The sequence below is a fragment of the Herpailurus yagouaroundi genome, unplaced genomic scaffold (assembly GCF_014898765.1).
Source record: "Herpailurus yagouaroundi ecotype Mexico unplaced genomic scaffold, PumYag 141, whole genome shotgun sequence".
Taxonomy (NCBI): Eukaryota; Metazoa; Chordata; class Mammalia; order Carnivora; family Felidae; genus Herpailurus; species Herpailurus yagouaroundi.
Genome location: NW_024412396.1, coordinates 30,316,608 through 30,388,696, shown reverse-complemented (window position 1 = coordinate 30,388,696; position 72,089 = coordinate 30,316,608). Strand labels below are relative to the sequence as shown.

The 72,089-nt window shown below is 39.7% G+C and overlaps 1 long non-coding RNA gene across 1 annotated transcript; it reads right to left on the bottom strand.

Annotated features, from left to right (window-relative positions):
• Positions 1-32,904: 32,904 nt before the first annotated feature.
• LOC121031780 (uncharacterized) lies at positions 32,905-61,336 on the bottom strand. The gene is made up of 3 exons (XR_005790883.1): positions 61,074-61,336; positions 57,152-57,223; positions 32,905-33,115 (listed from the first exon to the last, which is right to left on the bottom strand). It is a non-coding gene; the product is annotated as an uncharacterized LOC121031780 (long non-coding RNA).
• Positions 61,337-72,089: the final 10,753 nt, after the last annotated feature.

Here is a 72,089-nt window from a genome sequence, read left to right as displayed (position 1 = left end):
TGTCAAATCCAAAAAATCATTGCTAAGACCAACGTGAGGGAGCCTACCTCTACATTTTCTAGAAGTTTTATAGCTCCACATCTTATGTTCAAGTCTTTGATTCATTATGAATTGATTTTTGTGTATGGTGTAAGATAGGTGTCCACTTTCACTCTTTTGCATGTGGATATCCAATTTTCCCAACACCATTTATTGAAAAGACTATCACTTTCTGTATTGTATACTCTTAGCTCCTTTGTAAAAATTTAAGTAACCATATATACATGGGTTTATTTCAGGGCTCTCTACTCTGTTCCACTGATCTATGCATCTGTTTTTATGCCAATACCATAGTGTTTTGATCACTATAGCTTTGTAATATTGTTTGAAATCAGGAAATGTAATGCCTCCAGCTTTGTTCTTCTTTCTCAGAATTTCTTTGACTATTTTGTGATTCCATATGACTTTGGGATTGTTATTTCTATTTCTGTGAAAAATGCCATTAGAATTTTGATAGGGATTGCATTCAATCTATAGATAGATCACTTTGGGTGGTATAGCCATTTTAACAATATTCATTCTCAATGAAATTGGAATATATCATACGGTTTTTAATTCTTTATTTTCTTGTTTGATTTTCAATTATAAATATATCACCCACATAGCATAGACAAGTCATCTTCTTCCCCCACAAAAATATCCCCCTACCTATTGTACAATTTGCAATGACACACTAGTTTCCAATAGAAAAAATTAGAATCAACAGTGGGATCAAATATAAGGTTCTAAACTGGTTGGGAAGATTTCTATAGACTAATATATTTTTTATTTTTTATTTTATTTTCTATTTTTAAAAAAAATTTTTCAACATTTATTCATTTTTGAAAGGCAGAGAGAGACAGAATGCGAATGGGGGAGGGGCAGAGAGAGAGGGAAACACAGAAACAGAAGCAGGCTCCAGGCTCTGAGCTGTCAGCACAGAGCCCAACGTGGGGCTTGAACTTACAGACCGCAAGATCATGACCTGAGCTGAAGTCGGCCACCCAACCGACTGAGCCACTCAGGCATCACTAAACTAATATATTTTTTATTAAGGCATAACTTCTATACAGTAAAAACTCACCCTTTCTAGTGTATAGTTCATAAAGTTATGTTACCACCAGAATAAAAATATCAAGGAATTGCCTCACCCCCCAAAGTCCCTTAAGTACTGTTTAGTCAACTGCACCTTCTGCTCCAGACCCTACCAATTCTTACCTATTTTCTTACTATATAGCTCTGAATGCCTTATAAATGGAATGACAGAATGTATAACCTCTGAGCTTGGCTCCATTCACTTAGCATAATGCCTTTATGATTCACCAATGTCATTGCACGTATCAGTAGTTCATCTATTTTTGTTACTGAGTAATGATCCATTGTATTAGATGTACCACAGGATATTTGTCTATCACTCATGTGAAAGATGTCTGTGTTGTGTATAGTTTGGGGAAATAATGAATAAAGATTCTACAAACATTTGTGTACAAATAAGGATGTTTAAGTGTTAGAAAGGGTCCACACAATCCTCAGTCATCTGTCCATGCAGATAGCCACCAAGGTATTCTTTACCTCAACTGGTCTTTTGCCATTTGTCCATTCAGGCTATATCCTCCTGGGTCTAATAATTCTCTTTGTAAATCTACTGCCACTCTTGGGAAGCTGGTCAACATTCTTTCTTTTTTTCTGAATTATTTACCTGCAGTTTCTAAACAAATTTCTTAGAATATGTGACATTAGGACTCGCAGTATAGTTCTATTAAATTATGATAAAATCACAGATATAATTATCTATTAAGCTAAATTTTACAGTAATTTGACTATACATCTGTAGAGATTTACCAATTATATTTTTACTAACAAGCATTGTCTTCCATAGAAGTTTAACAATATTTTCAATGCAGACATTAAATTATTGGAATTTTGAAGTCAATGCCATTTCCCCCCAAGTAACAATAATCATTGACTTCTATATTAAAGTATTCTGAGTTTCTTAGATTAAGGACTACTTTATTATTCTTTTTCTTCCAAATTTTTATTTAAACTCAGCATATAGTGAAATACTGGTTTCAGGAGTAGAATTTAGTGATTCATCTCTTACATATAACACCCAGCGCTCATCATAACAAGTGCCCTCCTTAATACCCATCACCCATCTAGCCCATCACCCACCTACCTCCTTCCATCAATCCTCAGTTTGTTCTCTATCACTAAAGGTCTCTTGTGGTTTGTTTCCATTTCTTCTCTTTTTATCTTCCTTTCCATGTGTTCATCTGTTTTGTTTCCTAAACTCCACATATGAGTGAAATCATATGGTATTTGTCTTTCTCTGACTGACTTATTTCACTTAGCATAGTATGCTCTAGCTCCATCCACATTGTTGGAAATGGCAAGATTTCATTTTTGATGGCTGAGTAATAGTCCATTGTGTGTGCATGCATGTGTGTGTGTGTGTGTGTGTGTGTGTATCACATCTTCTTTATACATTTATCAGTTGATGAAAACTGGGGTCTTTACATAGTTTGGCTAACTGGTCAACATTCTGATGTTTCTGGATCACAGTAAAAACTCTACCTATGCATTAAGGTTGCTGGCCATTTGTTCTCTGCATTTAAACATTTTTTTTCATGTTTATTTATTTTTGAGAGAGAGACAAGAGTGCAAGTGGGGGAGGGGCAGAGAAGGGGGGGGCGGAGAGAGGGAGAGAGAATCTGAAGCAGGCTCCAGGCTCTGAGCTGTCAGCACAGAGCCCAATGCTGGCTCAAACCCATAAATCATGAGATCATGACTTGAGCTGAATTTGGATGCTGAACCGACTGAGCCACCCAGGCGCCCCTCTTCTCTGTGTTTTAAATGTCTATCTCTCGTTTCCTCCAGGAAATGAGGTTCAAGTTCTCTCCTTTTGGATTTCATGAACCTGTTTATGGACTTTTACCACCCCCTCAGGGCTTAATAGCAAGATACAGGCTCTACACTATAGTATCTTCATTTTCATTGCTTTCTCTCTATTTCTCTTCTCTTTAGCAAGCACATACCCCTATGTAGGTGTGCAAGTGTGTCTGTATGAGTGTGTATGCGTGCATAAACTTCACCCTATGTTTTCTCCCAAATCATCTATGACTAATTTTGTTTTTCCCTAAAAGCTTAAGCAACTGAAAGATAGAAGCCAGAAAAAACAACTTTGTTTTCCATATCCATTCTCCAAGTCAATAAACACAGAAGAGTCTGGTTTTTTTTTTTTTAATTTAAATAATGGGAAATTCTTTTTGTTTAATATTTATTTATTTATTTATTTGAGAGAGAGAGAGAGAGAGAGAGAGAGAGAGAGAGAGAGAGAGAATGAGCAGGAAAGGGGCAGAGAGAGAGGGAGAGAGAGAATCCCAAGCAGGCTCCACACTGTCAGCACAGAGCCCAATGCAGGGCTTGAACCTATGAACCGTGAGATCATGACCTGAGCCAAAATCAAGTGTCTGGATGCTTAGCTGAATGAGCCACCTATGTGCCCCAAGAGTCTAACTGTTTTATGTGGGGGGAATAGCAAAGGAAAAAATAAAATGTTGGAAAAACTAATATTTAAAATATACTATGTTACCATAGTACCTTGCATTTTTTTTCCTGCCTTGACTGATTTCTTCCCTTCTCTACAACTCACTAGTTACGTGACCTTAGGCGAGTTACTTAACCTCTCTCCACCTGAGTTTCCACATCTAAAAAATGGGTATAGTAGCAGTGAATTGTTACAAGGAATAAATGCAAAAAATATGTAAAATGCTTAGGACACTGTCTGGCACCTGGTACTATTAAGTATTAGTATAATTACCATCATTCATAAAACAATTATGCAGCGGAAATGGAAGAAGGAAGCTGTATATTTCTACCTGTGGTAAAACTCCCAATTTGAGTTCTGGAAAGAAACACTGGACGTCTCCTAGCCCAGCTGCAGCATTAACAATGCATTAAGTAAAAGTCAGGACTGACTTGCTGAAGAGAAGCTTATTGCTAATGGAGGACTAGAGTCCAGCTCTCTTGATTCCTGGAGAATATCATGTATATACACAAGTGTTCTCTGAGGAGAGAAAGCACACTTAAATGCTACCAACTTTCTTTTTTTTTTTTTTTTTAATTTTTTTTTAATGTTTTATTTATTTTTGAGACAGAGAGAGACAGAGCATGAACGGGTCAGAGAGAGGGAGACACAGAATCCGAAGCAGGCTCCAGGCTCTGAGCGGTCAGCACAGAGCCCGACATGGGGCTCGAACTCACGGACCGCGAGATCATGACCTGGGCCGAAGTCGGACGCTTAACCGACTGAACCACCCAGGCGCCCCTCAATGCTACCAACTTTCCACATCACGAAGGGCAGACACTAATTCAGATTGCTCCTAACTAAAGCATTAGCCATCTTGGTAACAAGCAGGCTAGTCAGTCAGGGGCGCTAGTAAGTGGCCAGTTTCCTACCATCTTGGGGTGTCAGTGGGTTGCTAAGCAGTCTGCCTCAGATGCAGAGAGAGTGATAATATTTTTCTGTGTGTCCTTGACCATGGCACTCACCCCCTCTGGTTCTTAACTTTCTCTACTGTACACCACAGGAGTTGAACCAAGTAGTGTCTCTCCAGTTATATCCTGCATAGTACCTGCTTCAGAACCAACGTTTGCATCTCTGGGATGAGGCCTGGGATCAAATTCCCTGAATGATTCTTAAGCACTTGGTGGTTTGGGAGTGACTGGCCCAGAGGATTTCTAAATCTCTAACATGCTTCAGTTCTAAATTAAATTCCCAGACCTCACACTCTACTTGGAGCTTAGTCCGAGTAGTGTTGCCCTCATATCACTTTATGATACAACATAAAATACACACTTCTTTCTCTCACATTATATTCAAAATATCTTTTTCCTCTGAATATCTCTGACCTCCCCAGTCATCATTGAATCCAAATTTTTCTATGTGAATGCAGAAATATCCCCTGTTAGGATAAGTCACTGCATTGATTCTCTAATTTTTGAGATTCACCAGAACATTTCTATAACATCATCTTTGGGGGTCACAAATATAGAGACTGTGTCACAGGTCACATGTGTTTCAATGAGGTATTTCTGATATTTCCAGTAATGTATCCCTGTGGACAGGCCTCTTGGATGTGCTTGGCACATCCCCCATGAGGCTCCAATGGTGGTGAAACCCCTAAGCTTCAGGCATTCCAGAATGTAAAAAGCCACCTTTACATTTAGTCAGTTTTAGCCTGCAAATATGACCAATATTTTCTGACACAAGCTTTCTTCTCATGAGGGCAAAGGATGAGCTGATTTTTGTTTTTGTTTAAATGTTGAGCTGGAATCTGAAGACAGGGCACTGTGTACCTGAACACACCTGAATGTCCAGAAACTTGCCCTGAGACTTCGTTTCAATGCCAAGTGGCAGGGACCTTGGTTCCAGTCTCTAGAAAAACCAAGGTATAACTGATTATGTAATAATATTGGAAAGCAGATATTTGACTTGAGATCATTGACTTAGACCTTAATATCATTCCTTTGGAAAAATAAAAATAAAGCAGTTGCTGCAAATGAGGAATTGTTGCTTATAAGAAATGACTAGTGTGCTCTTCAGTGCAGATATATGTTTTTATAGAGGCTTTCTTTGAATGGGCATGAATTGGTTTGCTTTTAGAGTGTACTGAAGATATTATTTTAGGAATCATCTTTAATCACATTCCCTTTGTCAAATGGTGCATAACAACCTACTAACTTGCTATTGTATCAATTATGTCTTGATCCTTACATTTTTCCTGTGATCCAAAACTAGAAATAATTTCTAATTTGTTGACCATTATTTGGGACTACAATCTCTTTAATGTTAGAATTATTGCTGTAAAGATTCATTTGACTGACTACACTTTGTTACCCAGTTGCTGACTTTATAGAACATTGTCCTTGTTTAAGAATAATCTTTGATATGAATTGCTTACAGAATCTACAAACTGTCTAAAGGAATAGACACCACACTTACCTACATTCATTTAAGTGTATAGATATCTCCAGAACTATGACATCTTGGGCTATTATAAAATTATCCATGATTTTTAAACTTAAAGAATCATTTTCTACAATTAGAAAAGAATTTTCCTTTGGTCTTTCCTTCTCTGTGTGTATTTACAATAGTATTATTTGGTCAGGGGAAAGGGACATACTGAATGGAGAGTCCAAAGATATCTCAAAGCAAGTCCTGGTAAGCTGGTCCCACTTAGGTTCCTGGAAGACATCAGGTGTTTTCTTCATATGTGTTGATACAAATTAAGAACAATTCCTAAGAATTAGGAATTGTAATTATTCCTTTTTTGTTTTTAATAAGACTTTAAAAAAAAGCCTAGCCAAAAATATGAAGAGTGGCAAACATAAGTACTATCATGGGACATGTGTTTTTGTTTTTGTTTTTGTTTTTGTTTTGCCAAGGAGCCTAGGTGAGATTTTCTTTATATTTGGTTAATCACCTTAAGTTGGCTATTCATTGCACAAAGCCATTAATTACTTCAAAATACCCAATTTGCCTTTTTTCCACTCTAAAATTTATGATCATATAATTAATGAGCCTCTTAATTCTATGTTATGCATTGACTTATTCAGCAATGAAACATGACACAGTGTTAGGATTAGATTGTTGGGTTCTTTCCAATAACTGAAACACTAGATTCCTAGAAAATTTGCTGTAGCATGTCCAAGCCAATTCACGATTAGATGGCTCAACATGCAAATTACCCATCTGTGTAATGTGCAACTATAGTTAAATCTTATCTCCTTCAACATCAGCAACTTCCCACTTCTTTTCTATTCATTCAGCCAGTTGTAAGGGAGGTATCACGGAACAGGGCTCTTAAAAAAAAACAACTCTGGAACAAATTTACCATGGAAAGTAGTTTTAGAAGCTTGTTATTCATTTTCCCTTTTAAAAGAATGAACTCAGACATTTCCACCTTACCTTATGTGCCTATGTGTGGGTTGAAGCAATTAACATTTTCAGCTCTAGACTTCAAAATGATTAGCCACGCAAGCATCCTCATCACACGAATGCCCTAAAAGTACCACTTGAGGAGGATCATAGTAAACTATCATGTTGCCTATTAAATGCTTTGAAATACGTGGAGAAGGGGTTAGAGATAGATAAGCAAATCATATCTTCTAAATTCTTTTTATTCATTAATTGCTTGCCCAAGAAGTCTGCAATTTTACGTCTATAACTTCTTTGCAATTGCCAACTCTCTTTCAAAGAGTTTTGGAATGTTTATGTAAAGATATTCTCTTACCACTCAACCTATATTGCAGAAGAAAACTACATACTGAAGTTTTTAAGAATTTATAAAAGGAAAATGGAACCTGTTTTATATGTACATCTTATATACTTACATGCACGTCTAACTTTAAGATACATTTCTGAAGGATTCATGGATATTTGAAGCTCTTCAAGAGAATTCAGAATAAGAATGTAGCCAAAAATGAAAAGATTTATATATGTGTCTGCTTAAAAATAAAAACTCTTGTATGTCAGGCAATATGTGAACCAAATTAAACAGCAGATAAGAAACTATATTTGGATGCCTGGAAAAAAAATATTTGAATGCTATGTGTCAAACCCTACAGATATAATATATCTGTAGTATATTACCCTACAGATATAGTATAGTATATATACTATACTATACAGTATATATACTATACAGTATACAGTATATATACTATACTATATAGTATAGTATAATACCCTACAGATATAAAGGGCTCTTAGCAATCAATTGGAGAAAGATGAATACTCCCAATGAAACAATAAGGAAATGAAAAGACAATTCTCAAATTCTAGTAGACGTAAAAAGTATGTTATAGGAACACAGACAAAACTGTGGAAGCCCAAACTCTCATAGAAAGATGGCTTATTTTGTGTTGTTGAGTTATATTGAGGGCTAAGAAAAGGTGACTTGGAGCATCAGGGAAATAGAAACCTACAGAGAGAAGTAGGTCCTTTTCTTTGGGGTTCTTGTAAGTCTTTTATCCAGCATGATCCTATATTTTGTTTTGTTTTTAAAATATAGATTTCAGCCCCATGCATTGAAAATATCATCTTTCATTAACTTTTTTTGGTATCTTCATCAAAACCCAATTGACTTGCTAGCTATCTACATGGATAGATAACTGAGGATTGTATGGACCCTCTCTAATGTTTAAGATCCTTACCTGGCTATAACTTGGGGATAATCAAGTGAAACCCTGTACTAGTCGAAACTGGGTCTCTGTCACCTTGGTAGAATTTAGGTCCAAGATAAAAAACAATAAAATTTTATTATCTGCATACTTGAGTTTGTGAAATGATATTTGTACCCAATAATGTAGAAATAATTCCAACTTTTGAGAGAGAGCAACTAGCTTTGGGATGTGGTATGGTTTTGTTTTTGCATTTGTATACTTCTATCATTTAAAAAAATTTTTTAATGTTTACTTATTTTTGAGAGAGAGAGAGAGAGACAGCATGAGTGGGGGAGGAGCAGGGAGAGGGAGACACAGAAGCCGAAATAGGCTCTGGGCTGTCAGCTCGATGCGGGGCTTGAGCTCATGAACCGAGAGATCATGACCTGAGCCGAAGTTGGATGCTTAACTGACTGAACCACCCAGGCACCCCTATACTTCTCTCATTTTGAAAAAAGGAAAATATACCTGTAAGTCTCTGTCATATATACATAGAATAATCAGAGATCTATTATATACTACCAGTGACACTGAGCATTAAATAATAGCAGTTGTATCTGTGGAAGTTAAAAATAGTTGGGAAACCTCCATGTGAGCTCAAACAATACAGTGATTCTTCTATTTCTAGTCAGGGATATTCTGACTACAGCACAAAAGAACTTACTCAGAATTGAGCAGTCAATTTGTGAATTGAGAGGTATACTCCACCAGTACCTTGATTTTGGACTTTTAGCTTCTAGAACTGTGAGATGATAAATTGGCCAACTGTTTTAGCTGGCCCGTTTGTGCTACTTTGTTACAGCAGCCTCAGAAAAAGAATACAGAAATATAATTGAGAAGAAAATTAAAAAAAAAAATGACTAGATCATCAGTGCATAAGCTCTTCAATGCAATAATGCTTAAAGCAAGCAAAAAGACATTCCTGGCCCAGCCATAACCAAAGTTATTAGAACCTCTGGCCTCTTGTGAAATAAGAACTCCTTCAGTACTCAGCGTTGATAGGGAAAGAGCTCAACTTGGAAAATGTTGCTCTTTTCTTTAATCCTTAAGGGAAGATGGTTTGATTCTTTATTCCTATTCACCTCGACAGAACCCATAAAACCACTACTAAAACTATATACTCACAGTATCAATGCAGATATTTACATATAATAAAAGCTCAAAGCTCTATAGAGGTGTTTTATATCCCTTTAAAATTGCCCTTTCCAGTTTAGAATAGTGAAAAGGATTTCTTTTAAATTCAAAAGTATGTGCACATTACACTTTATATTAAACCAGTTAAACTGAACAATTAGTAAACCTACTATCTAGTGACTTGAAGGCTATCAACTGAAACTACCTAAGATTAAATAGCTGGTTACATTTAAAAAATAATCCTGACACTTAACTGTAGCAACCCTTTAAAATTACATTCATATCCCTCCCGTAAGACTCAGATATTTATTTTCTAGAAGCTGACTGGGGAATTGCATTGTATGCCATATCTGAAGCGTCTGATGAAGAAAAAACTTCCTATTTATATATATATTTTTTCTGATTGTCTAAGAAAATTTGTGCTTCTCACTAATAATGTAAAACTTCAAGGGCCCTCAAACATTACACCTATCAAGGTAAAATGAATATATAGAAGCTCCAGGTGAAAGTCCAGATTGTACAAAAAAAATTAAAAATAAAAGGAAAGAGAAGCCAGTTTGCAAAAGTACAGTACTTCATCGTAGGTACTAATTTTTTTAATCTTTCATTATAAACTTTATATGAAGGAAGAGTGTTTTATTTCAAACTGAATAAGTGGAATGAGAACAAAGGGCTTTCTTAAGAGTACCTCATATTTATTTGACACAACCCTTCCAAACGCATTATATCATTTGGTTTTGCCACAAACCTTATGAGGTAGGTATGAGTCCGCCAAATCTATAGAAAAAGAAACAGACTCAGAGAGATTGTACAGTTCGTAAGATCACCTAGCTAAGAAGTAGCAAAGTTAGACTTCCACTCAGGTTTCTAATCCCACATCCTGTGCTTTTACTTTCCTTCCAGGACATACGGAAGCCTGTCTTTCACACCACATCTTTCAGGGTACTTTGTCAACTGGGTTTATGTTGCAATAAAATATAACTTTCCTGCATGATTCCTTGATCTTGAACTCTTGTAGCTGATCAAGGCCTATTTGTTGCCAGAGTATAAATGGAGGCAAATAATATACTTTGATCTCGTTACACATGATCTGTTTCCAAGCTTCAGTTCCTGTACTGTATACTTGCTAAATATCATCTAATATTAAAGTGGCAGGAAAGCCATTTGCTCCACTTATTCTCTTGCTCAGCTAGAATGGCCAAGAAGAAGCAACTGAATTACAATTTAATTCATAGTTATAAATGTTATCACCAGGAAATTGTTGGATGCGATGCTATCATTTCTGTAATTACAAAAGAAATATCCATTCCATTGGAAGTTACCACAATATGGGAGTAATTGCTATGCTATTACAGAATAGTTGCATGATATGATTCTTCTTTTCATACCAACTATAAATTATGTACTAAACATAATGTAATTTATAATGAAAAACTTAACATGGCTTAAAGTAGCTACCAAATCTGAGTGGAGTTCTGTGGTCATTGCAAAGTAATTACATAATTATTTAAGCCTCACAAACTTAGAAATTACAAAGTACTTATGAAAAGCATTACCACGAGAAGTTAAATAGAACTTAAAATAGTTACTAACCCAATTTGGGTAATGTCTTTTATGGTGCTAAATGGCAATCCCATTATTATCTTTTTCTGAGATAACATCTAATGTATTTTAACAAATGCTTCTCATTTGTCTTTAGTCTCAAAATCCTAGACTCTCTGTTGGAAGAAAACATTTAAACCAATGCTCTACACAGACCATGAACCTCTTTTACAGCATTCAAGACAAGTAGTTAGGGGCTGCTTCTTTAACCAAGGCAACCCAGAACTCTGTAAATTAATAGACAAAGTCAATGAATCATTCAGGATTCTTTTGTTGCATGTGACAGGAGACCTAACTCACGCTGGATTAAGGAAAAGAGGAAATTTACAAGTTCAGATCATTGAAAAGCCCAAGGTTATTGGTTTCAAGTTTGATTCAATCTAGATGTTGAAATAATGCTTTAAGTATTCAGTCTTCTTTTATATATCTGCTTGAGTATCCTTGCTGGCTCTGTTCTTAGATAGGTTCTCTCCTTGTCATGGCAAGATGTCTGTCAGAAAGTTCATGGACAACCTACTGGCTCAGAAACCCCAATAGAGAGAATTTCATTCCCAGCAATTCTACAAAAGACCTAGAATGTTCTGGTTGGGATGTCCCATATCCCATATCCTTCCCTGAATCAATCACTGTATACAGGTGTTCAAGGGCCACATGAACATCCCTAGAATCAGGAAGGTAGGGTCACTTCCAAAGGAATACTATGATGCCATTAATGAAAGAAGAAAGAATGAATGCTAAGCAGAGAAACGCAACAGATGTCCATGACAGGCAAGATTTATTATTCTTTCCCTAATAAAGATATTTCTCTTGTTTCCCTTTTAGAGTAGAGGACCTCTGGGAGATGAGTTCTGGTGAAAATAAAATGAATCCGGTCAACAAATTGGCCCAAGCTGGAAGCTGACATCCGTACTGTTGGCATTTACCACAAGCACACCAGAAGGGTAATTACAAGTTTACAGAAGCTCTTCTTTTATTTTTCATCCAAAATGCAGTTTCTCTGGACACAATGTTCTTTAGCCTCAATCCACAGAGCATTGATTCACCAGCACCAATCTTTCAAAAGTACTTAAAGTTTTCTTCTGTCTTCTTTTTAAATAGTAGCCATGCATGACTCAGGATCTCTGCTGACACCGTTCATTGTCCACAGAATGCTCTGGTGAACCACAAAGCCCTGCTAGACATATGGATGACCTTAGAATCATAGGCTGGATGCATCTTGAACTCATGTGGATGAAGGGATGACTGTGCGGTGCTGGAGAAGCTCGCTACTCTACTTCTCAGGTGGGCAGAGCATGTTTTATTCCTTCCAGCTGCCAAGGTCTAAGCCTCATTCCCACTGGGCAGTTGGTGGGAGGCACACACATCTGTCATCACAGAAGCTAAAAATGCCCCCAAACTTACTTTCCCAGCTGGCATGTGGGCATGTGACCTAGGCTCCACCAATCTCATTTTTGACCGGGGGACTGAAGATACAAAGAAGCAAGGACTGAGATGGATCTCCTCTGGAGACCATTGCAGTGAGATCAAGTTCTCAGAGCAACAGAGCCGCAGTGCCAGCAGCTGTGCTCAGCGGCTGGGGTCATTTGCGTTCATAGTTTACGTGCGTATCTAGCTCTCGGCGGCGCAGCAGCTTCAGGGTCATCCTCCCTGGACCTGTTATGCAGTGCAACTCTGCTATTGCTCCTGACTGCGCGCTTCTGAGCCTGGATTTGCAGCACTCCCATAGTTTCTATGAGCTCCCCATTGTCCTTTTATTATTTTTTTTTTTCTGAAATAAGGCAGAATCAGTTATCTGTGGCTTGTATCCACAAGCCCATGCTGATATAAAAGTTCTCATTTTTTGCAGTCTAGATTTTCTAATACGGTGGTTAGGGGGATGGGCTGCAGTCCCGCCTCTCCCATAATACTCTATGATTATGTGTAAGATACATAACTAATCTCGTTTGCAGATGTCTTTTTAAAAAGTTTATTTAAGGGGCACCTGGGTGGCTCAGTCGGTTAAGCGTCCGACTTCGGCTCAGGTCATGATCTCGTGGTTCGTGAGTTCAAGCCCCACATCAGGCTCTGTGCTGACAGCTCGGAGCTTGGAGCCTGCTTCACATTCTGTGTCTCCCTCTCTCTCTGCCCCTTCCCTGCTCATGCTCTGTCTCTGTCTGTCTCAAAAATAAACATTAAAAAAAATTTTTTTTAAGTTTATTTAAGAAAGAGAGCGTGCGCGCGCGTGCACACGTAAGTGGGGCAGAGGCAGGGAGGGAGAGGGAGAGAGAGAATCCCAAGCAGGCTCTGTGCTGCCAGTGCATGGCTCCATCCCATGAACTGTGAGATCACGACCTGAGCAGAAATCAAGAGACGCTTAACTGATTGAGCCACCCAGGCGCCCCTCATTTGTAGTCATCTGAACTGTGAAATGGAGAGAATGATATCTACTTTCCAAGATGCCTGCAAAGGAAAGCACTTTACAGCTTTACGCTTTACTTTTACAAAGTAAAGCAAAGTTAAGCATATCTCTGGTGTATAATAAAGTGTCAATATGAGCTTTTATTTTTTTAAATGTTTTTATTATTTTTGAGAGAGAGCGCGAGCGTGCACATGCATGAGTGGGAGAGGGGCAGAGAGAGACAGAAGGAGACACAGAATCCCAAGCAGGCTCCAGGCTCTGAGCTGTCAGCACAGAGCCCCAGACCGGGCTTGAACTCACGAATCGCGAGATCATGACCTGAAAGGAAGTTGGATGCTTAACCCACTGAGCCACCCAGGCACCCCTCAATATGAGCTTTTAAACGTATGAAACTTACTGCGGAGGTCTGATTTCTGAGTTATAAGAAGTCATTTACTCTCATACAGAGATAAAATGGGGGATTTATACTCAACAACTCAAATTATGTCATAAAGAACATTTAGGCATTTAAAAGTTTTATAATTTTCTAATCTCTTGAAATAAGTTTATCAGGAATAGTGGCCTTGATGAAGGGTGGGGGAAAGCCCTACTTTGGGGAAGTGACTTAGAGGTGTTTCTGAGGTTTCTCTCTGAGGGTGGTGAGTGCCCTCCATTGAGCTAGCTTACAGTTTCAACCTCTATAAAATTATAAAACATAGGTTGTGATTCTCATCATTTACACTTCATTGTGCCTAACAGGTATGATCAGATGTTGTTCTAAAGGTAGGAAACAGAAGAGAATAGCTTGGAAATACTGAGAGAGAGGGGGCATTTCACAGCTGAATTTGAGAAAACAATAATACCACAGAGGAGCCTGGGCCACTCCAAGATGACAAGAGCGAATTTTCCCTCATACCTTCACCCTCCTAAAAATTGGTGATTGACTCCTGGTTTGCTATGGAATTTTACTGCGAAACCAAAAATGTATGTGCTTATTTTCCTTTTGGACCAGAATTATAACAGAAAATGCTCTCCTGACTCTCACAGACATTTACCCCTGCCCCAGTACTCATACAATTGTACCAGAAATCAGAGATGACAGCCATGGTAGAAGGATAGAGAAAGAAGATAGAGGGAAAAAGCCCAGGTTACCAAGTTAATAACCAGAAGAACATCTAAATAGGGGCAGTTCCCTTGCAATACCACATACTATTTCTTAAACAGAGTCATTCTGTGGTTTGTAATCAAGTGTCTGAATTCTGAATTTATAGGCCCCAAGATGGTAAGTGTGGTTATATGGTATTTAGCAATTTTGTGTGGTGTTGTGCTAAATATGGAAAAGTCAGAAAAGTATTTCAGTGCTTTTCCTTTGAGTCTACTCTGAAAGTTGGGTTGGGTGATGGAAGAAAGAAAGAGAAAGAGAGAGAGAGAGAGAGAGAGAGAGAGAGAAAGAAAGAAAGAGAGAAAGAAAGAAAGAAAGAAAGAAAGAAAGAAAAAAGGAAAAAAAAAAAAAGAAAAAAGAAAAGAAACCACCAGCCTGGCAAGGAGCGATCAGGTTTATCTAGCTCGGAACTTTAATTTTGTTTGAGAAACATCTCTAGAACATATCTAAATTAACTTCTTTTTTGTTCGTGAAATCGCAGTCATTTCTCAAAATCCTGAAATGCCTACTACATGGAGATTTCTGCTCAATATAACAAAAAGGATGTACTGATGTTTATAGTCTGCTCAAGGATCAGGTCTCTTCATCATTCTTAGAGGTTTTTTTTTTTTTTTAATGTTTTATTATTTATTTTTGAGAGAGACAGAGACAGAGTGCAAGTGGGGGAGGGGCATAGACAGAGGGAGACACAGAATTCAAAGCAAGCTCCAGGCTCTGAGCTGCCAGCACAGAGCCTGACGCGGGACTTGAACTCACCAACTGTGAGATCATGACCTGAGCCGAAGTTGGACACTTAACCGACTGAACCACCCAGCCACCCCTCACTCTTAGAGGTTTTAAGCACAGGATGAAAGCTTACTAGGCAGGGCCGTGGGCTCTAGAAGCACTTCCCAAAGTGTTTGACAGCTACAACACACACTGGAAAGAGCTTGGAGCCTGAAGTCTGGGGATTAAAGGTTTGCTCTGCCACTTGCTGATACAGAATTTAAGGGGGGGTGCAGGGTGGGGAAAGGCAGTGACATGAAACAGCCCTTCCAAACTTAAGGTTTGTCAATAGTGAGATTATACGTTTGAAATAAAATTTAAATGTTCATATCATACTCTCTAGACCAAATCCCACTCTTTCAGCATCTGTGGTGGTTTAGAAACTCCAAAGCCAATGATATTTTAAATTTAAATTTTTCACTTAATTTTTAAAATTATGCAAAGTGTTCAGTGTACTTCCTCCAGAGCCGCACCTCAATTTTTGCTCCCAAATTATATTAATGTACCCCAATTTCCCACCATTTTCACCGCAGTTGATTCCAAAAGTCTTGTCTATTTTTTTTTTTTTAAAATTTTTTTTTCAACGTTTATTTATTTTTGGGACAGAGACAGAGCATGAACGGGGGAGGGGCAGAGAGAGAGGGAGACACAGCATCGGAAACAGGCTCCAGGCTCTGAGCCATCAGCCCAGAGCCCGACGCGGGGCTCGAACTCACGGACCGCGAGATCGTGACCTGGCTGAAGTCGGACGCTTAACCGACTGAGCCACCCAGGCGCCCCAAGTCTTGTCTATTTTTAAAACTCAAATTTGGGTTGCCTCAGTCGGTTAGGCGTCCAACTCTTGATTTTGGCACAGGTCATGATCTCTTGGTCTGTGAGATAAAGCCTGGCCTGAGGCTCTGCTCTGACAGCATGGAGCCTGCTTAGGATTCTCTCTCTCTCTCTCTCTCTCTCTCTCTCTCTCTCTCCCTCCCTCCTTCTTCCCCCATGCAAGTGCATGCTCTCTCTCTGTCTCTAAAAATAAACAAATAAAAAAATTTAAAAATCAAACTCAAATTTATCTTGAAAGTAAAAAGATTTGTTACTAATGAATATATTAAATGACTGTACCTTAGGTTCTAAAAGCATTTCCCCAAAAATGTTTTCAGTCAACGTGATAGAAGAAGAAGAATACAAACTTAAGTCTCAGATTGGAGTTTGATCAACCACTGGCTCACATTATCTGTTGTCCGTGTTGGGCAAGGTACTTAGTTTTCTAATCTTTAAAATGAGGATAGCAATGCTTAGCTCTACAAATGCTGTTAGACTAGAGGTGATAAAGCATTTATAGCAGGTTCTAGCACATGGTAGGCATTCAAAAAATTACAACGAAATAGAAATGGCAATATGATTATCCTAGGAGTACAGTCACTTAAGGTAGCCACTTTGAAGAAAAAAAAATAATTATTTAGGTATGTAAGTTGTGGTAAATGTTTTAGGGCATCTGTTTTATTTCCCTGTGGTAATATCGATTGTGAACTATTGAGACATTCTGAGATGGTTCTTTCCTAAGAGAGCCTTCAATTTCTAGTTCATATATTCATTCAGTGATCCAACAACACAATTAAATACACTCATCACTGCAATTTATTTGGATTGTCCTCAGGTAATGAGCTTCACTCAGTGTTGCCAAGTTGGCATACTCCCTCTTCTCCCAGCCAGAGCTCCTGAGAACAACTGAAACACTAGACAGGTGTTCTGATCATAGAGAGACACAAATCACTGCAAGGCAAAACAATTATAAAGCTGTGCTTACAATGTGGTATTGATGATGACCCTCTCCTTCTCCCAAAGTTCCTGACCTTGGCACTATGCATCCCTAGTCCTGAGGACGGTAGAGAAGTTGGAAGTTTTGCTCCTAGAGGTTTCTTGTATCTGTGGCTGCCGTCTGCCCTGTGTTCTGCCTCCTTGGTTCCAGGGGATGTTGAGGAACTGGCTGCCTGCCTTAAGCTCTGTACCTGTCAATCTTTCCTAGATCACAGATAGTCCTCTTATTCCTCAAAGAAGTGTCTTTATGTGGTTTTCTCTCTCGCATTCACTATTATCTTCACGATCACCATTTTCCTTTGCTGGTCAGACAGTCAGCCCTGATCTCCCTTGGGCTCATTCCTTCAGTCTTTGCCCATTGCCCCTCTCCCTAGCACATATCAGTCATGTTACCCATTGGTTGATGAGCTGCCATATTTTACGACATAGCTTTCTAAGTGATGTGAGTGTGATATGTACAAAAGTTTTTAAAAAGCAAAATATGATAAAATAGTGAGTTCGGTCTAGAGAGAACTAGGCAGATTTCACAAAGGAGCTAAGATTTGACAGATGAGTAAAAACACCACAAAGAGGGGAAGGAATGTAATTTCAGAAGGAAATGGAAGGAAGGAATTGCAGAAGGAATGAAAAAATCGAAGGCACAAAAGCATGAAAATCCATAGGGTCAGGAAAGTATGTTCACTGTCAGCAGTGTGTAGAATGTATGGTGGAGAATAACCAGAGATAAGACTGGGAGGGGAAGGTGGGACCAAACCGCACAGGCCAATCTATGAAGCTCACATTTACAGTGTTGGCAATAGGAAGCCACCAAAAATGTTAGACATGAAGTGACATGATAGAGCCGCACTTTAAAGCTGAATGTTTTAGTACTGTGGGGGCCAATGAGAAGGAAGTGAGTCTAGAGATAGGGAAATTAATCAAGAGAGATCCACGCTGGCAGGAATGAGAACTTGAACTGTGGATGGCAAGGGGAAAAGAGCAGGCAATTGAATCAAGAGACTTCAAAGGAAAAAGTAATAGGATGAGAAGACTAACTGAAACTGAAAATAGAAGTCAAAGATAATTCTGAAATGACATTTTTAATTCCTGTGCTCTCTCCCGATAGATAGATGATAGATAGATAGATAGATAGATAGAAGATATATCTATCTGTATCTCTTATATATCTATATGTAGAGATCTTCATCTTACTTTCACCAATACCTTTTTAAAAAAATCTAAACACCTGCATATAATATGGTGCCTTGATGACAAAGCACAAGTACTTGCACAATAGAATAGAAGAGCTTCAAGGAGCTCATCATTTTCTCAGAAGAGCTTGGGCATCTGGAATAAGTTACAGGGAGGTTATGGAATTTTCTTCCCTGGAGGTCTTTTACAACAACTAGATACCCATCTGTCCATGATGGCTTAGGTGTGGTCCTCTCTGAAGCCTGGGAGGTGGCCTATTGAGTTCTTATGATCTCTTCCAGACCTACAATTCTATGGTTCTACATCATTTTATGGCTTAACCCCAAGGTATATTATTCATTTGATAAAATAAATAATAAGATGAAACTTGGAATTTTTTATGGACACTGTCATAGAATATATTCTAGAAATTCTTAAAATTAACTAGTGAGTTCACTAAGTAAATTATGAATAATGTTATGGGGTGGGATTTCCCAAAGTGTGTTTGATGGGGAACTAGTACTGCAAAACTCTTGCTTCAAAAAATGGCAAGTGATGGAAATTCACGGTACATATTGAGATGTTCTATAGGAAAGAAGCTTTAAAAAGTTTCTTTGAAATTTTCAAAGTTTCACCTAAAGTATCTCCAAACTTTTACAAGAAAAAGAGAGAGAGAGAGAGAGCTGTATCTTTATCTACCTATGACTATCAATATCTACCTATCATCTTTTTAACTTCCTATGAAAATGCGGTTTCATAAAACCTATTTTGGTAAATATTATTCTGACCTATTCTTCCTGTCATAAGAAAATCTGGGTTGGGCGTATCACCAGTAACATTTTACCTTGTCCAAGGATGATCTTTGGTTAATCTGGTAACTGAGTTATTTTAAAATTACAGTTTGTTTCCCTATAAAGTGGAGATAATAACACCTATCTCATAAGGTTGTTAAGAGAATTAAATACAATGAGATGTGTAAAGCACCTGGCACAGGGCCTAGTATCTTGTAAATACTCCATAAATGTTAGCTTCCTGCCCTCTGCTTCTCCGTTAAGTTGTGATATCTAATACATCTTACAAAGAAATAGTTTAGGGGCTGACGGTCAAGTGATCAGCCCTTCTCAATGACCACAGCTATAAAGAAATATGTATGTATGTGCACAAGGGTCACTATACAAAAGTAAGAATATTTCTAAAAGTGATGGGATCATGGATGGTTTGTTTCATTTTTTAACTTAATGGGTTTTGTTTTTTAGAGCAGTTTTAGGTTCCCAGAACAACGAAGCAAAAAGTGTAGAGTTCCCACTCAACCCCTTCGCCACACACATACAGCCACCATTACTATCGGCGTTCTGTACCAGGATGGTACCTTTGTTACAACCAATGAACCAACAACGACACATCATTATCAATCAAAGTCCATAGTTTACATTAGAGTTCACTGGTTGTATCATACATTCTATAGGTTTTAATAAATATATGTGACTTATATCTACCCTTACTGTGTCATACAGGGTAGTTTCACTGCCTTGAAAATTCCCTGTGCTCCACCTACTCATCATTCCCTTCTCCCAAACCCCTGGCAACCGCTGATCTTTCCACATAATGTGGTATGTAGCCTTTTCAGATTGGCTTCCTTCATTTAGTAATATTGGAAGCCCTCTTTTAAAGGCCTTCCAACTGATTAAGTCAAACCCACCCAAAATAATCTCCCTTTTGATTAACACAGAGTCAACCGACTAGGAATTTATACATATCTGCTTTTAAGTTTCCCCTATGCCTTTTTATTTTTATTTTTTTTTTTTATAAAAAAATTTTTTTTCAACGTTTATTTATTTTTGGGACAGAGAGAGACAGAGCATGAACAGGGGAGGGGCAGAGAGAGTGGGAGACACAGAATCGGAAACAGGCTCCAGGCTCTGAGCCATCAGCCCAGAGCCCGACGCGGGGCTCGAACTCCCGGACCTTAAGATCGTGACCTGGCTGAAGTCGGACGCCCAACTGACTGCGCCACCCAGGCGCCCCTAGCAAGACTGTTTTAAAAAGGCATAGGGGAGGGGCGCCTGGGTGGCACAGTCGGTTGGGCGTCCGATCTCGCAGTCCGGGAGTTCGAGCCCCGCGTCGGGCTCTGGGCTGATGGCTCAGAGCCTGGAGCCTGTTTCCGATTCTGTGTCTCCCACTCTCTCTGCCCCTCCCCTGTTCATGCTCTGTCTCTCTCTGTCCCAAAAATAAATAAACGTTGAAAAAAAAAAAAACAGTCTTGCTAAAATGAATACTTTTAAATGTAAGATAATTAAGTAGAAAATTGACAAATAGAAGAAATGAGGCAAGAAAAAAGAAAAAATGGATATTGTGAGTTAGGGACCCTGTGCTGGAGTAGCCTAGCCATACCTGCTTCACACTTCCCCACAGTGCTGAGTCCTATTTCCTGACAGGCAATTTCAAGTTGTCCTACTCTGTAGTTTCCTACCTGGCTGCTTTCCCTGGACTTCTGCCTTTCTCTTCCAGTTCAAACACCTTTTTTTCAGGGTTCCCTGTGGTCCTAGGACAGAACAATCCTAGTGAATGCAGAAAACCCAAGGGATGACATAGAAATAGCTCCTGTTGATTGGTGCTTACTATGTGTCAGGCACCATAGTAAGCATTCCACATATATTATTTCATTTAATCTTCATATCAGCATCATGAGGTGCGTATATAACTCTGCATTTTAGAGATGTCCAAACTGAACTTAACAGCACACAGGTAAGAATTGTCAGGTGCAGGATTCAAGTCCATGATGGCCTGCTTCAAACCCTTTATATTAACACCGCTTTATGCTCTGAAAGGTAACCTAAGTGTCCCAGATCAGTGATTCCCAAATGTTAATCCTACCCTTAATGATGAAGTTTTCACTGATGTGAACTGTCCTGATTATTTCTTGATGGGCAGTCACATTCCAGTGTCTCAGGTGTGGGAGGTGCAAGGGAGGAGCCAGCTTCTTCCCTGAAGCGTTCACTGCTATGTTTCTGACCTACACCAGCCACAGGGTTTTCAAACACTCAAGGGAAAAAGGGAAGGAACTTTATGGGCTTTACAATTCTACTTCTTAGAGCAAAAACTGACTATTCTAAATTAAGAAAAAGGGCATTAAATTGGCTTCCAATTTTTATGTGAAGTTTGACTTAAAAATTTTTTTTTTCAATGTTTATTTATTTGAGAGAGAGAGAGAGAGAACTTGAGTAGGGAAGGGGCAGAGAGAGAGGAAGACACAGAATCCCAAGCAGGCTCCAGGCTCTGAGCTGTCAGCACAGAGCCCGGTGTGGGGCTCAAACCCACGAACTCTGAGATCATGACCTGAGCTGAAGTTGGACGCTTAATCGACTGAGCCACCCAGGCATCCCAAAATTTGACTTCTGATAAAGATTTTTAATTGGAAAAAAAGAGCTAAGACAAGATTGTGATAAAAATCAAAGTACAGCACCAAGATGGACAACAGGCTTTACCTCAAGGTATACTGACAAACACAGAGCCTACAAAACGTCACACAAATGTGATATAAAACAAAATTTTCGTTTGCAGTTTTCAGAATTTGAATTTTAAAAGAGCCCTTTTGAAAATTCCACTTTTTCAAGGTTGAATTTCAGTAAAAGTCACTGACTTTTTAACCTACACAGTTCAGAATTTTGATGAATGTAAAGCAGTCACATGCCCACTACTGCAGTCAAGATAAAGAACATTTCCATCAGACCAAAAATCCCCTCTACTTTTTCACCTTTGCAGTTAAGCCCTTGTCTTCACCTTTGGCCCCATGCAACTGCTGATCAACTTTTAATTACTAGAGTTTTGCCCTTTGTATAATTTCATAGAAATGAATTCATATAGTGTATGCTATTTTGTGTAAGGCTTCTGTCACTCAGCATAATGCTTTTGAAATTCCTGCATGCTGTTGCATCTATCAGTAGTTCATTCCTTTTTACTGCTAAATAGTGTTTCACTGTATGGACATACCATAATTTATTTATTCACCTATTGATGGATATTGGTAGTTTTCTGTTTGGGGCTTTAATGAAAAAAGTTGCTATGAATATTTACATATAAACCTTTGTGGGAAACATGTGTTTTCATTTTTCTCAGGTAAATGCTTATAAGTGTAATTCCAAAGCCATGTGGTTAGTCTGTAGCTTTATAAGAAACTGTCCAACTGATTTACAGAATGGCTGCAACGTTTTACATTCTCACTGCAATGTATGAGAATTCTGGTTGCTCAGTGTACTTGTCAGCATTTGGTATTATCAGTCTTTTAATTCTAGCCATTCAACTGAGTAGGTAGTAGAATCTCATGGTCATTTTAATGTGAAATTCCCTGATGACTAGTCATATCAAATAGGTACTTACTTGCATTTGTATGTCTTCATTGTGAAGTATCTTTTAAAATCTTTTGCTCGCTTTTTTGACTGGGTTGTTTATGTTCTTCTTTATTGAGCTGTAAGGGTTCTGAATATATTTTGAGTACAAATACTTTACCAAGTATATATTCTGTAAATATTGCCTTCCACTATGTGGCTCCTCTTTGTATTTCCTTAACAATGACCTTTGAAGAGCAAAATGATTCATCCTCATGTCCATTTATGAAGTTTTCTTTCATGGCTCATGCTTTCTGTGTCCTATATATAGTTTTTGACTAACTCAAAGTTACAAAGAGTTTCTCCTATGTTTTCTTCCAGAAGTTTTATGTTATTAGCACTTGTGTTTAGGTCTGTGATCCACTGAGAGTTGATTATATATGTATGATGTGAGGTAAAGATTCTAAGTTGGTATTTTCCATATAGATATCTGATTGTTTCTGTGCCATTTGTTGAAAAGACTATCTCTGTGGAATTATCTTAGCCCTTTTATTGAACATCAATTGATCATATATGTGTCAGTCTACTTCTGAGTTCTCTGTTCCATTACATTGATCTATATGTCTGTATCACACTATTTTACTCTCTGTAGCATCACAGTAAGTCTTGAAATCAGATGGTATAAATCCTTCCATTTTTTTTTCTCCCTTTTTCAAAAGTATCTATATTGTTTTAGGTCCTTTGAGTTTTCATTTTAGAATGAGAATTTTAGAATCAGCTTCTCTTGTCAGGAACAAGACAGAGATGTCCACTCTCACCACTGTTATTCAACATAGTACTGGAAGCCGAAGCCACAACATTAAGGCAACAAAAAGAAATATAAGGCATCCACATGGGCAAGGAAGAAGTAAAACTTTCACTATTTGTAGATGACATGATATTCTATATAGAAAACCTAAAAACTCCACCAAAAAACTTCTAGAACTGATAAACGAATTCAGTAAAGTTGCAGGATACAGAATCAACATACAAAAAATATGTTGCATTTCTATACACCAATAATGAAGAAGCAGAAAGAGAAAGTAAGGTATCAATCCCATTTGCAACTACACCAAAAACAATAAGATACCTAGGAATAAATCCAACCAAAGAAGTGAAAGATCTGTATTCTGAAAACTATAAAACACTGATGAAAGAAGTTGAAGGTGACACAAAGAAATGGAAAGATATTCCATGTTCAGGGATTAGAAGAACAAATATTGTTAAAATGGCTATATTACCAAAAGCAATCTACACATTTGATGCAATCCCTATCAAAATACCAACAGCATTTTTCACAGAGCTGGAACAAATATTTCTAAAATTTGTATGGAACCAGAAAAAACCCTGAATAGCCAAAGCAATCCTGAAGAAGAAAACCAAAGCTGGAGGTATCACAATTCTGGACTTCAAGTTGTATTACAAAGCTATAGTGATCAAAACAGTATGTTAGTGGTACAAAAATAGGCACATAGATCAATAGAACAGAATAGAAAACCCAGAAATGAACCCACAACAATAGGGTCAATTAATCTTCAACAAAGCAGGAAAGAATATCCAATGGGAAAAAGATAGTTTCTTCAACAAATAGTGTTGGGAAAACTGGACAGCCACATGTAAAAGAATGAAACTGGTCCATACATAAATGTAAATTCAAAATGAATTAAGACCTTAATGTGAGACTTGAAACCATAAAGATTCTAGAGAAGAACACAGGCAGTAACCTCTTTGACATCTGCCATAACAACTTCTAGATATGTCTGCAGAGGCAAAGGAAACAAAAACAAAAATAAACTATTGGGGCTTCATCAAAATAAAAAGCTTCTGCAGAGTGAAGGAAACAATCAACAAAAATAAAAGGCAACGTATGTAATGGGAGAAGGTATATACAAATGACATATCTGATAAAGGGTTATTATCCAAATTCTATAAAGAACTTATCAAACTCAACACTCCAAAAATAAATAATCTAATTACAAATTGGGTAGAAGACATGGATAGACAGTTTTCCAAAGGAGCCATACATATAGCCAACAGACACATGAAAAGATGCTCAACATAACTGATCATCAGGGAAATACAAATCAAAATTACAATGATATATCACCTCACATGTGTCAGAATGGCTAAAATTAACAATATGAGAAACAACACGTGTTGGCAAGGATGTGGAGAAAGGGGAACACTCTTGCACAGTTGATAGGAATGCAAACTTGTGCAGCCACTTTGGAAAACAGTATGAAGTTTCCTTAAAAAGTGAAACAGGGGCACTTGGGTGGCTCAGTCTGTTGGGCATCTGACTTTGGCTCAGGTCATGATCTCGCGGTTTGTGAGTTTAAGCCCCCCATCAGGCTCTGTGCTCACAGCTCAGAGGCTGGAGCCTGTTTTGGATTCTGTGTCTCCCTCTCTCTCTGCCCCTCTCCCCCTTGCTCTCTCTCTCTCTCTTCTCTCTCTCTCTCTCTCTCTGTCTCTCAAAAATAAATATAAAAGGTTTTTAGAAAAAAGTTAAAGATAAAACTACCTCACAATTGCGTTGCTAGATATTTACCCAAATACAAAAATCTAATTCAAAGGGATTCATGTACCCTGATGTTTATAGCAGCATTATCTGCAATAACCAAATTATGGAAACAACCCAAGTGTCCAGTGACTGATGAATGGGTAAAGAAGATGTTGTGTATATATACAATGGAATATTACTCAACCATAAAAAAAAAAAGAAATCTTGCCATTTCCCATGACATGGATGGAGCTTGAAAGTATTATGCTAAGTGGATGAAGTCAGAAGAAGACAAATACCATATGATTTCACTCATGTGTGGAATTTAAGAAACAAAACAAATGGGCAAAGGGGGAAAAAATAGAGAGGTAGACAAACCAAGAAATAGAGCTGTAACTATGGAGAACAAACTGATGGTTACCAGAGGGGAGGTAGGTGGGGGGACGCATAAAATAGGTGATGGGGCTTAAGGGAAGCACTTGTTGTGATGAGCAACATGTGTGGCATAGAAATGTTGACTCACCATATTGTACACCTGCAACTAATATTACATTGTATTTTCAGTACTGAAATTTAAATAAAAATTAAAAAAAAAAAAAGAATCAGCTTCTCAACGTCTACAGAAAACACTTGCTAGGATTTTTGCTTGGGAATTCATTCACCCTATAGAAAAACTTAGGAAAAATTCACATCTTAACAATATTGAATTTGCCGTTCTCTCACAATAATGGATCTCTACATTTATTTGTCTTCTCTCATTACTTACAGTCATTTTGTTTTACAATTTTCAGACTTATGTGTCTTTAATTTTACATGTTTTACACAGCTTTTGTTAAATTTATCCATATTTAAGGTTTTCATGCTATTGTAAATGATCATTGCTTTTTAAATTTAAAATTCTGTTAATTATTAGCATATGAAAATACATCTGATTTGTGTATGTTGACTTTTTATTCCATAACCTTGCTAAATACATTTATTAGTTCTGTAGGTTTTTTAAAGGATATTTTGGGATTTTATGCAAAGAAGACCATGTCATGTATGTTTTATTGGTTAAGATATAGTACCCTTTTATACATTTCTGGATTCAAATTATTAATATTTTGGTAAGGTTTTTTGCATCTGTGTTCATGAAAGATACAGATCTAAAATTTTTTTTCTAATGTCTTTCTATTATTTTGGTAACAGGTTAATGCTAGCGTCCTAAAAATGGTTTGGAAAATATTCTTTCCTCTTTTGTTTCCTGGAGGAGTTTATGTAGAACTGGTATTATCTCTTCACTAAATGCCTGGTACAATTCATCAATGAAGTTATCTGGACCTAAGGTTTTCTTTTAAGGGAATATTTTAACTTTGAATTCAATTTTTAAAAATAAATGTAGGGCCATTTAGCTCATCTATTTTGTTTTGAGTTAGCTTTGGTAGTTTGTTGCGTTTCAAAATTTCATCCGTTCCACCAGACTGATGAATTTCTTGGCTTATAGTTATTCATAATATTGCCTTATATTTCTTTTAAATTTGCAGGCTCTGTAGTTATATTCCCTTTTATATTCATGATAGCAATAATTTGTATCTTCTTTTTTTTTCCTGATCAATCTGTCTAGTTTTTAAGGAATATATAGATCTTCTCAAATAAGTTTTGGGATTTACTGATTTTCTTTATTACTTTGGTAGTTTCATTTTTCTCATATTTTATTGCTTTCTGTAGTTACTTAAGTTTTACTTTTTTCTACTTAAGTTAATTACTGATGCTCTCTTGTTTCTAGTTTCCCCAGATGGAAGCGTTGATCACTGACTTTATAATTTTTCTCTGTAATAATATACTTTTTATATGCTATCCATTTTTCTTTAAGTAAACTATTTTAGATGAATCTCACAATTTGATAATTGTGTTTTATTTTCGTTTATATAAAACTCTTTTACAATTCCCCTTGTGATGTATTCCTTTATCCATGAGTTATTTAGATATGAGCTGTTTAATTTCTAACTATTTATGGATTTTCCAGAAATATTCTCTTTCCATAACTGATTTCTAGTTTAATGTCATTGTTATCAGAAAAAAAAAAACCACTCTGTGAATATTTAAATCCTTTAAAGTTTTTGGAATTTATTTTATGGCCCAGAATACTATTTTTGTTACTGCCCCATGTGCACTTAAGATTGTGTAGTATGCTGTTGTTGGGAGGAGTGTTGTATAAATGATTATAGAAATGCATCTGTCTTAGTCTGTTTGTAAATTTAACAAAATGCCACAGACTTGGTGGTTTATAAATAACAGAAACTCGTTGCTTACAGTTCTGGAATCTGGAAGTTCAAGATCAGGGTGCCAGCATGGTTGGGTGAAGACCTTCTTCTGGACTGCAGACTTCTTATGGTATTCCCACATGGAAGAAGGGAGAGGGAGTTCTGTGGGATTTCTCTCCTATGAGCACTATTCTCGTTCATGAGAGCTCTACTTCATGGCCTAATGACCTCCCAAAGACCCCACCTCCTAATACCATCATCTTTCAACATATGACTTTCGGGAGGGACACAGACCACAGCAGCATCCTAATGGCATCACCTTCCTTTTTTCAGGATATATCCTAACCTTCTAGAATGAGCACAGGTCTGGCGCTAGAACAATCGCAACTTCTGGTTTCTCAGCTGATGTTTTGAATTTGAATTCCTCTTATACCACTATGTCCCAATTTCCTTACCCATAAAATGGAAATTTAAAACAGTATAGCCAACCATAAACTGAAATAACATATTGGGGGCAGGGGTTGGGCATGTGGAGGGAAAAGGAAGATATAATCTTCATCTTTTTTAAAGCCAAGATATTTTATAGCAAATCTTTATGTCATCATCAGCATGGTCTCCTCTTCCCGACCACATTCCAATCTTTAAACAGATATTGAGATGTCACTTTTTTCTGAAGTAAAAGAAGTCTAGAGCTACCTCTCTCTAAGTTATTAGAAACATCCATGAAGAGTCTTTTTCTTTCTTCCTCCCCTAAATTAATGTGTAAATATCATTAAGTTAATTGGCATGTTACATTGTAATAGAATTACTTGGGTTGCTTGTGGTCACACTGTTGCAGCATCACTGAACTCCCTATTTATGATTTGTTCTCAATTAAAAAATCATATTATAAATCACTGACTTATTTAGCATTTATATCTTGCTTTCCTTCAAGTAAAAAACAGTTTCATCATCTTTTCTGAAAAGTCATGATTCCATTGTTCCGACCCAATATTCTAAATTTAAAAGTCCTGGCATACAGTTCTGTAGGAGGGAAGACAGAATACACTGAAGTGCTGACTCATAATAGAGCACCACTCTGAGTAAATCCTAAAACAATTCAAATTATGATCTTGTTCAAAATGAACTTTTACCATCTACAATGCTTTGAACTGATGGCAGGGTGACTTGGACTAAAATTCAGCTTCAACCAATCTAAAACCCAGTCAAAACCACTGTAGATTCTTCTACAGTGGTTTTAAGAATGCCTCCTCATTTCCCTGACTTAGAATCGTACGGTTTTGCTGGGACCTATGGCTTAAGAGAATGGTAAAAATGTCATGATATGTCAGGAGGAATGACTCAAACAATGGAAGCATATCTTGGAAAGGAGCGGATCCAAAGATGTGAGCATACAGACAGAAATTTCTGGAGACATACAATAGCTTTCACTGATCCATGAGGGTAGAACCATTAGGAAGGTAAGTGGGTGCCCCAACTTCACCCCCTTTCACTGCATCTCTGCCTCAGTCTTCTCCAAGGGATTCTACTGCTCTAGGAAATAAATTGAGGATAAAACTAGGAAAGTGGCTGCACCTTGGATCTCCTTCCTTCAGTAGTGTTCCTGGGAATATAGGCAAAGGAGCATTTCATTTTGTGGAAGTTAGAAGCAATATAAAGTTGGTAAATGCTCAAGTGTGTATCGAACCCCCTTTAAGAACTGGACAATTCAAAGAAAGCTTAGCCTCTGTGCTCAAATAGCTTATCTTTCGACAAGATAAGGAAACACATTTGAAACAAGAGTGAACAAAATGAAGTTATACATAATTCGCTGCTAAATCATCACTCCATTAATCACATTCCATATCATTTAATTTTCACACCTTGCCTCACATAACTACTTCTCTATAGGCTGAAATTCCTGTCATTCCTCTTATTGCTTAAGTGAAGGCAACTTTGAGGACAGAGGTCCATGCCCCTCACTTGCCTTCACCCTTACGCCCTGGGCCTGGTATATATAATATTCTATTTATTATTATATATGTTCAAAGTGGTTAAGAGTAATAAGAGAAAGAGATTAATGAAGATGAGGTAGTCACAAAAATTCAATTTAAAAATCTTGATCTTGCAACTCTAGGATTTGGCACATAGAAAGCTCACAATATATATGCTGTGAATGAATGGTTTGGAGAAATAAATAAAGTATTCCAGGAGAGAAAACAATATCAACAGAGAGGCATGAGAATGGCATTTTGATGAATGTGAGAGAGATTAGCCAAACTAGATCTGAAGTTGGATTACATGAAATAACAGGAAGTAAGGATCACTAGGATGGACAAATTATGGGTCTAGAAAACTCAGAAGAGAAGCTTGGGTTGGATGCCCAAGAAAACAGGGGTCTTTGAAGGTTTGGGGACCCCTGAGCTGTGGAACAAGAGTGTCTGCAGAAGATGAATATCCATGGCCTATAGGATGAGTTAGGAAAGAGGAGGCCTCGCCTAGTCTATCTATGAGCCCATGCCAGCCATCCAGGTGTGAAGTGATAGCTGGGACTGGCGGGGCCCCCCCCCCCGGCAGGTGATAGAAAGGAAGGAGGTGTGGATAAGAGGCATTTCAAAGGGAGACTCAGCAGGATTTAATAAACGCTTTTCAGTAGATCAAAATCTCTGCGTTTACCACATCTGCAACAGAAGAGATAAGAAAATGACTAACACTTGTAGAAGAAGCAAAAGATGGAAGGCTTAGGAAATAGAAGCCAGGCCTGGGGGTCAGCAACCCATGACCTTGCCCAGTAGACTTGCTAATTCATTCCTTAAAATCAGGAGGTAGCCTCACCGTTACAACTTGCTAGCCTCTTTCTTTCTTTCTTTCTTTCTTTCTTTCTTTCTTTCTTTCTTTCTTTCTTTCTTTCTTTCTTTCTTTCTTTCTTTTAAAAAATTTTTTTTAATGTTTATTTATTTCTGAGACAGAGAGAGACAGAGGATGAGTGGGGGAGGGGCAGAGAGAGGGAGACACAGAATCCGAAGCAGGCTCCAGGCTCTGAACTGTCAGCACAGAGCCTGATGCGGGGCTCAAACTCACAAACCGTGAGATCATGACCTGAGCCGAAGTCGGTCGCACAACCAACTGAGCCACCCAGGCGCCCCTTGCTTTCTGACATTGTATAAAGTCTAAGATGTAAAGAGAAAAAATATCCTAGTCCTTGTCAGTAGCAGCCTTTCCAGAACTTTCTGGAGCTTTCTGGAACTGCCAACTTCTCAGGGCAGAATTCTTCTGAGCTTGCCAAACTCTCACCTGGCCATCTCTCTTCTGAGGCTGAGAACACCCTAAGACAAGCACCCAGGGATGCCTCCACCTGTGGGAAGATTTGGGTCTCTGAACATTAGCAGGTGACAACAATTCTCAATTTCTTATTTCAGCATATACTCAATGTGATGTGTAGAAAGTGTGAACTCACTGAGTTGTAGAAATCCATCTCAGCATACACACAAAAGAAAGTACAATAGAATTAAAGAATAAAGTGAACTACAAAAGCATCATCCATTATGTACTTTCCTTATATTTTCTCTTTTGGATGGGGATATTGCATTCGCTGTAGATTCTGCCATCTGGGGGGCAACCCATTGATGCTCCCAGCATTCATATATCTGTTCAGGAGGGAAGAAGGACTTCTCTGAAGAGATAAATTGTGGTATAGCCACACAACATATAATGGAAATGATGTTATGGAACAATGTGCATAATAAACTTCATGACACAATTTCATCTGCTACTGAAAAGAAATGATCATTGCATGACATGACAGAGGTGCGAAGTAATGCTACAGTGGCAAATATATGCTGCAATATAGAAATATGCCAAACCGACCAACATGTTATACACCTTAAACTTACACAACTTATGTAAATTATATCTCAGTAAAAGTAAATTAAGAAAAATAAAGTAAAAACTTTATCTGCCCTGGAGAAAGCTCAAAAACAAAGCAGGCAAGTCGCAAAAGAATATATATATTAACATTCTATTACACAGTCTAAAACCTTGAAAGGAACTTTTTTTTTTTTTTTTTTGGTGAGGGACCCATTAATGTATAAGAAAACCTAAATACTTGTATCTGGAAGCGGGAAGAAGAATGGAGTGGGGAAAACACAATGGGGTGTACACAGGGGCTTCAACTATACCTGTAATGATTCCTTTCTTCAGCTGGGTAGTGGGTACACAGGTGTTCATTGCATAATTCCTTTCACCTTTCCATAGCTTTGAAACATTTAACAATATATTTTCTTTAAACCTTCAGTTCTTTCCTGGGGAGAAGAGTGGACATCCACGCTGGAGCAGGGCCTTTCCACCACACAGAAGTGGCTTCTCTCCCCCCTCCTCAGTGCAGGAGAGACTCACATCCACGGCAGGGAGACAAAGAAGGAGAGAGGAGACGCCTGCATAGAGCGTTCAGTTATTAAAGGGATAAATATCTTTCATTCAGCCCTTCCTAATAAACTTTTAAAAGTCCACACATTTTTATTTTTGCTGCACAAAATTCCTCCAGGAGGAGGAGGGGCGTCATTTCTTAGCATTCCTGAGCAAGGGAAAGGGTTTCCTCCTATTACAATTCTTAAGAGGGCAAACATGTGAGAGTCACCCAAAATGCTCAAATGCCTGTGCCTTGCTGGCCAACAGAAAGGGGATTAGTAAAGCACCATTAACTCCACAATGAAAACACATCAGTTTAGGGTTTTCTTTCATCCTAAACCCAGTTTATAAACACAGCCTTATCACAGGGGCATGTTTATCTGCATGTGTTACAAGTAGATTCCCAAAAAGCAACAGTAGCTAATGAAATTAAATATGATGTTGGAAAATCTCTCTGCTCCTTCCAGCAAAAATGACACAGAAGACAGGCCAGACCGTGGTTTAGCTTCAGCATCTCCTACTCTAGTTTATTTAGAAACTTTATTAAAAGTTTAAGAAAGCCAGAGATTTGAACCAAAGAATCTCCTGCTATTGCGATCACTCACACCAAATGTCTAAAGCAAGTCAAAAGACGGAGCTTTTTCATGGCTTTGCAGTGCCAGGAGTGAAGACACATTCCATTCATTTATGATCATTTATCTGAGAAGTGGCTGATGACAAAGGAAACTTAATTACAGCTTTCTTCTCCTCCTGCTTCCAACCACCCAAGGAGGTCCAAGAGCTTCCCTGATTGTTTTTATTTATACCTAAACTTTACAGAGGCTAATTTGACTGGAGACCTTAACTGGACTTTTCTCAAAGCTTTCCTTTAAGGGTTAATGTTTTGCTATTGCTATCATCTTTTTCACCAGAGGCTCACATTTGTTATGCATAGTTACTAATGAAATGATGACACAAATGGAGAGGCAGTGCCGGCTGTCACTCCCAAAGGGCCAATGTGCAAATTTAAATATGTCTCAGTTCTTAAACATCATGCATAGAAATCTGTACAGTATGTGCCATACAAAATTCCTGACAATGGCAGGATCACAGCTAAAGAGACTTGAAAGCAAAATGTAACTTACCATCTACTCTTCTCCCCTGACATGGGGATGGGGATGGGATGGGGGCAGGTCAGTAATGAAACTAAGTATGCGGTATTTTCTGAACCAAAGCCTGGAGCCTGTGGGCTCTGAAGAGTTGATGCAATCAGAAAGACGAGAATATTTGATGTTAGAACTCTCCTGGAGTGTTTGGGGTATGTGGTTTCCATGGATAGCTGAGGGTAGAAGCAGAGAGATGCAAATGTACACCCGAGGACTCCTGTGTGGAGAGAGAGAACTTTTTTTTTTTTTTAATTTTTTATAACTGACAACGTTTCTCTTGATCTCCTCTGTCTTCCCAGGATAGACAACTCACCCTATTCCACTCAGGTTGCTATAGTCTGATCTAAAGGTCTGCTGTCGAATTTGAGTGTTATTATCCCCAGCTACTGTCTAATTGTCACATCTGGTTTGTATGTCAGCCCTCCAGGGCTTCTACCCTTCCCTTTCTCCTCTTTCTCCTTGGAGGCAATCTAGTTTCCTGGCTGACTTTCACACTGTCCTGGCATTGAGAAGGAGCATCTAGTCCTGAGCAGTCCCTGGTTTGGGTTTCTCGTCTCACCCGGTCTTTGAGCATCAATTTCTCTCTTTGCCATGCCTGCTGTGGTGTGGCTTCTACCTGGTCTTTGGGAGTGTGAGGCTGGAATCCACAGACTTCTCCATTACTTACTTTTGGCTTGTTGTAGAGCTCTTGCATCCTATCCTGATCCAGACCCTTTCTGAGTTACTCATTTGCTTGTCTTCTGCATCCCTGCCTTTCTTCTGGGCCTGAGAATTCTCAGTTACTGTCTCTGTACTGCTACATAGCATATGGGGTTCTGGCAACTACCCAGACCTGCCTCCAGAGCACCTCCCCGAGACCTCACTATTTTATTGCTCTAATCCCGTGGGTTGGATTTTTCTGAGTGACTTGCAGGCTTACAAAGAAAACCTAGCACGTATCCTGATACTTATTTTCAGATTCCTTCCAAACCTATCTGGGAATTATCTTCCTACCCCTTGTCCAGGGTGTTGACCTATGAAAGGAAGGAGAGAATTAGCAATACTTTAAGGATAATAGTTTGGAGAAGGATTATCCAGAACAAAGGATAATGAAGGTTTTATTCATTCACTTATTTATTTACCCATTCATTTATAAATTTTGACTGTGCTAAACACTGTGCTGATTATGTAAGTATAAGCAAGATATGGTCCATGCTTTTAAGGAATTTCTAGTCTAGTTGAAAGCAGGCATGTTAACAGGTATTTTCAGGGCACACTGGAGACATCCAAAACGTAAATAGATAGCTTCTATACAGACTGGCAGGGCTGTATGGGGATTCAGAAAAGTTTTCTTAGAAAAGTTCATGTTTCCCTTAAGTCTTGAAAGATGGTTGGGCTATCATCAACAGGGGGACAGAGCTTTTTTGGCACTGGGAACAATAGGAGTAAAAATATAGGGACATGAAACAGAATTAGAGAGCTACAAGTATGGTATAATTTATTATAGCTGGAGCAAAGATGGTGAAGTGGGGGGAAAAGGAAGAAGTCAAGAAGGGAAAGACGGCCGGGAGAGAGATCATGAAATTAAAGAGTTATGGGGTTTTATCATAAGAACTGGAAAACCATTGAGTCTTTGAATCAAGGGAGAGATATGTCCTTTTACCTTGTAGAAAGATTATTCTTGCCACAGGGTAGAAGGTGGACTTGAGTAGGTCAAGATTGGAAGTAGGAAGGCCAGACAGGAAATGATGAGAATGTGAATAAGGGAGCAATAGTGAGAACAAAAGGAGAGAATGGCTATGAAAAATACTTAGTAGGTAGAACTGAGAAGACTTGATTACTTGCTGGTAGGAGAGGAAGAATTTGACAATGAATGGATGTTTGGGGGGGGGTAGTGGTAGAATATGCTAAGATAAAGAGTATAATACAGGAGACAGACTTTATCAGGCAGGTTTAGTTCAGTTTGGAGCACACTAAGTTTAGGGAGCTTTTGAGAAATCCAGATGGAGAGATATTTAATAGGTAATCCAATAAGTCAGGAACTAAGTGTCAAAGTCTGGGCTAATTGTATACATTCGGAAGTTGTAAGTATAGAGATAGCTGTATCAGTCTTTGCATACTTGAATATGTCTTTATTTTGCACTAATAATTTGGGCATAGGATTTTAAATGGAAATTAAGTACTGATCTGTATTCTAGTATATAGGCTTGTTGATGAGCTGTCCAATTTCCATTTTAGTCTTATTTCCTTTTATTTTCCCCCAACTCTGGGAGAACACTAGAAGGGGAAGAGAAAGAACAAAGATGAAAGCTTAGTAATACCAGCACTTTAATAGTTAAGAAAAAGATATGGACTCTTATAAAACAATCTGAGGACAAGGACTCGAAGAACCAGGAAAGCATCAAGTATTTAAAGGGAAAGGTTGAGAGGTTTTCAAGAAGGGAATAATCAACAATATAAAAATTCCAAAAAGATCAAGTAAGATCTTGATCTTTGGGCCACTTAGATTTGACAGTCAGTGGGTCATAGGTGACATTCACTAGAACAGTTTTATTCAAGTATTGGGTTGGGACTTCTGCTTCAAAATGGCAGACTGAGCACACACATCTATCTCCCTTGTCACCCAACTGAGATGACTGGAAGAATTGTTATGGAGCCTAATTCCATAACAGCACTGAGAATAAGAAGGAGAGGTCATCAGTGTACCAAAAATTTTGACAAATTTCTGGAAAACAAAAAGTAAACAAGCTTTTTACTTTATGACTAAGCAGAACCAAGTGAGCTAAAAAACAAAAGATGCACAGAAAGCCAAAGAAGCTGCTCTTCCTATGGAACCTGGAAAGTTCTGAGACTGGAGTCAGAAGGTTAATTACAACTCAAATCCAGAAAGAGACTGATAAGTTACTGTTAATGTACATGAGCAAAAATGTAAAACTGTGTGAGGGAATGGCTTTTGAGGTGTTGGACCAAGGAGTGTAGAACACAATTTTCAAGTAGGCCAAATTTATAGATATGAAAATTCTGATCAGAGATGCAATGTGCTAGTTAGAGCAACTTGGTGTGGTACAACTGTTTGCATGGGTGGAGGACTGAAATCCAGACTCAGCTATGGCCCTTGAGAAAAGAGGCTAGAATGCCCCCAAGTTCCTCACAGTAATGTAAAGAAAGGAACCAAGGAGGTAGGGAGGGGACTTACTATAGACTATTTATCACCCTCCCTTTAAACATATCCTCCAGGGCACCTGGGTAGCTCAGTTGGTTAAGTGTTGACTTCTGATTTCTGCTCAGGTCACGATCTCATGGTTCATGGGATTGAGCTCCACATCAGGCTCCTTGGTGACGGGGTGGAGCCTGTTTGGGATTCCCTCTCTCCCTCCCTCTCTCTGCCTCTCCCACCTCAAAATAAAAAAAATAAACTTAAAGCAAATATATATTCCAAGAGGGCTTAGGAGATCATTCTTTCACCAAGACATTGAGAAGTACACTGACTCCTGAGTTAAAGACAAGGGACTTCTTTATCCATGGTACCGCAAACATGAGCATGTGTGCAGCAGTTCCCCTTGTCCCCATGTCCCTCAGCAGTGATTCAGGTGGGCCCAAATGGATATGTGAGCAGGAAGTGGGTTGCATTACAAGAGAAAAATGCTGACGGGAGGGAACCTGGATCTTTACTAATGAGCAGTAAGCATGCCTGCCCTTTGGTGAAAGGGAGACACTATTTCCATCTTCCAAAGCTATAAACAAACATGTCCTTTGCTCCCAGGGGAGACACTGTCACTATCTTCTAAAGCCATTTGCCATATGAACAGAACAGATAATATGGAACAAAAGGCTGTCAGTGTCTTGCTCTCAAGACATGCAGAAGTACAAGAGACCCACAGAGAATTATCACTCAATATCCACATGGAGTCTCTACAATGTCTTAGCTTCTAGTAAAATTTTCCATTAATATGCCACTCTATTGGCCACTCTGATTAATCTGAATGACAGAGCCTGGGACCAAATCTGTTCAGTTCATCTCATACAACATTTAATTGAAGCTGCTCTCAATAGGACTGGAATCAGCAGGATGGGGCCAACCCACGATATTGATCTCAAAGATCTTGGACCTAGCAGCCAAACAAATCCCATTAACCATCAGGGTCTACCTTACTCCTTAAGTTTCTGCATTTACCTTTCCACTGGGCTTGAGGAATTGATCCTGATACAACAGGATGTATTAGCAATTACATAGACTTTGTCTTGGCAAAGCTTTGGCAAATTTCCTATATGGTAAATCTAGGGCAATTCTATTATGGACAACAACCCTGGCCATTAAATTAGGCTTCCTGGAATACTTTCTACAGCTACGGTAGTGTCATTAATCACTTTAGCTAGTCAGGGACATGTTTTTTTCACCTTTTCTAATTGGGCAACTCCTGTTATACAGATACCTGCCCACACAACATGTACATAAATAATGGGTCAGTTATCCTCTGGGAAGCTCCCCTTGATTAACCAAGGGTAGCTTCATTTTGGAGAGCTATTTACAGCTATCTGAGGACTACATTATTTACTGATGGCGTTTCCTTAAACATTTGGCGATCTCTTAAGATACCCCTAAGAAAGATACCAGTCATTTTGTTTTGGAGGGAGAAGCAAGGCAATGCCTAACTTCTTCACAAGAAGTATATTCCCAAAGACATATATGGTGCTTTCAGAAAGTATTGTGCACGATGTGGGGGCCCTTACAAGTGAGACCTCCATCATCTTTAGGTACAAGCTGATTTTCTTTGTGAAGAAGGTTCTTGGGGTGATTCTGAAAGATTTCATTAATGTCCGTCCCTCTCCTGTAATCAGCCAGGTCAAAAGTGTTTTTTTTCCAGGTGTCAGGATTGTTGTTCTCCCTTCACTGCCACAAAATTGCTGTGTCTCTTTTTAGTAGCCACAATTACATTGTTTCTCCAGTCATTACCTATAGGCTCTCCAACTAGAAGGATCAGATTCACAATGGACAAGAACATTTCTATAGAACACACAGAGACCAACACAGAGCACCTCAGAGGTATTCAACAAGCAGTATTCTCAACCAAGTGGTTGTTACGATATAGGATCAAGTTAGTCCAGTAAGGGAACACAGGTGGCTGACTCAGAAATAAGCTTAAATTCACCAGCCTACCTTTTAATTGGGCTGCCACCTAGAGGGTATATCAATTAGCCTGGCTTGGAGTCATCACTGGGAAGCAGAAAGAGTCATTGTGCCCAGCAATTGTCAGTGTGAAATAACCAGTCTTCCAAAGAGGTTGATACAACTTCCTACATCCTTTGTCTTGGGAAGTGGCTGAGAGATGACCCCTTCTTGGAGAAGGCTGCATTCAGTGATTAAATTGTCTTACTAAGGTATGTGGACAAGGAGAAAGTAAGGAAGCCAGAAACAGAAATCATGTTTAAGTAGAGTTTTTAAAGAGACTGTTCTAACTTTTTCAATACTAGATGCCCATAGATGGTAGAAAACATGGAAAGATCCATCATGTACCTTGATCACAAACCCACTGATGAGTGTTTCTTTTATTAAAGGTATACTATTGTTGTCAGGCTGCAAGTGATCTGGAAAGCTGAAAGTGTGACACAGATTAGTTTCAAGAGTCACAATGGTATGTTGGGAATTGGCTAATCAGGCTGGATAGCAATACTATATCCTGAAAACTTTTCAATATGGATAAGGTACCCCCAGTAGTTCCAAGAGTAGGTCAAACGTCCAGTATGGTCAGTCTGCCAGGAGTAGGCATGGGACAACTGTGTAAATGTGTGGCCAGAGGCATAATTCCAGCAATATACTCCTTTAGTTTTTCCTAGTCTAGAATGATAGATGAGTTGTTATATTCAGTATAATGATGGATTGCCAATGGTGGCACTATGGACAGTACAGTTTTCATCAACAGTCTTCCCAGAGAATAGTCCCTTATCATGAGCATCTACATAAATGAAATAGATGGTTTGATCCGAAGCTGTGATCCCCACTCCCCTCCCCCCAGCTTTCAGTCCCAAAGAAGGGAGTCTCTGATATGCCAGTGTGTTGTTTTCCAAATGGCAGACCAAATTGCTAGGTCACTGGCAACAATTCAGAGTCAATAAAAATATAACAAGCATCATAAAGGAGAATATTGGCCAAAGCTATGAAAATGGCCTGGATATTTCCCCATTGAGCATAGTGACCACATCTATTTTCAGTTCTACAAGTTGAAACAGAGTTTCAATAGCTCCTGCAGCCCAGTAAACACAATCAAGTTTTAATTTTTTTAATGTTTATTTATTTTTGAGAGACAGAGATAGCATGAGCAGGGGAGGGGCAGAGAGAGAGGGAGACATAGAACATGAAGCAGGCTCCAGGCTCTGAGCTGTCAGCACAGAGCCTGACGCAGGGCTCGAATTCACGAGCCGTGAGATCATGACCTGAGCCGAAGTAGGATGCTTAACCAACTGAGCCACCCAGGCGCCCCCAATCAAGTTTTAACTTAGCCAAACCATGAGTGAATTAGGCCAAGGTGTTTAGGGATATCTCTCTGGATCTAGGATGAAATAGATGTAGCAGTAGCTAAATTTGGGTGCCCCTGTCCTATAAGGACAGAGACTTAGGTAGGATGGAGTCTTGGGTATCTGTATCCAACAGAAGCATAAAAGTTTGGTCCTCCTCTCTCCAAATTTTCCCAGTATATGCAAGTAGGTATGTATAGCCTTGAATGTCTTTTGGGGTCAGGGGAGTCCTCCTATCCCTAATCACCTATTTCCTTAAAGCAGCTGAAGTTAGAGTAGAGGAAGATGGAAGGATCAGAGGACATGGAGGTTATTAAAAGTGGCTCTGTACCAGTAAGCAAGGATTTATATGCATGTGTTTATTTATTTTTTTTTAATTTTTTTTTCAACATTTATTTATTTTTGGGACAGGGAGAGACAGAGCATGAACGGGGGAGGGTCAGAGAGAGAGGGAGACAGAGAATCGGAAACAGGCTCCAGGCTCTGAGCCATCAGCCCAGAGCCTGACGTGGGGCTCGAACTCACGGACCGCAAGATCGTGACCTGGCTGAAGTCGGACGCTTAACCAACTGCGCCACCCAGGTGCCCCTATATGCATGTGTTTAAAGTAGACTCTTGCAGGATTTTATTCACACATAGAGGTGGCCCTGAAAGACACTATGGAAGAAAAATTATCCCAAAAGATATTTGGGATTGTTAGTTATTTGGTTTGTTCTCTTTGCTTTGTAAGAAAGGTAGCTACAGTTGGACATTGGCCCTGGCCAGATGATCAGACATTAGAAGGAATTAATTTAGAAATTAATGATAAGACATTTGAGGGAGATATGTAGATGAATTGTTTAGAATGATCCCAGAGTCTGTGAATATTTGTGTTTTATATGAATAATCAGCAAAATCCCCACCATAAGGGAAGCTTCTATTTATTTATTTTTTTAAGTAAGGGAAGCTTTTAGTAAACGCAGCCAATGGATTTATCTTAGGCATTTTTTATCAGTCACCGTAAGACTTGTTCAGTGGGGTCATATATTAAATGACCACGGTAATGGGAATGCAGGTGATGCTTAGACTTAACAGGATAGACTTCTCACAGGTAACATGCTTGCTGAATGCCTAACTCGCCAGCAGCAAGAAAAATCAACTTTGGGCCTCCTATAGAATTCCATAATATGGGATGGTCCAAATATCCACTGGGGCAAGTTTACATCATATATTTTCCCTTTGGGGGAGATGACAATTCTCCTCACTTAATTGTACACTAACTTTTATCTGCTTTCTCTGGTCACCTTCATAAAGGACCACTATTCCAAGATTCACTGAATGCTCTATCCTCAGTGATTTTAACCTGTGTAACACTGCTTCTGACCAAGAAACTCATTTTATGGTGAAGATTTTAAGGCAGAATATCTTCATAGCAGCATTATTAACATTTTAGATACGATAACTCTTTGTTCCAGAAGGCTGTCCTGAGCACTGTAGGATATTTAGTATCATCCTTGTCCTCTACCAACTAGACACCAGTAATACTACCCCCGGCCGACCCCCACCCCCACACAGAAGTCATGACCATCAAAAATGTCTCCAGACATTGCCAAATGTCCCCTAAAGGGCAAATCACCCCCACTCGAGAACCAATGATTTATGGCAATGTACTGCAAATCTTACATAAAGAAGAGTTGGCTTTATAGGACAGTTGGGTGGCCTACTTTAGAGTCAGCTACAGCATCATCTGGGAAACAATAACACAACCTTGGTAGGCTGGAATGGTATTTTTTTAAGATGTGGTTTATTCTCTGAATCAGTGTCCTATAAAAATGATGATTCTCCCACAGCCTGAATACATTGGTCTGGGAACCATGGTACAAAAGATGGGTGTCATCTCTCATTATTATATCTAATGATTCACTGAAAATTTTTTGCTCTACCATGCCTACAACAATGACTCTTTTATGTTAGAGATCTTGGTACCAAAGGAGTTATTCCACAAGGATACAAAACAACTGTTACAATGGATTGAAAATTGAGATCACCATCTCATGCTCATTTTGTTAAAGGGGGAAACATTCTCAAGAAAAGGTGGAGTTTGAATCTTACCTGAGGTCACTGAGCCTGACCAGTGAGGACTGTTGCCACACAATGGTGGCAAGAGGGTATGGAAGGAAAATATCCATGATATCTCTCAGCAATGCCATGCCGAGGGAAATTAATGGGAGAATTCCACATCTGGTAATGAAGCCTATCTTGATGAAAATTAATTATCCCTCCCCCACCACCCAGCAATTGGGAATCTGCCATAGCAGCGGTGGCTGGGTGGCTCAGTCAGTTAGGCTGCCAACTTTGGCTCAGGTCATGATCTTGCGGTCCGTGAGTTTGAGCCCCACGTTGAGCTATGGACTGACAGCTCTGAGCCTGGAGCCTGCTTCGAGTTCTGTGTCTCCTTCTCTCTCTGCACCTCCCCCACTCTGTCTGTCTCTGTCTCTCTCTCTCTCTCTCTCAAAAATAAACATTAAAAAAACTAAAAAAAAAAAAAAAAAAAGAAATCTGCCATAGCAATACTTAAAGTCAACTTGGCCAAGAAGCATGACTCATTTATATAAAACAGTCACTTGACAAGGAAGATACAACACTTCTAAATTTGTTTGTTCCTAAAGGCATAGCTTCAAAATATATAAAGCAAAATTTCAAAAGACTAAATGGAGAAGTAGACACATCTATAATCTGAGTGGGATACTTTCATCTCTCTCTCTCTCAGCAACTGAGAAAGTTGAGAATAAAAATTAATAAAGACATAAAAGATCTAAACAAACTTGACCTGACATATATAGAACACTATACCCAACAGATGAAGGGTACACATTCTTTTCAAGCACACATGGGACATGGGACATTTACCAACGTTGGCCATTATGGACCATAAGACAAGTCTTCACATTATTTTGAAAATTGAAACCAACAGAATATATTCTCTGACCATCTTGGAACTAAGTTAGAAATCAGCAACAACAGGATAGTTAGAAATACACAAATGTTTGGAAATGAAGCAATACACTTATAAATAATCTACAGATGAAAGAATTCTTAGTGGAAATTAATTAGAAAATATTTCGAACTAAATGGTAATGCAAATACAGCACACCAAAACTTGTGGTACAGTAATGACACATGTGATCTTTGGGATCCTTGTATGGGCTCATCCTATAGATCCTACAAACATTAAAAAGGTAAAACAATTCTATTACAAACCACTGAATGGTAATCAATTAGAAAATTCGGAATCAATGCACAATTCCCCAGGGGAAAAAGAGTTACTAAAGTAAACTCAAGAAGATGAAAAAAAATATGAACAGTTCTAGAAGTATTCAAAAAATTGAATATGCAATTTAAAACTCTTCAGCAGTAAAACTCAAGACCCAGATGTCATCTCTAGTGAGTTCTTCTAGCATTTAGGGGAGAAATAGCATCAGTCTCCAAAGATTAGAAAACTTAATGGAAGATTACAACATGTCTAACTAAGCAAGATCATCAAAGTCTCAGACTTTCAGGTATGAAGGTATGATTTAATCCACCAAAGGAAAAAAACTGCCTGAAAGCAAAAAGAACATGGAATGAATAATAGAATAATGAAATTATAAACATTATAGCTCTTTAACCAGCTGCAGATATGTGGATTATAACACCTACCTGTGGTTTTTTCCTTGTTGTATAATATATATGTTAAAATTTACATACACATGCAAAAAAATAATTTTTATCTTTCTCTCTTTCCCCCCCTATTAGTGCCCATCATGCTAATAAATTGCCCTCTCCCAAAGGCTCATGTAGCCCCTGGAGATGAGTCCAATATAATGATTTGTGCTAATATGGTCATCATTGGTATAATGAAGGACGTTGGAAAAATAAGAACTGCAGGTGGTATATGTAGTAATGAAAGAATGAAGCACAGAGTGAGCTCTCTTGGGTCACTGAGGATCATACCCAGAGGCAACGTGTCTGAGTAATTCCTTCTGAACAAAGCATAGCTCAGTGCTATTCCTGGATCTAAGCCTACTAAATATGTTGGGGTTTGATAGTGATCAAGATTACACATCAACAGATAGTTGAATGAACAAATGGATTAACATCATATGTTAAGTATGAGCCCAAGAATGTGTTTGAAAACAGCTGCTATGAGAAGTACTGGAACAGAGTCATGATAACAGACTAGCACATTCTGGCCCCCAGGACAGAGAGTCGACCATTTGATGAACTTAATAAAGCATTGTGTTTTCTGATACTGCTGCTCCAACAAGTTCAAATCCCCCAAGAACAGTCAGAGAAGCTAAAGAATGAGGTTCTAATCGAGCCCTCACTAAATCAAAAGGGAAGTCCAAGCCCAGGAAAGTCAGGCCAATTATCGACTCAGAGACATGGGCAGTTCCCCCCATGCTGCATAGAGTCCCGTTATTTTTTTGGCTCAGTTCAAAAAACAGTACTTCTGGTCACCTGTCATAAGCAGGAGATTCTTATCTTAACACAAGATGATTTTCATGTACTTGGAAAATTCCCATCTTGTTACAAAATGTTTTGAAGTAACAATAGATAACACATTTTCTTTCTTCCTAAGAAGCTAAAGTACTTTGACATATATCTTATCTAATCTTAAGCAACTCCTTGGATTTATGGAAAGGAGGGGGTTAAATATATTTTGCATATGGAATGCCCAAAGCTTGGGCACAAATGGTCAAGAATAGAATGCAGTGCCTCTAGCTTCCAGCCCGATGGCTTGTCTTAGACTTAGCCTTTCTTTGGTGACTTTCTGCACCCAGTTCTATCCATAAGAAGTTCACCTCAGAACCTAGACTTCCATTCAATCAACAAAGACTTGTTGATATTTGCTATGCAATTTACTAAGCGTCAGGAGGGTATGGCGGATATTGTGGCTGATAGCAACATCCATTCCATTCCTCCTCTCACGAATGTTATCAAAGCAGTTTGTGGAATTGCTGGTAGCTTGAAAGGCAGATCTGAAAGGTCTAAAGGGTTATCCTATCCCTCATGACAGTGACTGGTTTAGGAGTGGGCATGTGACCAGAGAGATTTTCTGGAGGCTTCCGAGTAAGTGCTTTCTCACTCTTAAGAAAGAGCAACAGGAAAGTAGACACTCCCCTGCTGATTGCTACTGGCAGTCATCCCACAGCCCCAAGAGAAACTGCTTTAGGATTAAACTGACACTGTAGACAGCAATGTGGAAGATGAAAAGACGCTAAGTCCTTGATGATATCATTGAACTTCTGGATCTACTAAAGCTGAAGCCCACCCCTACTTCTGATTTTCCTCACATATGTAAGCTGAAGAATAACCTTATTGTAAAAGCTAGTTTGAGTTGGTTTCCCTATTGCTTAGAGCTGAACACATTCTAATGCAAAAGGATTCGGGAGGAACCATGCTCACCTGCCAAAAAAAAAAAAAAGAGAATCTTGTTTCCAGTCTTCCTTTCACCGGACCTGGTGTTCACAGGCCCAACAGCCCAGGACACACCTTCATTTCTAACCCCATCTTCTCCTCAGCCACCTTTTTCTAGCAAATGGCAGTACTTACGGTCCAAGCCACTAAATATCCAGGTTTATGAAAGTACCCATCCTTATTTATAAAAATACTCTATGTGAGGTTGACCCGGGCATGTCCAGGGTCAGGGTCATGCTGGGATAGGTTAGCCCCAGCTATGTTCCTCTTACTGCACTTCAAGACTTCCTCCCAGTATTTTGTCCTCAGGGGGAAAGGGGATGAAGGCATTGTGTTCCCTGTTGTGTTTTTCTGTCCCACATAGTGATTTTTACTCTCCTTGGTCTTTCCAGTCTTCAGTGTGCACAGAACTACTTCCTAAGCTTTCCTGTGCACATGCACAGGTGTCCCTGACTTGATGTTCTCCCAAGACCAACCCAAGAGAGGCTGCAGGTGTCCAGAGCTGAGCTCCCAAAGGAAAACTTCTTACCTTATAACCAGGGATCCAGTGTAACTGAAACTGCTTGCTGAGCAGAGGTACAAGTGCTACGCTGAGCCCCATAGGTCAGGGTCTGAGAACTGGGGGGCCAGAGCAGAAGGACAGGGAAGAGCAGACTCTTGGTAATTTTAGGAAACCTATTCAGGGACCAGCTAGAGGGGTAGAATCCTGGATAGCTTCACCATGGGGGTGAAGGAGAACTGACTTTGAAGTCAGAATGACTGGATTCTCTTGTCATCTCCCAAATGTACTAGCTTTGTTGTCTTTGACAAGATCCTCAACTTCTCCGAGCTCCTATAGAATGGGGCTGACAATTGCTGCCTCTTTTTGATTGTTTTGAAGGCAACGGAAACGAAGTGCATAGTGCACACCTTCTTTTATGGCATCTTTCGGGATCCTTTACCCTTTTTTCCTTTGCGTGAAATCTGGAAGCAGGTGAGTGCTTGCACAGTGGAGGAAGTTGGCGCTTGGCGCCAGGATACATCTGATTTGAGGTCATGTGCCCCAAGGGAAAAAGCATAGGTGAGGAATCTAACAATTCAGTGCAAGACCCAGCTCTATCACTGGGTGAGTGAGCACCCCACTCATCTTTTCTATGGTTAGCCTCCTTTTCTGTGCAGAACAATGTTGAACTAAATAGTCTCTTAAGGTCCCTTCTGGGTCTCAGGGTTTTAGGAGGAGGAATTGACTACTATGGGCACGGCAGCCAAGGCCTGCAGGAGGATCTGCTTATATCCTCCCACAGCTCCTCTGCTGGCCCCTGTGAGTACTCCCCGCAGGTTCCCAGCCCTCCTCCTCTGGCCACACATCACCCTGCATTCTTTCCCGCCCTCCTATTTTACACTCCTTCGGGGAGACAAATGGTAGTGACCACCCCTTTTAAAGTAATCAAGCACTGTGTTTGATCACATGCTTACACAATTCTTTCAGGGCTGTTTACCTAATTATTTCTTCTCATTCATTCTATCAGTTCCAAATTAGGGATTGCTTGTGGTTTTTTGCTCTGGGATCCTATGCCAGAATTTAAGCAGTCTAGGGACAGCCCTTTCAACTCGCTCCCTGTAACATTCTCCCAATGTCTGATCTTCACCGTCTTCATGGAAATTGCTTTTCTGTTTGGACTCGTCTGAATGCAGACGCCTTTCTCAATTTCACCTTATGCAGTTCAAATGGTTTCTTGATAACCTTGTCATGGTCTCCATAATCTCTCTTTTCAAGAAGATATCTTTCTCACTGTTTGCCCAGTTTGAGGTCCCATGTTTTGCTTTTGTAACAGACTCCAAAACCAGGCTCTCTCTTTCCAACAGAATTGCATGCTTGGAAGTTGAGTGAGCATGTGGAACTCGGGCCATGTGTGCTGAGAAGTCCCAAGTGACCTGTGCTGAAAATGCAGATTTCTGACCTCAGGCAGGGTGCCAAAAAGAAGTTTTAATGTCCAAGTGTTTTATGCTTCAAAGATAGGCCCTTGTGGTTGTTGGTTTAAACCTGCATACTACACAGGAAGCAATCTGATATCCCACTGACTGGAACCCATAAGGTAATTCAGAATTGCTTAGATTGAGGCCAACAACTTTGCTGAAGATTTGATACTCTCTAGAGATTATTGCCCAAAATAGGTGAGTAGAGTAACAAGAGTAACAAGTTGCTCAGCTAGCGCCACACATTACAGGCCACATTTAAGAACTTAAGTGTTAAGATACCTAAAGAATTTAAGCTTTAGGATAACCAAGAATTAAGTATTCAGATGAGATTTATACTCCGTATTTTCTGGCATTCCATAGCTTTTCAAAACCCTCGTTTTAAAAAGTTGGAGACAGTCCTTTTATCGTTTTGTTAACTGCAAAGCAAATAGATTTCTCCACTAGGAGGGGTGCTCTCCCGTTCTGGTCAACTAAAGGTATAATATTGCCTTTATGATCCCCTGTCTAGGAGATACTTCAGTCCACACGGTTGCTGAACCGAGTTAAGATACTCTTTTAAAATACCACTTCGTTCAATAAATACATAGTGAAAATCTGTATATGCAAAGTACTAAAGATGACACTAAGATGAATAGACATTATTCATCTTCTCTGGGGCTTATAGCTTAAAAGACACATGTATAGGAAGATATCTATATTATCTATATCTTTCGTTCTCTCTCTCTCTCCATCTGCATACATGCAGTGAAAAGTGGCCAAGGAGGAAATTAAAGACCCCAAGAGAATCTCACAAAGTCTTACGGAGGAAGTGGGTGCTTGAGCCGAACCCTGACAGATGGCAAGGACTGCCACAAGTAGAGGTGATGGGAGAGTGTTTTACCTGAGGAGGACACCTGAGCCCCAGTTCAGGGAGAAGAGGCATGGAGATACAGGTGAGAGACAGAACGGGTGCACAGTGTACATGGGACACAGCTTTAGGAGAGCCCGAGAGGCCAGCTGAATGTGAATGCCTCTCTGAGAGGTTGACAGTTTTTCTCACTCTAGCTGGGTACTCTGGGATTGCTCAAAGGAATCGCTCACCAGCGTTGTGTACATAATCCCAGAAAATACTGTATCAAATTGCCCATGAGAGAAGCAGCTCCTTGGAAAATCAATACCTATTGCAAACCGGCATCTGCAATTCTGAGAACCTGCCCTTAGACATTTAAGTTGGGTTCAGATTGGGAGCCCTTCTTTGTTTTCTTTGTCTCTGGCTGATTTTGTTAGCTTTGCCTCTTCCAGGCAGGAGTCACGCAGGCTGGTGTCAGCAGCAGATTCCAGTTGCTCTGAAGGTTAACCACCTATATCGTTGACACGCCCTCCTGAGTGCCTCCAGGGGAATTCTGTGCGGGCCACATACCTCTACATCTTAAATCATGCCATCCCAAATGTGTCCTCCACATTTTATGAAAACCTTTCTATGTGTTTTTTTATGTGATACAGTCAGACAAACAAGAGAAACTTAATTTTATCTATCTAGGTGAATAGAAAGCCGCAGCCAGATTGGTGGCATACTTTAAAAGGCACAGTGCAGCGGCAGGTTGATGGATAACAGAATGGGTCAGGGCTGTTAGGAGGATTTTACAATGCTCCAGGCAAGAGGTAACAAGACCTGAATTAAAGCACTGAGACTTAAAAGAAGGGGCAGGTACTGGTGGGTGTTTTGGAGATAGGATCAAAAGGGTTTGGCAACTGATTGAAGGTGCGGGGAGAGGGAGGCAGAAATGCTGAAGTGGCTTCCAAAGGTGTGAGGCTGAGTTAATAGGAGGATGATAATACCATTACACCAGGAAGGGAAACCCGGGAAGAGTGGTAATTCTGGAGCTAAAGGGGGGTAACTTATGTTGAAAATAACAAGAATATGCTTGGCCTCTATTCATTGAGTTAGTTATAATTAGGGTGACTATGTCATTTTACCATCTAAACTGGGACACCCTTGAAAGAGAAAGGGGAGGGATTCTTTCATAATTGCACCAGGACAACAGGTCTAAACCAAGATTGTTCCAAGGGCATCCAGATGTTTGGACTCCCTATTTATAATACCTTTCAGTGCTCACCTAGTTGGGGATGAGTGTGAAGGAAGCTGGCTCACAGTTCATTGAACTTAGGATCTCAGAATTAGGGGGCGGCCTAGAAATCCATATCACATAGCCTCCTGGCACTCCCAGAAGTCTTCCAGCCTCTCGTCCTCAAGTCCAGCCTCTGTGGGAATGGTTTCCAGGGACAGAGGACTCACTATGACATTCAGAAGCCCATTCTGGTTTTGGACAGTTCTAAGCTGTCTTCTTTATTATCCTTAGCTGAAAGGAGCTTTCCTGAAAACTCCACACGTTGGTTCTAATACAGTTCTAATAATGACATCAACCATATTAAAATAGCTAACATTTACCGAGCACCCACAAGAACCAGTCTTACATGTATTACTTCTCAAGCTCTCTAATACCTCTAGAGCAGACACTGAGAGAGAATGTTACCTGCTAAAGACACACAGCTAATAAGTAGTAGAGTTCTGTCTCCCTGACCCCAAAGACCACATTCTTTCCACAATAACACATATCTGCATAATGTAGACTAAATACAATCTCTCTTCCATACATCATCTCTTATGATATTTGAAAATAATGATTCCTTCTCCTGCTGACCCTGATTCATATTCCATCCTTCCCACATTTGCTCTGCCAATAGAGTCCAGCTTTTTCTTCTTAAAATTTCTGGATCCCTCACTTTCAACAAGTTTCAATTTAAGAATGTACCTCTAAAAATGTGATGTTCAGGATCAAACCCAACACTTTAGGTGTGTCTCAACCAGTGCAGACTACAGCAAGCCTCCTCCTTGCTCTGTTTTGAGCACAAAGCCTTCAGTACAAGCCTGCAGCTTCTGAAGGTCGTTCTTTCTGTTCATTACCATCTGCCTTTCATTGATCACTAGTGCATCACATGCATGTCAGGTTGTTAGGTATTTACAATGGTTCTGCATAGAGAGTGTGGCAGCTTGATGCAACCCATCGCTAACACTAAAATGCAGGTTTCGTTGATGGTGGGACTGCAGTTTTTGTTTGTCAGAACCTCCTTCTGGTAACAGTGTCCATATTTCTTTGCCCTTTCATCTTTTATGCTAAAGGTGAGTCAGATTCCACCACTGGGTTCTAGCAGTAGAACTCACAATCTAGGCTTATCCAATCACATTCCAACACCTTGCCTTCGTGTATGGTACAGTGATGGGCACAGTAAACTGTATCAGTTAGCTACTGCTCTGATAATGCCATGTAACAAATTATCACAAAACTCAGTAGCTTATAACCATAGGCATTTGTGTTTCCTGCTCACTTTCTGCAAGTGGCAAATAAAAGCTAGGCTGGAGGGCATTGGCTCCCAGTGGACAATTGTATGATACAAGAAGCTTGAGCATACTTACACAGTTGGGCTTGCTCCCTTGCTGCACCTCTCCCTTTTTGCCATGAGAAGAACATGGCTCAAATGTAAGATTTGTTTGTGCAAGGAGAGTGAGAGACATAGGGAGAAACCCTGGACATAATCACTCACCTGGAGCCAAACCATCCAGCCAAATATCAGCCACCTGAAGAAATGTGAACAAGAAACAAACGTATAAGCCACTAGGTTTTTCAATAATTTTTACGTGGTATTATTAGAGCGATAGCTAACAAATACAGTCTACTAGTCCAGGGTTTCTTCAGGTATCTCTCATCCTCCTTGCACAAGCAAATGCTATATACAAGGCATGTTCTTCTCTCACTGCAGTAAGAGGGTAAGCCCAACTGTGTGAGTATATCCGAGCCTCTTCTATTTGTTAGTGTCACATTCACCAAACAAATCATGACCAAGGCCAATGTCACGGGAAGAGGAGGAGTATACTTTGCCTATTTTGAGGCCTTGGCAAAGGCAGACAAAACTGCTACAAGACAATGAAGAATTATGACCAAAAAATAACTCAGTTGACCACAATAATACAGTCAAGGCCAATGAACTTCAATTCTTGGACTTTCATTTGAGCTCTTCAAGAGGTGAACCTTATTTCCAGTGGACTGGGTGCTATGATGAAATGTGTTTTCAGTTTGGGAGCATCCCTCAGAGCCATAATTGAGCCACCTTGAGAAAGAAGAGCCCATAGGTGGAGCCCCTTGACAGGAGTTGAGCCCTCAACCAAGCTGCACCTGAAGTTAAAGCCACCTGTTGAACATTATTTAGTTATGTGAGCCCAATAAATTCTGTTTTGCTTCAACCAATTGAGTTGGGATTTCTGTCACTCACAAATAAAGGAGTCCTAAGAACTGTAGTGAATGAGTAAAATTGTCTTCATAAGTGAGCTATAGCACATGATAATTAAGCCTGTAACTATTCTAGCTCAAATTTTTATAGCACAGCCTTCCAGCCCATTCATCAGTGATGCAGTCATCCCTAGGTGGAGTGATATATACTGTACCCAAAACTAGAAGGGCATTTCTTCTTGTTTCCTTCAAAATCTTTTGAAACCTTCCTGGTCATTAGTAGACTAAACTGATTTTTAATTATGTTTTACCCTCCTCGAAAGCCCTTTTCATCTTACTTCACTTCAAATATTTCTTCATGTAAAAATATGGAGGATGGAACTGAGTTTAAAATGCCAGGATAGGGCTGCCTGGGTGTTGCAGGCAGTTAAGCAACTGACTCTTGATTTCTGCTCAGGTCATGTTCTCACAGTTTGTGGGATCGAGCCCCACCTCAGGCTCTACACTGGCTGTGCTCGCTCGCTCTCTCTCTCTCTCTCTCTCTCAAAATAAACTCAAATAAATAAATACCAGGATAAAAGCTCAAAAGAAGGTAGAGTTAGTATTTTTTCAGGCAAAGAGAGAGAGAGAGAGAGAGAGAGAGAGAGAGAGAGAAATGTTTTATAATTGCATTGTATCCCTGACTCAGGCAACTGAGCTTTTTACTCTACTTAAGGTAGAAATAACATGATGTGGTAGGAAGGGTTCTTAGTTTCCAAAGCCAGCAGCTTTGTCCAGGCTCATCACATTAGTGTCTGTGAGATTCGGCTTCTCCATTTGTTATAGAGGGAAGAGTTTCTGTCTCATGTGAGGTATATGGTTGTTGTAACAATCGTTTGAGATAATGGGTAAGAATGGGATATTTTTATTACATTCATTATAATAAAATGATTTCCTAAATGTAACTAGTTTAGCGAGAAACCACTTAGTTTAGCTACTAGAAGGTAGGTCATTGTACCTTATGCCACAAAGCTAGATGATTCCTATGACAGTACCAACAATGGAAATGCATTCTTAGGAGCAAGAAAGCCTTTCCCAGAAGCTCTCAGTCAAGCCTCGTTTCATGATTTGTTGGCTAGAGGTTGCTCATATGTCCACAATTTGTAAACCAAACATGGGTTAGGGAATGGAACAGCTCAGATTGGCTCACAGCAGACCCTCTCTGCACCCAGCACCTTGTGCAAGAGAGGGCATACATAAACAAGATCAAAGTTTATTTCACAAGAAGAGGGGTGTGGCACAGAGGTTGGAAGGCAACAGTGTTTGAGACTATACTTCCCAAACTCCATTATAACATGCCTGTTTACAGGTCTAAACCACTTACTCTCTACCCTCTGAGTCCAGAGGGGCACATCCCCAGCTGCATATCTCTAGCATCCCTTAAAATTTCTGAGACCCGATGGTTTTGTTATCAGATTTTAAAACCATTTCAGCTCTAAGGCTCTGTGAACATGTTTCAGCTGTAGGCTGACAATAGTTTCTGCGCTTTTCTTCGTGCTGGGCAGAGACCTGGCAAGGAGAAAGAAATATCCCGTAGTATGTATAAAATTCTTGTTGGCCTTCTGTGACTCTTTGATATTTAGAATGATTTCATTTCCCAGCCCCCTTTACATTATTATCTAAAACCTTTAGAACTAATTAGAAGTGGGAGGATCAAAGATGATATATTTTAAATTTGCTTCCCGCCTCACCCACTTAAAGTAAAGAATCCTGCATAGCCCATTAAGCTGGAGGTACTTGCTGACAGGAAGGAAACCATCTGGTGAACAACTTCTGTTAATTATGTTGGAACATACTAACGAGAATAAAGAACAGCCTTTAATGACCTTCCCCTTGGTGGCAGAATCCACTGCCGAGTAGACAGTCGTGGCTGGGAGCCAAAAGTTAATGGTTAGTATTGGCACCACTCAGGCTCACTAGTACTTAATAATCTCCCCTCGGTGGAGAAAGTATTTCAGGCATTCACAGCATAAATCCTCCTAGCACCTGCATGTAACTGAGCTCCAAAATAGTCATTTAGGGCATTATTTGGAATCCCTTAGTAAATGTGAATCTGGGTGTTACTTTCTCTGTATCTTTCTTTGCATTTGGACCCATTGTATGAGGCCCACAAGATGTGCATTTTGTTTCACCTAATAACAATATTTAAATGTACTTGGCAGAGCACCGATACAATTATTTCATATCCCAGAGGGATAAAGATACACAAAAATAATTATCCTCATTATGGCCTAGATGAGTTAATCATTTATAGTAATATTATTTCTAATTCCACTTTACCCTTGGAAATCTAGGCAGCCCTGTGTCATCCATGCAAAAAAGGCAGAGTTAAAGCTTTGGCATTTGTATCACGAATGAGCTATAGGTGTTGAAATATCAGTATGTTTTGCTTCATTCATTGTTTCGGTACTCTGAGAATTTTTTAAGTGGCTTACATAGCGTGATAAGATTAAGCGAGATTTAAAAGAATATTATTTGAAGTTTAAAATTTCAATGTTAACAATTTTTTAAAGAACATTTAAAGAAGAAAACAGGGATAAGAAAATAAAGTCAGACCGGCATGAGACTAGTACACAAATATGCACATCATGAAATTTGACACATTACTAGAAATGAACAAACATAGCTCTGAGCTTCCTAGCATCCAACCAGAAGAGGGAAACAGACACTTCAGTGGGTACTTGCAGGGCTCAGGAAAGACTTTTAAAAACCTCAGGTATGAGAGTTTTCCAGTATTAAAAATACTTCTAGCTGACAATATCATCTAGCGCATTCACAAGACATATGCATAAAAAAAAAGAGAAAGAAACAATCCTAGAAATTGCTGCTTCAAATCAGGTGGGAGATGTTATTCTGATAGAAACCTTAAATAAAAGTTCTGTAACCAGGAACTGTCAACATTTAACTCCTAAATTATAACAAATCTATAAAGAATATGGATCTGCAATATATTAAAGTTTAATAACCCCAGTTATTAGCCAAGAAACTGCTTTCTATATAATTTCTTGATGTCTATTTAAGACTTTTCATATGTAACCAAGAATATAATTTTTATAAAGCCAGGTATGTCCAAGAGTTTGCACAGAAGTAACAAAATAAAACTTGTTTGTGCCTAAATCATCCCATCTGTGCCTCTTGGACAATACTCAAGCCTCTTTGTAACCACATGCATCAAGCAATTGGCTAAATATCCTTGTAGACAGGATGTCTCCTATTTGCATTTGAAGGACTCTTCTGTTTAAAATATAAATGCAATTAATTTGCAGTATTTATTTAATCTTTGTATACTACTGTCACAAAACTGAAAATAAGTGTTAGGTCATTATCAACATACCTCAAACTATTTTTGCATGCAATGAATTGAAATGCTAAAACCAAACCAAAAAAACCAAAAAAACCAAACAACCCACCCTCAACGTTCTTTGAAGCTTTGGCCCTTCCCCACCTCCTACTATCCTCTGCACAACCCACCACTATCTTTGAAGTTGGCTCATCTGGTAACAGACTTACTGGAAGCCATAGTGCACACCTACCACTCAAAGAGTTACTTGTTGTCCATGTGACGGATTTAATCAGTCCCTTGGTCTCTCCAACACGCAGCTGTTGGTGAATTCTTTTTTGCTAGTGTAATATTGCAAGGGTCTGAGGTTAAGATTAAAGCTGCCATTAAATTTTCATCTTGTTCTTCAGGAAGATCATTTTCTGGAAGTAGCACGTGTATACATTTGTAAGTGGCAGTGCCACAGAGAAATTTTATCTGCTACATCAGATCTCTGGTGTTCAGAAGGAATGGCTCAATTTAATAGAAAAGTCGGTAAATAACCCAAGTTGTTGGATCTGGGCAAAAGCAGGTCACCTAGAATTATTGGTAAAAAAATAAAAATACGACCCCCTTTGGCAGTTTTATGCTACAGATGCTGCGTTTAAGATGGCAGCATTGAAATACAGAAAGACATGTGGGATTTCTAGAAAGTCTGCCCATGTCCAGATTGTCTGGCCTCTGCAAGTCAAAATGTCACTTCTGAAACACATCATTTACCAGTCCTTCAGCAAAACAACTTTTAGAAAAGTCCCCCACAGCACCAAAGAGGTAGATAGTAATAGAGTAGGGATGCCGTTATGATCAGGAAAGAATAGAGTTTCAGGTATTGCCAACTTTTCATAAAGGAAACAAAAAAGGAAAGGGAACTAAAATTGAGTATCAGACAGAAAAAGGCTTTGAAACAACAAAATGAACTTTTGACAACCAACCCCAAGTATGTATCCTGGAGGAGACGCTGGGTGTGGCTGAGAAGACAGAAGGTACTGGTAAAAAGTAGAATACTTAACCCATTCTGTGAAGGATAATGAGAACTCTGAGGATCGAGGAAACATTCTAAAGATTAATGCTTTGTTATAATCACTGTCAGGTCTCCTACAAATTCTATATCTGGACCTATAGCAGGAACCATTTTACAAATTTCTACTGCAGGTAAACAAAGTGTGTCAAATGTTCAAGCTCATTTTCTAAAGCACAGAAAAAAAAAAACAGACATTAAACTTCTATTATTCCTTAGGAAAGAATTCTACTGAGCTGAAGGTGTTGCTTATGATCCAATATTGGAAATGGTTGGGTCCTGGGGTCAGACAATCTGGGGAGATTCCATGCTTTACCACCTCCTGGCTGTGTTACCCTGACTGAGCCAATTTCCTTGAAGCTTCAGATTCTCATGAGTCAAATGGGGATAGAGTCTCATACGTCAACACTCTTTCACAGTGTTGAAAGAATAAATGTGAATTATGTTGAGCCTTTAGCAAAGAGTATGTCACATAATAAGTGCTCAATAAAATATATCTGGGATTAGTAGAGAAAACACATTAGAACTCTACATCCTAATAAGTGGTATGAAATTATTCTTATCTAAGGCAGCAAAGTACTATGTTAGGAGCATTTTACAAGAAGACATAGATCTAAATGTAGGATAGATTTGGAAGACAAAGATTATACTACATAATAACAAATTCCACACCTTCTTTGAAAAGATTGTGATTCAGTTACAGGTTGTTTAGGGAACAACATGCTACAGTCTTAAGGTTCTGTAAAGCAATGGAGAAATGAATTCATACCTGTAAATATGAGCCTCTCTCTTTTTGAAAAATGTATTATCATTGTTTGGGGATGAAGTCTAGTAACTTGGGAACAAAAAAGCCAGGTTTCAATTTTGCTCAATCTTTTTTAAAGGATAAGTAAAGGCTTTGTCTTAGTTTAACAATTATCGAGTTCCTCGCAGAGGGTGGAAATTTGACTCCATATCTACAAATTTACCTCGTTATAGGCAAATAGCTTAATCTCCTTATTAACCATCTTCCTCATTCATAAAATAGCACACTAATATTTACCTCTGTCACAGGGTGTTGCAAGTTTTTATTAAGGAATGTTTGGGTGGTTAAGATCCTTAGATGAAAAGAACTGTCAAATAGAATTATCATTTATTTTTGTGTGATACGTATGGGAAAAGACTTTGAGATGCTATTTCTGTGGCAAAGGCCAATAAAAATATGCAGATCTATGCATCTGATTGCCAACAAATAGCCAGTAAAATGATTCTGTTTGGGAATGATATGAGAGGTTGCATCAGATTCTAATTTTAGAATGTTTCCTTTTTAAGGAAACATTTCCTTTCCTTCTCTAACCACCTAAGTTAGCTACTGATGAAGGAAGAGAATTAAAATTCCCCTCCACCATCACAGAATTCTACCTTTGGTCTTTACCTGGCGATCGATCACAAGGACTCCTGCGACATTCAGAGTTCATTCTTTTTAAGGTCAAGTTAAGGGGAAGTATCTCCAAGGATAAGAAATTAGAAGTTAACAGTAGGAACAGGAGTAAGGCATTTCTCTGTGTTCACCCCTTTTTTTTCCCATCTGATTATTTTCCCTTTCAGTAACATCTTTTGCATCAATAATTCTTTCCTCTTCAGGGAAAATGCCTCAAACCTTACCATTGAAAGTGAACTTTTAGTACACAGAGGCACAAGGATTAGAAAATACCCAGTTACACAGTGATGTTTCCCCCTTACCTTTTCAATGGCTAGGGCAGATTTGAAAGACTATTGCAGGGTTTGATGATGCTTGGGAAACAGTGTAGACTCCTGAAAAAAGCAGAGAGCAGGCCAACGTATTTCTAACCAAGTTGTCCACCCCACAGACTTAAAGACACATCGAATCACATGACTGGCCTGCTCAAAACCACCTTCCCATGGCCCCCCCACAGTCTACAGATCAGGGCTATGATTTAGGGGCTCTTTATAAACCAGCAACAATCTTCATTACAGCCTTATTGCCTGCTGCCCCCTTTACCCCAAACCCTCAGCCTGAAGTGCTTTTTCCCAACCTCAAACTTATCCTTCCAGACTAAGCTCAAAAGTTATCTCCCCCATCATCCCAGAAAGCAAGTTACTATCTTCTGTGTTGTCATAGTATTCGTATTCAAAAACCTTTGTGCATTAGCACCTGTCACATTCATATATATACAAATATAACGTTTATATAGCATATATGAAATAGTATTGATATATTTATTTTACTATATGTATTACTGGAATTTAAATTATTCAAACTACACTACATTTTTATAATATATTCACATTATTTAAACTTCATATACTTATATACATTATTTCTCTAAATTGTATTTTGTCCACATATTTATATACTTTTGTATAAATATTTTAATTAATGAAATACATTAGATATTATTTAAGTATATCTATATGTTTATATAAGTATATATTCATGGTTTATTTATGTTTCATTATTATTTACTTAGCATTTTATTCATATATTTACATTTTTATGTTTAGAGTATGCTCAATTAAATATTAAATTTTAAATAAATACATTACAGTAAAACCTTGGATTGTGAGTAACTTGTTCTGTGAGTGTTCCACAAGATGAGCAAAATAAATTTTAACTTGATAAATGAGCAATGTCTTGCAATACGAGTAGTACCTGACACAGAACGTGACATGATCACAACTGAGCCAATGGTTCTTGAAATTCGCTTTGATATACAAGTGCTTTGGATTACAAGCATGTTTCCAGAGCCAATTATGCTTGAAAACCAAGGTTTTACTGTATTTGATATCCTGTCTGCCTCAAGCACTAGGTTTGTGTGAACTCCTCTGGAAGAATTCAGAATGAGATTCAGACTCAACCAACACAATAATAGCTACCTTTATAGAGCATTCACTCCATGCAGATAGTGAGGTCAGTGATTTGTGTACATTATCTTGTTTAATCTACACAAGCATCTAATAAGATGGGTGCTACTGCTAGCTATATTTATACATGAAGAAATAGGAACACCAACAGATGAGGTAACTGGCCCTCAGTACTAAGTGCTTAGTTAGCTTTCAGACCCAACTTTGATCTTGACTCCAAGACCTGGAGCTTGACTGGTAGGTGAAGGGGAAACATCATGCATATGTGAATATGCATCACAGCAGTTAAGAGAAAGGGCTTGGGAGCCAAATGACCCAAGTATAAATTCCTATTCCATTATCCCATAGCGATGTGGTTCTAGAATATTCTTCCTGTCTTTCACAGGCCTGCTGCATGAGAGAGACTGAGATGTAGAGCAAGTGCTAAGAGGGAAAGGAAAACCACGTCAGTGGTTAATAACAGTAAACTTAGACTTTGTAAAAAATTGACATCTATACTTCCCCATGGACAAAATTAGAAATAACACGGGCTACAGATTAAACTTGAAATTTCACCCATATTTGGACAGCTTATATCCTCACATTCTTGCTACTCAAGAACAGGCACTATCAGCATCACCGAGAAGCTTAGGAGAAATATAGAATGTCAAGCCCCACCCCAGACTACAGACTCAAACTCTGCACTTGGACAAAGGCTCTTGGGTAATTCTTACATACAATAAAGCTTGAGAAGCACAGGTCTTGATCATTCTCGCTTTCTGCCCAATATCATGGTTCTAAAGACTCTTTCTGAGTTTCCATTGTTATTCCAACAACTTGTTTCTAAGAGACTGATTATAAGAGAAATGTGGGGGTGAGGTGGTAACCCAAGAATCAGATTCTAATATCAGGCTTGTTACAAATAAGCTGTGTGACTGCAGGCAAATTACTGTCTCCATAACTTAAATTTTACTTCGACGACAAGTGTTTTTTGGAAGAAAAAGATAGGAAAGATGGAAATTAGCATAGATTATTATAAGGTTACTTTTCAGATTCAAATATCCATTAAATAAATATTAATAAAAGTAAAACACAGACCTAACACTTGTGAGGATTATGTCTCTGTCTTAATCACTGCTGTATTTTTTAGCATGCAGTAGTTGCTCAAATATATGTACCACGAATGAATGAATGTTCACTCTTACCTCTCAGAAGTCTTTCTCAAAGCTAGTAGCACCTTCTGTCCTCCTATCATAAGTTTTACACATATTAATTGACACAAGACAATGTAACAAATTTTTCTTCAAAAGCACTTATAAAGTATTTATTACTTTGCCAACTCATAATATTTCTGCAAATTTTCTTCTGTATGTATATGTCTTTCACATAGCTAAGGTCACAGGGAACATAGATTTGAAGTCTGCATATTTCTTTATTATCTTAGGGCACAGCTACGTAGTAGGTTTCCATAGACATTTGTGAATGTAAAGCAGCTTTCATAATTATTTTAGGACTGTAGAATATTCCTTGAAGTTAATGTACCCCAACGTTTAAATCAAGGTCCATAATGTTGAACATCTTGGTGATTTCTCATTTTTTTACTACAAAAAAAAAAAATCTAGAGTGAACATCTTTGAAAATGCATATTTGCGGGTCTGGTGAGTGATATTTCTTTGAAATTCATTAGGGTGGGTTGACTGGAATAAAAGGTATGAGCATCTTTATGGTTCTTGTTACGTACTGCTAAATTTTCTTTCTAGTTCCAAAATTCTAGGATTCATAGAGAATCTCACATTCTCAAGTGGCTGCAGCAAAGACTAGAAGCCAGCAGCCAGCTACTGGTGCCACCACAGTCCTAGAAAATGGCAAAACAGACATTCCCACATTCTTTTCTTTCATGGATGATTAAAACAAAATGGAAACCTTGTGCTAGAAATTGGCTTACAGCATCCAATGGAAGAAATATCATGTTACACAAATGACCAGAGACTAGTTGGATAAACAAGATAAACTCAGAGTTGCATTCTTTCCCAGAATCTGAGTGGAGCGCTTTGGAGCATGGATTCACAATTCTGTTTCTAGCCTATTTTTAAAATATTGAAGAGAAGGACCAGATGTCACAATGAATTAATATCCTAGACTTTTAAATCTGGAGACATAGGTTCAAATTCTCCCTGGTTGAAAGTAAATATGAGTTTTCTGGCTTCTTGGAGATCCCTTATGGATATTTCATTCACCCCCAAACTTGACAGTTGAACAGGATGATCCCTGCATCTTCTTTTTCATTGCGACCCAAGGGCTGGAAGCTCAGAAGAGGTGAGGCAGGTGCCGTAACTAAACTGAGGGAGGAGTCATCTTCGTCTCCTGTCTTCTCATGTATCTTCAATGTAAAGTCAAAGGCCATCAAAGTGTAGCTGCAGAATCCGTGGGCATGGCTATGGGGCCGCTGCCGTTCATCCAAGTGGATCTAATGAAAGTAGTCCCCCCACAAGTTTCCCCTCAGCAACACACACCTCTGTTCTCAGGTCAGTTTCTGAGGTCTCATCACAGAGACTGTGGCTATGTCATTAGCAGTCTTATGCACCATTGCCATTTCTTCTGGAAGGTCCTCCTGCTCTGTGAAGGTTATGTACCCTTTCTTTGTGCCCTCACCACATCCTTCTCCCCGTCATAATATTTGTCTGACTTGTAATCATGCTGTAACTGTTGGTTCCCCCAGCTGGTCTATAGACTTTCCCCCTCCACCCACCCCCGAACAGAGTACGCGCATACATACCCAGGTCTCCAGCAGAGTACATACCTGCGTCTAGACGCATCCTCTGACCTGAGTGTCTCAGCATCTCAGGAGGATGTTCTGAATCACCCTGGAAACCCTCTGAGACATCTTTCTGAAGAGAAGAGCAGTTCTGATGAGGCTTTCCGATGTGACCTGTGATGATGGAGTGGTCTCGGGCTCCCTGCCAGCTGAGCATCTCAGCACAAGTGAGCTAGACTTCCCCCAGAAACTCCACACAGATCCTCACAGGAGAAGTGTGACTGGTATGCTGATAGGAAGTGACAGGTGATCTGTCTCAAAAAGACAAGGGAACAGAAGGAAGGATCATCCTTTATTTGACTGATGTCAATATGCAGCCCAGGATAACTCCACTTCAGGAAAACCCAGCCTGAGGAATTTGGGGTCAAAGAAAAAAAAAACTCAACTACATGTACAACTTTATATCTGCTTTCTTTTTAGTTAAGTTGGGTTTTTAATTTAAGGTGTGTTTAAATGGATTTTTAAAAAGGCAGAGGGAGCACATTCCTTCACATGTTTCTCTCCTGACAGTGTTCCTATGGGATCTTTGAGTGAAGAAAGCCTGGCTGATCCCAAATTTGCTCAGTAGGTGGGCTATGCACTTCTCTTTTGACACATGCTTGAAAAAAATCATGTCTTTTATGGTATAGTAAAGACGATTGAAAGCATTCTTCTCCCCCCCTACCCCAGAAACCTAGGAATGAATTCCTCATCATTGAGGAAAAGTCCAGAGAGAAAAGAGAAGCCACCCAGGGTAAAGAAGGGAACCCAGAGAGCCAGTCAAGTCAGACCTGAAAAGACCAGCCTCCTGCTGCCAACCTGCAGTCACAGGTAAATCCCAGAGAACCTCTTTTTGTTTCATTTTTTCCTGAAACACAGAATTCAAAGTTCCTTCTCTGAGCCTCACTATACCCTGATATCTGGGATGATTGCATCCCACCTCTCTTGAGCTTGGGTGCTAAACTTTCTTCCCAGAGTTGGGTTTTTAAAGAAAACAGGTTTAAAACTGTCAGCAAGGGAGGAGAGAAGTCCAAATCGCTCTCATGCTTGAACCTGTGGGCCAATTTGTTTGTAATTGGATTGGTATGCAGCAAAGATAGAGCCGACCGGGGGAAATGCTCCATGGCCCCCCCTCTGGAGGGGATATTTTTCCTGATGCTGATCCTCAGTCCAGCACCAGCCCCCAGTGGGGGAGAGGCAGAGAGACCCTGACCATGGAAAAGAAGGGCCAATTGTGTGCAGCAAACAAAACAAAAGGACGGCAGGGACAGCCCCTTGAAAGGAGGCAGGACCCTTCACCAAAATAGACCCAGAAAGTAGAGCACACGTTGCAGGGTCTGTGTCCAAACTCAGAGACTGTGGGCCAAGGAGGAAGGTTGGATGAGAGCAAGGGGGGAGGAGACAGTGCTAGAGAGGGTTCCAACAAGAAACTAACAGCAGCCCTTGCCAGAAACCTGAGGAAAACTTTTTTTTAAATAAAATGAAATTGCTACCACTTCTATCGCCTCCTCAGTTGAGCCTCCACAATCCAACTGTCAGCCAGTCATGTAAGTTCCACCTCACGGCCAGCGTCAGTGGCAGAGGGAGAAAATGTGGATTTGGGGAGAAACAGATCAGGGTTCTAATCTCGGTTTTGCTACTTGCTATTGAGGAGATTTGGGGGCAAGATATTTAGCCCAATGGAGCCTCAGTTTTCTGGATCTGTAAAATGAAAATAACTCCTACTGGAAGGCTGGTTTAAAGGGATCTTGAAAGTTTGAAGAACCATACTGGATACCATTCGTTGTCAATCAGCATTATCCTGACCCCTTTCATAGGTTCCCCTTTATCTTGGGTGCTAGATGTCTGGGAGCCACATGTCCCCAAACTTTGTTTCCACCGATGTTCTGGATATAACATGTTTAATAATAGAATTCATTCGTGGGATATCTGTAAGGCAGAAGAGAGAAAGAGCCCCATCCTTCTCTCAGCACTGGTCCAGGGTGACAATGTGAGCTTTAGCAGATGTGACCAGCGTGGCAGCTGGCTGGTCTCTCTCACTGCCAGGCCCCAGCTTCAGGGTTGTGGGTCAGTTGTGATTTCCCACAGCTACCTGGAAGCCTGTGATGGCAACCTGAAAGCAAGGAGCAGCCCACCTTACTTTTTTGACTCCAGGCTTTTCTGCAATCCAAAAAGCACTGGTATTAGTTTTCTACCGCTGTGTAGCAAATTACTACAAACTTAAAGCAGCCTGAAATAGCACGTGTTTATTACTTCATGGTTCTGTAGATCAGAAGTCAGGTGGGCTCAACAGGGTTCTAGGTCAAAGTCTCACCATGCTCAAATCAAGGTGTCAACTGTTGACAGGGATCTTATCTGGAAGGTCTGGGAAGAATCTACTTGCAAACTCATTCAGGATGTTGGCAGACTTTATCTCCTTGTAGTTTGAGGACTTAGGTCCCCAATTGTTTGCTGGATGTCAGACAGAAGGGTCTCCCATCTCCTTAAAGCCATGCACACCCTTCCCCAAGCGGCATCCTCCACTTTTAAACCAACAATGACACACTGAGTCCTTTGCCCAACATGGCAGCCAGAGCAGAACCCATCACACCCAATCCCCTCACACTTGGACTCTGATTCTCTTTTCTCCTCTCGGCCAGACAAAGCTCCCTGATTTTCAGGGCTTGTGTGATTTGATCAGGCCCACCCAGGTAATCTCTCTTTATGGGCCAGGAGAAGCAATAAGAGTGCCAAGGAAGGATGGACCATGATCAGATTTATATTTTCACACAACAAGTATTTACTGAGAACTTACAATGAAGGTAGAAAACCCACCTTGGTACTGGGAATAGTGCCATATAACATCACATAGTCACAGGAGTGATGCATCAGCATATTCGTGGCTTCTGGGAGTTGGGTGAGACATCTTTGTGGGAGCATTTTAGGAATTCTGTCTACTGTAACACCTAATTCCCTCTATTAAATTACATTCTTCTTTGAAAAACCTAGAGGGGTTTTGTTTTTCTGTACTCAACCATAAGTGATCTGAGATCACAGTCTGCAAACAAACTCTGACATGAAGAAAACAACACTTTATAATACTCTTACCCTTGGAACTTTGTGGACTCTTACCCAACAAACATCAGTTCAACAAACAGTTGTCTAGCAACTGCCATATGCCAGGTTGTGCTACGTTTACAGGAATCAAAAAGGGTAAGACACCCTACCGTTATGGTCTAATGGGAAAAAGAGACACATGAATAGAGCTTTTTCAATGTAACATGTCATCAGAGATGATAAGAAAGATTAGGTTCAAAGTTGAGTATCATTCGTTTACTCAAGAACTATTGATCTGATATCTACTCGGGGTCAAGCATTGGCTTAAGTGCCAGTGACTTAAAGATCAATGAGGCATATTATTGCCCTAGAGAATCTCAAAGCCAGTGGAAGAATCAGATATCACATTATTGCCAGACAGCACTTTTATCGTCAGGAATCACAATAAACTGCTGTATTTTAATAACAGATGCAGTTTTTGACTTTTTGCTAGTAAACCCCAACTATGCTAAATACTTTACACGTATTATCATATTTAAGTATGTTAAATTAAGTCTGTTACCTTAAGTCTGAAAGTAAGATGTAATTATTTTCTGAATTTTACAGAGACTGGAAACCAGCCATTTTTCTAGGATAAGATTGATCTGGGTTTGCAACCCATATAGACTCAATTCTCACACCCCTTGTAGAGGGTATCATTGGATGTCTAATGTTCATGTTTCTGCCCAAAAATCCTTCAGGATCCTTTTCCACTACTTTTGTGCTGCCTGCACCATCGATCCCATGGAACAGAAAAATTCCTACAGCCAGAACCTGCCCTCTTTCCTGGGGAACTATCTTCTGAGTCTCCTGTACCCACACAAATGGAGAGTGCAGTGTCTGGGAGTGCATGGTCCCTGGGTGGTCCTTAACCAGTAACTGATGGAAGTGAGAGTTCGAACACACTAGTTCCTTTGCCATGGTCAGGAAAACACTGACACTTGATTTATAGAGTTCCTGAATCTGCCTGCAGATGGGGCAAATTGGATCTTTGGTTGGACTTCATGATTGCACAGTTACTCGGCTTCCTCCCCTCCCTGCCCTCCACCCCCACCCACACCTTTCCTAGTTTCCCCTGGGAATTTCCTTACAAACATTTACACACAGATCTGAGTCTGCCCTAAGACATCTGCGCTCTGACATTTATACTGCACTACCATGGGAACCAAGGGATGAGGGTGATTAACTCCATTTGGTCCCGTTGGTGAAGACTTTCCGGTTATGAAAGATAAGCAGAGGTCTGCCAAGATGGCAAGTGGGGAGAACAGCATTCCAGGCAAAGGAAACTTCACACACAAAAGCACAGAGACAGGAAGATGAGGACAAGTCAAAGGATAGATTTAAAAATTGGACATGCTGGGGGTGCCTGGGTAGCTCAGTCCGTAAAGCATCGGACTCCAGCTCAGGCCATGATCTTGTGGTTTGGTTTGTGAGTTCAAGCCCTGCATGGGGCTCTCTGCTGTCAGCACAGAGTCGTCTCCCTCTCCCTCCTCCCCTCCCCTGCTCTCTTACACGCTGTCTCTCTCAAAAATAAATAAACATTAAAAATAAATAAATAATAAAAATAAAAATTGGACATCCTGGAGCAGAAGGTAGAAGGAGCTGAGGGGTCTGCCAGGAGTTGGAGTTCCCAGGTTGAGAAGCACCTGAGGGTGCTAAAGAAGGATGGAGCATGATCAGATTTGTGCTTTCACACACCAAATACTTATTAAGAACTTACAATGAAGGTAGAAAAACCCCCTCAGTACTGGGAATATTGCAGGACCAACCTGATCTGTGTCCCTCGTGGACTTATAGAATAATCTTTTCTGTCCAACACAGCACCACTAAAGATGTGTGCCCATTTAAATTAGCTAAAGTTGAAATTTAGCTTCCCAGTCACATGAGCCACATTTCGAGTGCTCAATAGCCACATGTGGCTAGGCTTTTCCATGGCTCAGTGCAAAACATCCTCAGCCTTGCAGAAAGTTCTATTGGACGGTGCTAGTCTAATTACATCAGAGGATAGCTATGAGTCTTCCGCCTAATTTAAATTTTTTTTAAGTTTATCTATTTATTTTGAGAGAGAGAGAGAGAGAGAGAGAGAGAGCAAGCAGGAGAGGTGTAGAGAGAGAGGGAAAGAGAGAATTCCAAGCAGGCTCCCCACTGCCAGCGCGGAGCCCAATGTGGGGCTCAAACTCACAAATCATGAGATCATGACCTGAGCTGAAACCAGGAGTCAGACGCTTAGTGGACTGAACCACCCAGGTGCCCCTCTTCCACCTAATTTTTAATTTGTATGTGGCTATCTCCTACTTAGTCTTTTTAAAAAAGTTGCTCCCTGTGCTTTTCCTTTTTATACAGAAGACTCTGAGGATTCTTTTGATTGCACAACTGGGCCTCTGCACAACCACCTGCATTTGGCAATCAAATTGTAGTCGTGGTTGTCAAAAGACCGGGATTGCAGAAATCCCTTTGAAAGTGCACGTGGTCCTTTTATGTGCTGGATGAGGGAGATATGCTCACACCTGCCTGCAGAACCCAAGCAGTGGAGTCTGCCTGCCTCCATCTGTTCATAGTGTTCATTCTGAATGGTTGGAGCTCAAAGCCCATCTTGTAAAAGCAAAACAATATTCAGGAAAAAAGCTCAACGTGAATTCCTTGCCTGGCATTCTCCCATTTCCAGGGCCACAAAAATGGAAGCAAAACAGCCACTAGCAACAGTAATCTCTGAAATCTGTCAAGAGATTTAAAACTGATGATTGTTTAAAAATTTTACATGATGGGGCACGTGGATGGCTCAACTGGTTGGGCATCCGACTTCAGCTCAGGTCATGATCTCACTGCTCGTGAGTTTGAGCCCCACATCCGGCTCTGTGCTGACAGCTCAGAGCCTGGAGCCTGCCTCAGATCTCTGTCTGCCCCTCCCCTGCTTGCTGTCTGTCTCTCTCTGAAAAATAAACATTTAAAAAAAAAACATTAAAAGTTTTACATGACGTCTTTCTCTGACTTATTTCACTTAACATAATACCTTCCAGTTCCATCCACGTTGCTGCAAATGTCATGATTTCATTCTTTCTCATTGCCGAGTAGTATTCCACTGTATATAGAAACTACATCTTGTTTATCCATTCACTGTATGTTAGCCAATTTGACAATAAATAATATTTAAATATATAAATAATCACTCGTTACTAATTTAAACAAATTTTTACATGATAAACTAACAGGAACTGGAACTTTTGTTAAAGAGTCATTTCCCTGTAATTCATCTATGTTCTTACACGAACCAATGAACAACAAAGTGTTTCATGATAGTCTAGAATAAAGCCATCAAAAACATAAAAACTGGACTATGTAATCAAATATTTTAATCAAAGTGTCACTGTAGAGAAATTTAAACCTAACCATTCTGAAGTACACAGTACAAATCGTAATGACTGTGGCACTCAAAAACTAAATTCACTCTAAAGAGGCAACTTTATATTCAGTTGAGTAAAGATTATGTCTCCCTATTCCTGATACGATACAGTTTTTAGGCTCTAAACAAACATAGCCAACCTTATGAAAGCTCTTCTATTACAACGATTAGAGGGGTTGGTTATGCATAAGGGAAGAGAAAGCACTATTTTTTTTAAATAACAAAATGTCAACTTTCCAGGCTTTTTTTAGCCTTGATTTCTAATAAACTGGGAAACACTGGTAGACTAGTTCCTAAAGGCCTGGATCAGCTACAGAAACTAGGGGCTAAGTAGCAGAGATTGTATTATTTCCAGGGGAGAGAAGGTATGGCTGCAATAAATAAGATTGCTCTTACACATACTTTGTTATGTTTTATTTCTCTCATTTTCTTTGTTGTTTTTTGTTTAGCACTCGGCTGATCCTGCTGCCCTGCCACTGGCACGCAAAAGAGTACAAGATATTCCCACTCTCCTCTTTGTCTAATTCCACAAGCCTAAGGAGGCAATAATGACCAACCTCTTGGAGTTTTCCAGTTGATTATAGAGAACAGCATTGTATCCCGCAGTACACTCTGGCCGCCCTGCCACCAGATGAAAGGAAAAGCATAAAAGCCCGAGCAAACCTGGGACTCTGCCTTTCCTGCCGCAACATGCCATCAAATGCAGCCGGGGCCCTCCACGGAGGCAGCCATTCTGTTGTTCACGTTCACCGAGTTCAGCTGAGGATGTCTGAGATCAACAGGTGGCCTTGCTAATGGAACAGATTCGCTCATTGTTTGTGTGTTTAATGAATCATTGAGTTACTGATCAGCAGTGAGCAATAGAAGCTGTTCAAACAGAAAAGAAGCCCAGCCGGGAGGTGGTGCCGCCACCACGCTCCTTTGAAGCGCTGCTGGCCCCACGGGCTGTGAGGGAGGCTTAGGGTTTACTCCCTCCGGTTCCCAGAAAAGCTGGTAGCAAGAAGAGGGTATTATTTCTAATTGGATGATGAAAGTCAGCTCCGGGGACAGAGACCAAAGGGCCAAACGTAAAAAGGGGAGGAAGTGAAAACATCTGAATCAAAAGGTTGAGGTAAAACCAAGAGACAGGTGTTTGCAGTGAACCGCGCAATAACCCTCGTCTTGCCTCCCTCCCCAGGTCCTCAGGAAGCAGCCGAGTGGGGAAGGACAGCAAGGAGTAAGAAAAAGCAAGGCTGAGGATTCGGAAGCTGATTTCCTTACAAAGAGTTCATGGTACAGTGGAAATTCTCTGTCTTATCAGGAGGCAAGGCTGACCTTTCTTTGTGAGATTCCCACAAGTTGTACCAGGGCCTTTCTTGTGAGTAGAATTTGACTGAAGATATGTCAGAATGGCATTACTGGGCCATGTGTGTCCTTTTGCCTCCACAGATAAGACTTTTCATTTGTCACCATTTGAAGTCTGAATTTTAAGCAGATTTGTAGACTAGTGGCTCATATCCATCCACTCGTTCGGCTGTATCACCTGTCTTATCCCAGGGGACTTTCCAGAATTATTGCCTTCACCATGAAGTGACGTGAGTTCCCCAATTCAAACCTGGGCTTCTTTAGCATTTTTACTTTTCAAAAAATATATCATAGAGAAGATAAATAGATTGGCAAGGCTTTTTTATGTCTTTCCCAATGCTGACTGCAATCGGTTTATTGACAACATATTTATTTATTTATTTTTAAAAAAATTTTTTTTTAACGTTTATTTATTTTTTTGGGACAGAGAGAGACAGAGCATGAACGGGCGAGGAGCTCCAGGCTCTGAGCCATCAGCCCAGAGCCCGACGCGGGGCTCGAACTCACGGACCGGGAGATCGTGACCTGGCTGAAGTCGGACGCTTAACCAACTGCGCCACCCGGGCGCCCCTTGACAACATATTTAAAGTCATTTGTACCTCTTCAGTCATGATTTCCATCATCTTCTTCTGGATTTGGTGGACCTGTAGGTTCTGAGTGTGAGAGGTCTTCCAAATATGATCACACAACAAATGAAGCATATAACTATTCGTAGTCTTGATATCGACATGAGCTTCAGTCACGGCCTGACATTTTCTCGACCACGGAGCACATTTTTCATGGGTAAGATCTATGTCATACAAATTGGGTAGGCAGTTTCGCCTTGAATATCCTCAGTAATTACTTCGGATTTTCTAATGCACATTCATCATTCTGCAGAGCAGGCCTTACTTTAACAAAATGACCTTTGAGGCAATCAGATGCATTTTGGTTCCTTGGGTCCCTGAGACTAACAATTTTCTGTGTTTCCTATGTCAAACATGGCTGGTGCTTTCACATCATTTCAATCTTCCTTAGAAAATGGTTCTTGGTTTCCTTTTGCCACCTTTTGTGGGAAGTGTTTTTTTTTTTTTTTTAAAGGTAGGGAACATATGAATGATATAACAGAGGGTAGTTTGGTGAGGAGAGCACTGTGCTATGGGTTAAGTAAGGTGGGTCTTAATTTCAACTCTGCCACTGTCTCTGGAGTACCATTGGTCATATACTTTCCATGGTAGAGACTGGCTACCTATTCACCAAACCTCTTTCCTTCCCTCTCCAACACACAGCTAAACCCAGGTCCCAGCTTTCCTCATAGTCAGATGTGTCCATATGATAGGCTCCAGCCAATGGAACATGCACCAAGGTTTGTAATTAGACCTGAATTATAATTCTTGCAGCTGGCCCTCTGTGCTCTCTTTTCCCTTGTCTTCAGCTGGATATCGATACCTAGGTTGACCTTGAAGTTCACAGAGCCTCTGTAAAGCTTGGGTCCCTTTGGCCCTCAGGGTACCTGGAGAATCTAAGGTAGCTGGAGTACCCAAGTAGGACACCTCAGCTGTAAGCAATCTCCTCCATTTACCTTAGCACACTGTACAAACTCCTTCTACATGTTCCATAAAGCTGAACAGTAAAGAGGTATTTCCATGGACTCTGATGTTTCTCTTAGCCCTACCATCTTTGATTCAAAGCCATCACCTCATTTATACCTTCATCTTCTACCCCAGAAGGAAGGATGCCCTTCCTGTCTCTTCAAGCCTTGGAGGAAGGAGTGAAACTTTTCTCTATTACATTCTCCCTAAAAGATAGAGATAAAGGAGGAATAAAGAGAGAGAAAGCAGAAAGTCTATTAGAGCCCTCCTATCAGTTAATGGGAGAGAACAAGGAGAAAGTATAGAAGGCAGTAGGATGAATGGAGATTCAGGCCAGAGAAAGAGGGTGTGATTTGCCCTTGCATCTGCTCGTGGCAGATCTTTGGGCTCTAAATCCCGAATGAGGGCCTGAGTCGTGACAACAAACTTCTATTCCACCAGCACATCTCTTGCCATGGGTTTGTGTTTAATCGATCCAGCCTCAAATCCTTTCAGAACTGAAGATCTCAGCTATTCCAAAATGTATTTCCATATGTCCTCTTCAGTAAAACCTTCTTTTCAGAGGAGGATGTGAAAGCTATCACTCCTTTTGGCAATGTCATTGCTATTTGAAAAACCAAGATGTATATACACACATGTGCCCTGTGTGTACATAACTTACAATACAATTTTCTGATTCTGAATATTTGTGTGCACAGTGGAATGTTCACTCCTCCTGGATGTACAAGCTGCACCATACGTCCCTATAGCAGGAATGTGTCTCAACTGTAGAATAAATGGGTTGCATTTGGTCTGTGGCATTAAACAGGCAAACTAAGTACTCACTACTGAGACAGGCATAACTAGTCTACAAAGATGTTTATAATCCCCCTTTTTTTACAAGGTGTGTGAAAGATAATTCCATGTTTTTATGTCTTTTTTTTTTTACCTTTGAAACATTTATATAGTGTTTATTATATAACAAGCATAATGTAATGAATATTGTTCTAAATGTTTCTCAGATATTAGTTTATTTAATTCCCTATTAAAGTGGGATATTCAGGACTCCCACTTCCTGGTGGGAATCTGGTGGGAAGTGGCAAGGACCCTGGGTCAGAAGATCTTGTTTCCACGTCGGAGCATGACCAAGTTTGGCTGGCAGAGCTGGAGTGATGAAATCGCACCTCCGCTCTGCTATTACGGTCTTGCAGTAAGAAGCACAAGCTAGATGACCTCCAGAGTCTAATCCAATTCTAGGACCATTTTGAATTCACTCTTTTCCTGGATCCCATGGCTCCCTGTGATCTGGCACCTGACAAACTTTCCAGTCTCATCTCATATCCCAACCTCACTCAGCTCCAGTCCCATTTGGCCTCCCTTCTTTGTTCCAAAAACACTGAGCTCCTTCCCAGCTTAGGGCCTTTCCACTGGCAGTTCCTGCTGCTTGAAGCTCTTTCCTTGCATCATCTTGTTGCCTCTTTTTTTGTCATTCAAGTTACTAATTAACCTCTTCAGTGAGTCTGTCCCCAACATCTCAGCCTAAACTGTTCCCACACCCAATACTAACTTCCCATCAATCACTCTGATTTACTATCACCTGTCACCATCTGATATTTTCTTGTTTATTTATTTGCCTCTTTGTGTGTAGTCTGT